This window comes from Oncorhynchus mykiss, unplaced genomic scaffold (genome assembly GCF_013265735.2).
Source record: "Oncorhynchus mykiss isolate Arlee unplaced genomic scaffold, USDA_OmykA_1.1 un_scaffold_568, whole genome shotgun sequence".
NCBI classification, from domain to species: domain Eukaryota; kingdom Metazoa; phylum Chordata; class Actinopteri; order Salmoniformes; family Salmonidae; genus Oncorhynchus; species Oncorhynchus mykiss.
Window position 1 is genome coordinate 118 of NW_023494015.1, and position 72,089 is coordinate 72,206.

A 72,089-nucleotide genomic window follows, 5' to 3' on the forward strand; every position below is an offset into this window, starting at 1 on the left:
GGGATGAGTACACACACACACACACACACACACACACAGTAACCTACAGAGTGCATAAGAGGTCCTATGGGCGACAGCACTGTCCACACATCTCCCTGTGGACTACAATGTCAGCCCCCAGGTCTAGACACCTCTGGATGGGCACTGCACTGTGGAGAGAGGGAAGAGGGGTACATCATGATACACAGTGGCAGAATACCTGACTGACCCTAAATTGAAGAAAGCATTGACTATGTACAGACTCAGTGAGCATAGCCTTGCTATTGAGAAAGGCCGCCGTAGGCAGACATGGCTCTCAAGAGAAGACAGGCTATGTGCTCACTGCCCACAAAATGAGGTGGAAACTGGAGCTGCACTTCCTAACCTCCTGCCAAATGTATGACCATATTAGAGACACATATTTCCCTCAGATTACACAGACCCACAAGAATTTGAAACACAATCCAATTTTGATTAACTCCCATATCTATTGGGTGAAATACCACAGTGTGCCATCACAGCAAGCAAGATGTGTGACCTGTTGCCACAAGAAAAGTGCAACTAGTTGTAAATAAAACCTATATTTAGGTTGATTTATTTTATTTTCCTTTTGTACTGTAACTATTTGCAAGGAAGGATAGAGGGAGGTGGGGGGAGGGAAGGATAGAGGGAGAGTGAGGGGAGGGATAGGAGGAGAATGGAAGAGGGAGGGATATGTGGAGAGTGTGGGGATAGAGAAAGTGTGAGGAGGGAGGGATAGACAGAGTGGGGCAGAGGAGAGGGATAGATTGAGAGTGAGGGGAGGGATAGAGGTAGAATAGGGGAGGGATAGAGGGAGAGTGGGGGAGGTAGGGATAGAAGGAGAGTGGGAGAGGGAGGTAGACAGTAGGAGAATGGAAGAGGGAGGGAGAGACCAGAGTGGGGCGGAGGGAAGGTAGGGAGAGACCTAGAGTGGGGCGGATGGAGGAGGCGAGACCGAGAGTAGGTCGGGGGGGAGGAGGGAGGAGGGAGGGAGGGACAGAGGAAGGGACAGAGGGAGGGAGAGACACGAGAGTTGGGGCAGAGGGAGGGAGAGAGTGGGGCGGAAGGAAGAGAGAGTGGGGCAGGAGGGAGAGAGAGAGTGGGGGCGGAAGGAGAGAGAGTGGGGCAGAGGGAGAGAGAGACAGAGCGACAGAGAGTGGGGCGGAGGGAGGGAGAGACCGAGAGTGGGGCAGAGGGAGGGAGAGACAGAGAGTGGGGCGGAGGGAGAGAGAGACAGAGAGTGGGGCAAGAGGGAGAGAGAGTGGGGCGGAGGGGAGGGAGAGACAGAGAGTGGGGTGGAGGGAGGGAGAGACAGAGAGTGGGGCAGAGGGAGGGAGAGACAGAGAGTGGGACGGAGGGAGGGAGAGACAGAGAGTGTGGACGGAGGGAGGGAGAGACAGAGAGTGGGGCAGGGGTAGGGAGGAGAGAGACAGAGAGTGGGGCAGAGGGAGGGAGAGACAGAGTGGGGCGGAGCGAGGGAGGAGAGAGCAGAGTGGGGCGGAGGGAGGGAGAGACAGAGTGGGGGGGAGGAGGGAGAGACAGAGTGGGGCGAGAGGGAGGGAGAGACAGAGTGGGGCGGAGGGAGGGAGAGACAGAGTGTGGGGCAGAAGGGAGTGTTTATGCTAAAAAACAATCCAACATTCTCTTGTTCTAACAGTATATAATAGTTCAGTATTGTATTGTCTAACAGTATATAATAGTTCAGTATTGTATTGTTCTAACAGTATATTACTAGTAGTTCAGTATTGTGTTTCTATTGTTCCCGACTTACCCCAGGTAGGCATTCATACTGTGGACGGTTGTAGGCAGCTTAGACCTGCTCACGCCCATCAGCCATTCTCACCTCAGACAGACTGTCTTTCTAGAGGAGAGGAGAGAGAGGATAGAAGGGAGGAGGAGAGGAAAGGAGGGGGGGAGTGGAAAGGAGGGAGGGAGGGAAGAGGAGAGGAAGGAGGGGGTGGAGCGGAAAGGAGGGAGGGAGGAGGAAAGGAGGGAGGAGAGGAGAGGAAAGGAGGGGAGGAGGAGGAAAGGAGGGGAGGAGGAGAGGAGAGAAAGGAAAGGAGGGAGAGGAGAGGAAAGGAGGGGGAAGAGAGGAAAGGAGGGAGGGGGAGGAAAGGAGGGGGAGGAGAGGAAAGGAGGGGGGGGAGGAGGAAAGGAGGGAGGAGGAGGAGGAAAGGAGGAGAGGAAAGGAGGGAGGAGGGGAGGAGAAAAGGTAGGAGAGAGAGAGTTGGCAATCTATGCTATGGGGGTCACCTTGGGGTCATGATAGGGGCTGCACAAAATGATTTATGTTTATAATAATTGATTATTCTTATGTTGTATTAATAGAAGGGGAAGGGCTATAAGACCCCTCCCCCACTACATTTATAGGGTCCTGGACCACAGATTAGCAATATATTATATGCATTAAAAGGTTTAATACTGTTCCACAGTTCTTTTCTAGTCTCTGTCTCTTATAGGAAACGGTCTGAGCAGATGTGTGAGTTATTGCGGTCAAAACAGGTTGTCTGTGAGAAGCGCCTCAAGGCTAAACGAGATACACAGACACAGACACCTGCAGGGGAATAGTATATATAAGAGACAAGTCAGACACACCACTGTAAGCCACACGTGAATGGAAAATTACTGCTGAGCCCTAACACTGGACTATCGTTTTCACCTGCAAGTTTGTCTAACTAACGTGAATGGAAAATGACTGTATATGCATGGGCATGGTCTCATGAGTAGAAGGTGTTGATGTAGCAGTTACATCACTAGGGGTCGACTGCAAGTATATTAACCGCAACTTTGACCTGTTTTATTTTGCAGAAACATTTCTGAAACGTGTTTCTATTGTCAACTTCTGTCTGCAATTAATAAAGGTTTTATTGATTTACTTAAAGAGAGATATTGTCTGGCTGCTGATTTCACCAATTAGCCAATGATTGACCAGGAACAAGGAACCTACCCCGACAATGCAAAGCAATAGAGAATTGCATTGAACGAAATTATGACAATGATGACAAAGAGCGAGATTATCGTGTACTTCAGGAAACAGCAGAGGGAGCACCCCCCCGATCCACATCGACGGGACAGTATGGAGAAGGTAGTAAGTTAAGTTCCTCGCATAAACATCACAGACAAACTGAAATGGTCCACCCCACACAGACAGCGTGTTGAAGGCGCAACAGTGCCTCTTCAACCTCAGGAGGCTGAAGAAATTGGCTTGTCACCTAAAACCCTCAACTTTTACAGATGCACAATTGAGAGCATCCTGTCCGGGCTGTATCACCGCCTGGTACGGCAACTGCAACTGCACCGCCCTCAAACCCAAGGCTCTCCAGAGGGTGGTGCGGTCTGCACAACGCATCACCCGGGCAAACTACCTGCCCTCCAGGACACCTACACCACCCGATGTCACAGGAAGGCCATAAAGACCATCAAGGACAACAACCACCCGAGCCACTGCCTGTTCACCGCCGCTATCATCCAGAAGGCGAGGTCATACAAGGTGCATCAAAGCTGAGACAGAGAAACTGAAAACAGCTTTTATCTCAAGGCCATCAGACTGTTAAACAGCACATAGAGGTTGCTGCCTACATAGAAAGTCACTAGTCGCTTTACCAATGTTTACATATCTGACATTACTCATCTCATATGTATTTACTGCATCTTATATCATCTTGCCTACGTCGCTCAGCTGTCCATATATCTATATGTACATATTCTTATTCCATCCATTTAGATTTGTGTGTATGATGTAGTTGTTGGGGAATTGTTAGATTACTTGTTAGATATTACTGCACAGTCAGGACCAAGAAGCCAAGCATTTCGCTACATCATCACATTAACATCTGCTAACCATGTGCATGTGACCAATAAATAGGATTTGATTTGAGCGTACATACCTGAGCCATGAGGTCATCGCCAGTCACCACGGCGACCTTGAGATCAAGTCCCGCCTTCTTGACTACTTCCTGTATAGGCGGCGCAAGCCAGCGGGTTCCACCCCCAGCATTACTGACCCACACCGGATACCTACACAAACACACACACATTACTGACCACCACGGATACCTACACAAACACACACACACACACACATTACTGACCACCCAGATACCTACACACCACACACACACCACACACACACATTATTGTACCACACCCGTGATACCTACACACACACACATTTACTGACCACGGACCCGGATACCTACACAAACACACACACATTACTGACCACCCGGATACACCATACCTACACCACACACACATTACTGACCACCCGGATACCTACAACACACACATTACTGACCACACGGTTACCGATACCCACACACCCACACACACACATTACTGCCACTGAGAACACCGGATACCTACACAAACACACACACATTACTGACCACCCAGACCTACCTACACAAACACACACACACATTACTGACCACCGGACCCGGATACCTACATACAACACACACACATTACTGACCACCCGGATACACTACACACACACACACATTACTGACCACCTGACCTACTACCCGGATACCTACCACACACACACACACCACACACACCTTACCTTTACTGACCACACCGGATGACCTACAACACACACACACACACACATTACTGACCACCACAACTACCACACCCGGATACCTACACAAACACACACACACACTGACCACCCGGATACCTACACACAACCACACACACATTACTGACCATACACCACAACACATACCGGATACCTACACACACACACACACACGCACCTAACAAACACACACAACTACAACACGCACGACTTGTAATGTCAACATGATAAAATATCTAGTAATATGTTGATGTGGAAGGTTAACATGAAGGTCCTACCTTTCTTATGGATGTCATGTATAAAGGGAGCTATAGCTATTTGGACAAAGTCAGGGGCATAACCCATATTCTGAAAGAAGAAGAAATGGATTGATTAGATAACTAATATTGGTTATTGATAGGTTACGGATGAATAGGTGGATTCACAGGCTTCTTGACCTGGTGATTATTGATACTAGCCGGGATTCAAAGGTAATTGACAAGAAAATGAATGATTGATAGGTAATGAGCTCACAGGCATCTTGGTCTTGGCCACGGTGAGGAGAGACATGGTGATCTCACTGAGGTAGTCAAACACCAGGTAGTCTATCTGCCCACTGTATATCAGCTGGGGGACTGAGAGAGAGAGAGAGAGAGAGAGAGAGAGAGAGAGCGAGAGAGAGAGAGCAAGAGAGAGAGAGAGAGAGAGAGCAAGAGAGAGAGAGAGAGAGAGAGCAAGAGAGAGAGAGAGAGAGAGAGAGAGAGAGAGAGAGAGGAGAGAGCAAGAGAGAGAGAGAGAGAGAGAGAGAGAGCAAGAGAGAGAGAGAGAGAGAGAGAGAGCAAGAGAGAGAGAGAGAGAGAGAGCAGAGAGAGAGAGAGAGAGAGAGAGAGAGAGAGAGAGAGAGAGAGAGCAAGAGAGAGAGAGAGAGAGAGAGAGAGAGAGAGAGAGAGAGCGAGAGAGGGAGACAGAGAGAGAGAGAGACAGAGACACAGAGAGAGAGAGACAGAGAGAGAGAGAGACAGCGAGAGAGAGACAGCGAGAGAGAGAGACAGCGAGAGACAGAGACACAGAGAGAGAGAGAGACAGTGAGAGAGAGAGAGAGAGAGAGAGAGAGAAAGAGACAGAGAGACAGAGAGAGAGAGACAGAGAGAGAGAGAAAGAGAGAGAGAGAAAGAGAGACAGAGTGACAGAGAGAGAAGAGTTCCATAAATACTTTGTCTGCTAAAAGTGAATACATTGATCCAAGCTATCCATACTCATATCCATTGATAATGTTTGTAGATAGATAGTTAATGTTGTCATAAACTGACATAACACATGAATATAAGAGCTTAATTCTATAGCACCCTACACTATAGGGTCTTGGCCAAAAGTAGTGCACTACATGCGAATAGGGTGCCACTTGTAACGCAACCCTAGCGTCTCTGAGGTCAAGGCGAATGAACTCTGTCCTAGTTGGCTAGACTAGAGAACAAGTCATGTGCCTCGACAACTACAACCATCGAGGTCTATCTTACCTGAGGCCGCCGTATCTCCCCAAAACCCGGACGCGCATCCTATCCTAACGGTGTCCTTCTTTGCTGAAGAGGTGTAATGTGTAGCGCATTCAATCCGATGCTTTGGGAAAGTTCTGCTGGACGAGTAGTTCGAGTGCAGGAATCTCGCCAAGTTGCAAGCAAAAGCGGGTGTTTTCAAGCAAAAAACATTTGTCAGCCGTCGGACCCTCAATGCGTGGACGACACGGGATAAATTGGTGATATTAGACATTGTAATTAAAATAGTTTAACCTGAATAAATCGAGAAAGTCAACTCTGGAAGTTCAAGAATACATTTAACTCGTGCTACGACCAAAATAGTCCGTGTAGGAACCCAGGTTGGGCCAATTTTCGGTCCGCTCCGGTGATTGTGTCGTTTTGGAAATGGGCGCATGATGGGGCTAGATGTACACAATGACGGAGCTATAGGTGATTGAAGTTGCAGTAGACCTCATTCATTTCTTGTTTAAAAAATGAGTGAGGATGTTGTGATTGTCACTGAGTCACTTTTACATTGAGTCAACCTAGTCTTCTATTTCAAACTGATGCGTAGGATTACTTTTTAATGTCAAACTTTCAAAGTTGGACAGGCTACAACTGTCCAGTGAAATTCTTATCTTGAGAGCTCTTTCCAAACAATGTCGAAATAATAATAACAATATAGAAAATATATATATTTTTAAATAAAGTAAGAATAAAAAACTACACAAGAACATACTGTCCCTTCCCTTGTCAATGGGGAGGGATCTGAACTCATGTCTCACACAGCAGAAACTAACCCTGACTCTTTAGCCATATAGGTAACTTCATTCCCATTTGGACTGAGGGTGACACGGATTTTTAAAGTCGCGGGGCCACCTATTGACGAGACCATGAGCCTGACTAATGTCTGCTGACCTTCAGTAGGCTTTCAGGGTCTAATGTTCGGATGTTCTCTCTAATGTAGGCGTCCAGGGTGTATTATTGACAAGTACTTCATATTCTTCAAGGACCATTTCCATTTGAATTGGTCTTGTAAACGTTTGGTGTTGACGGTAGATATAATCTCAGTATAATCTCTGACCAATTGACTTTATAATCAGACAGTTTAACAAACTCTTCAAAGCAATGATCGGTCTAGGAGATAGAACAAGACATCATCCGCAATACAATGAGGATTAACATGGTTCTCTTTTCCAATTGGAATCATTTTCATTTGGTCATGTGATCTAATCATGTGCGGCAAAGGATTCTATGACCAAAGCACAGAAAAATCCTACACTGGTCGGACAGCCTTGCCTTGTCCCTTGAGACAACAGGAAGGGGGATGAGTACTGGGATGTTGATTTTCACTTCTGCCATTGGTGAATTATAAATATTTTTTTTATCCAAATATTGGAACAAACTAAAACCGCGATAATGCAGACATTCCACTCTGTTGAATGCTTTTTCAGCATCAAGGGAGACTTCAATATTTGGGGTCGTAAGACCATTGTCATTGTGAGGCAGCTCCGGTATATGGCACTGCGTCTCTAGTGCTGGTGGCGTCACTACAGACATCCTGGTTTGGTATCCAGGTTGTATCACAACCGGCCATGATTTGGAGTCCCATAGGGCGGTGCACAATTGGTTCAGCGTCGTCCGGGTTTGGCCGGGGTAGGCCGTCATTGTAAATAAGAATTTGTCGTTCGCTGACTTGTCATGGTAAAATTAAAAAATATAAAAAAGGAATTGTGAAATTGTCTACGTAAATTACCAAAGGAGAGACAAAACCAGTTTGGCCTTTATAGATGAGATTGGGCAGCACAGATTGTAGATGCAGAGTTAATCATTTAGCAATCAATATTTAATCGTAGCCTTTCAGGGTACACTGTACTATTGACAAATTATTGAGTAAAGGGAAGCACACGAATTCGTCACTTCCGTGAATTGGACACATCAAATATTGTTCCTATTCGCTGTCCTGTGTGGGGGTGGGCACTGTACATGATGACTAAAACACACATCAGATATTGTTCCTATTTGCTGTCCTGTGTGGGGGTGGGTACTGTACATGATGACTAAAACACACATCAGATATTGTTCCTATTCGCTGTCCTGTGTGGGGGTGGGCACTGTACATGATGACTAAAACACACATCAGATATTGTTCCTATTCGCTGTCCTGTGTGGGGGTGGGTACTGTACATGATGACTAAAACACACATCAGATATTGTTCCTATTTGCTGTCCTGTGTGGGGGTGGGCACTGTACATGATGACTAAAACACACATCAGATATTGTTCCTATTCGCTGTCCTGTGTGGGGGTGGGTACTGTACATGATGACTAAAACACACATCAGATATTGTTCCTATTTGCTGTCCTGTGTGGGGGTGGGCACTGTACATGATGACTAAAACACACATCAGATATTGTTCCTGTTTGCTGTCCTGTGTGGGGGTGGGTACTGTACATGATGACTAAAACACACATCAGATATTGTTCCTGTTTGCTGTCCTGTGTGGGGGTGGGCACTGTACATGATGACTAAAACACACACAGTGCTAAAACATTATCAAGACTAGCCTGGGAGCCAGCCGGTCTGCTTGTACTGTCGTGACAATGAGCAATAGAGCTGGCAAGAGCACAAAGAGATCCGGAACCAGGCTACAGAGGGACAGTCTCTTTAAGAACTGCTGGGTCAAGTCAACTCCGTCAGAGAAGAGATGACAATCAACAACCACACAGAAACAAAAAAAAATCAACAACACTGTTCCTTAATGGCTGTGGTTTTATTCCAAAAACATACCTCCTCTGTTCTTCTCTCATTTTCTCCCCTCTACTCCTTACAGCTACCCAGTCTGTCCAGGGACAGTGTATATTAAGTGTCTATTAATCTATTATTGTATATTAAGTAGAAGTGCTGATCTAGGATCAGTTTAGCCTTTTTAATCACAATGAATATGATTACATGGACAGATCCTAGATTAGCCCTACTACTCTGGGACGCTTGATAAATATGACCCCAGACACAACCTTTCTGGAATGATCGTCTAAACCTGCCAATCAATCAGTTTGGAAACCCCAGATAGACAATCAGTGACTAACTCCTGAGGCTGTGTCCCAAAAGGCACCTATTCCCTATGTAGTGTACAACTTTTGACCAGAGCCCTATGGGTCTGCCTACGGGCCCTGGTCAGAAGGTAGTAGTGCACTCTTATAGGGATTAGGTGCTATTTGGGACTAAAAGGGTTTGTCAACAAGTAGAGTAAATAAAGTAGAGATAATAAAAAGCTTCGGAGGCTCGAGGGAACAGTATTCTAGACCAGCATAGAGAGAGAGAGGAGAGAGAGGAGAGAGAGATGAAGCTACTACATTTCTTCTGTGTCTTCCTGACTGTCCTTGCCTCCACTTGGGTACGATAACATTATTCATTATTTATCATTTTAATTGAATAGTTTTAATTACAATTTATTTTAATAATAATATTAATAATAGATTGAATTTATATACCACTTTTTCTAGATATACTGTACATGTATTTATTTCGGAGGTTTTTGTGAGGTGGCCTTTTTTGGAAATGTGTGTTTTTTAAATATACAGAGCATTCAGAATGTATTCATTCCATTGACTTATACCACATTTTGTTTGCGTTACAGACTGAACTCAAAATGGATTAAATCTATTTTTTTTCTCTCTCAACCATCTACACAAAGTGAAAACGTGTTTTTAGAAATGTTTGCACATTAATTCAAAAGGAAACACAGAAATATCTCATTTACATAAGTATTCACAGTCCTGAGTCAATACTTTGTAGAATCACCTTTGGTCAGCGATTACAGCTGTGAGTCTTTCTGGGTAAGTCTCTAAGAGCTTTCCACACCTGAATTGGGCTACATTTGCCCATTATTCTTTAGTATTAGGATGTTGCCTGTGCTTAGCTCCATTCCATTTTTTGTTTTATCCTGATAAACTCCCAAGTCCTTTAAAGATGACAAGAATACCCATAACATGAGGCAGCCACCACTATGTGTTGTATTGGATTTGCCCCCAAAACAAACCAGATGTTTTTAGAATACTTGTATTCTGTTTCCTTATTTTCTTTTCTGTCATTTAGGTTCGTATTGTGGAGAAACTACAATGTTGTTGATCCATCCTCAGTGTTCTCCTATCACAGCCATTTAAACTCGGTAAAATTTAAAACTTGTTTTAGGAAGGACGCCTGTATCGTTGTAGTGACTGGGTGTGTTGATACACCATCCAAAGTGTAATTAATAACTTCACCATGCTCAAAGGGATATTTAATGTCTGTTTTTGTTTTAATAATTATATTTTAACCGTCTACCAATAGGTGCCCTACTTTGCGAGACATTGGATAACCTCACTGCTCGACTGAGGGATCTTACAAATAATTGTATGTGCGTGATACAGAGATGAGGTAGTCATTCAAAAAGCCTCTTAAAGTTCAGACCCTTTTTATCAATTTCCGCTTAAAATGACAAACACAAATCTAACTGCCTGTTGCTCAGGACCTGAAGCAAGGATATGCATATAATCATAATATAATTAATTGAAAGGAAACACTTTGAAGTTTGTGGAAATGTGTAATTAGTGTATGAAATATAATTATATTTGTTACCAACATGTTTCAAGCAGACCACCATAGTTCATGTGCCCAAGAACACAAAGGTAACCTGCCTAAATGACTACCGACCCTTAGCACTCATGTCTGTAGCCATGAAGTGCTTTGAAAGGCTGATCATGGCTCACATCAACACCATTATCCCAGAAACCCTAGACCCACTCCAATTTGCATACCGCCCAAACAGATCCACAGATGATGCAATCTCTATTGCACTCCAATAGAGTGCACTCCAATCCCTGCCGTCTCCCACCTGGACAAAAGGAACACCTATGTGAGAATGCTGTTCATTGACTACAGCTCAGCGTTCAACACCATAGTGCCCTCAAAGCTCATCAATAAGCTAAGGATCCTAGGACTAAACACCTCCCTCTAAACTGGATCCTGGACTTCCTGACGGGCCACCCCCAGGTGGTAAGGTTAGGTAACAACACATCTGCCATGCTGATCCTCAACACGGGAGCCCCTCAGGGGTGAGTGCTCAGTCCACTCCTGTACTCCCTGTTCACTCATGACTGCATGGCCAGGCATGACTCCAACACCATCATTAAGTTTGCTGATGACACAACAGTGGTAGGCCTGATCAACGACGAGACAGCCTATAGGGAGGAGGTCAGAGACCTGCCCCACCCCCCCTCTCTACCCTATTTTACATCGCAGCTATTCTCTGTTGTTATCATCTATTCATCGTCACTTTAATAACTCTACCTACATGTACATATTACCTCAACTAACCGGTTCTCCTGCACATTGACTCTGTACAGGTACCCCTCTATTCTACTTTGACATTATGAGTTATTGTGGGTATGCCAGTAAAATCTAAATGTAAGTAATTCTATGAAATTCAGGCTGTAACACAACAAAATGTGGAAAAAGTCAAGGGTTGTGAATATTTTATGAAGGAAAATAATGTTTAAATATATACATATATAAGACATATAAGACAAAAAAATATATATATATTTTTATATAGATATATAGAGACAAAAAATATATATATATATATATATATACATATATACACATATACATATATATACTTTATAAGTTGAACTATACGGTGACAAAAATGATATCCGTATTTTTTTATCTTGAATATGTTAACATACATTTGTTTAATATTACAGACATTTTTAGTTGTCTTATTCTTATTGCTTAAATCTTTCTCTCTCCACCTCTCTCTCTCTCTCTCTCTCTCTCTCTCTCTCTCTCTCTCTCTCTCTCTCTCTCTCTCCTCTCTCTCTCTCTCTCTCTCTCTCTCTCTCTCTCTCTCTCTCTCTCTCTCTCTCTCTCTCTCTCTCTCTCTCTCTCTCTCTCTCTCTCTCTCTCGATCCACCTCTCTCTCTCTCTCTCTCCACCTCTCTCTCTCTCTACCTCTCTCTCTCTCTCTCTCTCTCTCTCTCTCTCGATCCACCTCTCTCTCTCTCTCTCTCTCACCTCTCTCTCTCTCTCTCTCTCTCTCTCTCTCTCGCTGTCTCTCTCTCTCTCTGTCTCTCTCTCCACCTCTCTCTCTCTCTGTCTCTCTCTCTCTGTCTCTCTCTCTGTCTCTCTCTCTGTCTCTCTCCACCTCTCTCTCTCTCTGTCTCTCTCTCTGTCTCTCTCTCTCTCTCTCTCTCTCGCTCTCTCTCTCTCTGTCTCTCTCCACCTATCTCTCTCTCTCTTCCTCCTCACCCCTCTTTCTCTCTTTCTCTCTCTCTCGCTCTCTTTCTCTCTCTCTGCCCCCCCTCTCTCTCTCCCTCCTCACCCCTCTTTCTCTCTCTCTCCCTCTCTCTCTCTGTCTCTCTCTCTCTCTCTCCCTCTGCTCCCCACCCCCCCCCTCTCCCCCCCCTCTCTCTCTCTCTCTGCTCCCCACCCCTTCCCCCCTCTCTTTATCTCTCTCTCTGCCCCCCTCTCTCTCTCTCTGCTCCCCACCCTTCCCCCCTCTCTCTATCTCTCTCTATCTCTCTCTCTCTCCCTCCTCACCCCTCTGTCTCTCTCCATCTCTCTCTCTCTCTCTCTCTCCCTCCTCACCCCTCTCTCTCTCAGGCTGAGGACGTAGCGACCGTATTGGGCCCTCGTGGAGCCAGGCCAGTAGAACATGGTTACAAGGCTGATAAATGTGCCACAGAGAAGAACTGGCCTTTTTGCTCAGATGATGACTGGGTAAATCACTGTATCTCTTTACCTAATGGATGACTTTTAAACAGAAATATACTTTTCGATATATACAAACCTACTGTCCTGTACTGTAACTCAGCCTCTCCTCTCTCCTCTTCTCCTCTCTTCCACCTCTTCCTCTGCCTCCTCCTCATCCTCTCTCATCTCCTCCTCTCTTCCCCCTCTCCTCCTCTCCTCTCCTCCTCCCCCTCCACCTCCTCCTCTTCCTCCACCTCCTCCCCAGGGTCCTAAGTGCCCGTCAGGTTGTCGTATCCAGGGTCTGTTAGACAAGGCAGACCATTCCCTGCTGAAGAAGATAGAGAAGATTAGGCAGCTCCTTGACCAGAACAGAGCCAAACACCGCTCTGCCGACCAGGCATCCAAACAGACCTATGACTACCTCAAGGAGAAACTCACCTCCAACGCAGGTGAGACGGGATAATATTGATTGATTGGAGGAACAGTCAGCTTTGTTTGGTTCCTTTTGATCTCTTGTTTTGGTTGGCTCTCCTTCTTTCTCTCTCTCTCATTCTCTCTCCCTCTCCCTCTCTCTCCCTCTCCCTCTCTCTCTGCTATTTATCTATCTATCTATCTAGCTCTCTCTCATCTCTTTCTATCAATTTATCTCTCTCTCTCTCTGTATAGATGCTAACCATTCCTCTCCTCTGTCCCAACAGGTGTCTGTATAGATGTTAACCATCCCTTCCTCCCTCTCCTCTTTCCCAACAGGTGTCTGTATAGATGTTAAACATTCCTCTCCTCTGTCCCAACAGGTGTCTGTATAGATGTTAACCATTCCTCTCCTCTGTCCCAACAGGTGTCTGTATAGATGTTAACCATTCCTCTCCTCTGTCCCAACAGGTGTCTGTATAGATGTTAACCATTCCTTTCCTCTGTCCCAACAGGTAATGACAACAGCTTCTATGACCTGGCTGAGCATCTCCGTCACAGGATCATCGACATCAAGATCAAGATAGAGCGCCAGCTGAGGATCCTCAACGCTCTGAAGACCAGCATCAAAGACCAGGTTATAGAGATGCAGAGACTGGAGGTGAGATTGAGATTGACAATGATAACGATGGTCAGAGACCATGTTCTAGAGATGAGATGAGGAGGTGAGGAGATGAGGAGATGAGGAGGTGAGGAGATGAGGAGATGAGGAGGTGAGGAGATGAGGAGATGAGGAGATGAGGAGGTGAGGAGATGAGGAGGTGAGGAGATGAGGAGGTGAGGAGATGAGGAGGTGAGGAGGTCAGGAGATGAGGAGGTGAGGAGATGAGGAGGTGAGGAGATGAGGAGGTGAGGAGGTGAGGAGATGAGGAGGCAGTCCCTCTCTTTCCACAGAGAGGGTTTCCACATGTGAATTCAGTATCCTTGTTATTCCTCTGGTTTTAGTTTCAGAGCGTAGACTAGATGATTATCAGAGGTTACTCAGACATATTACATGAAGACATGGTGATGTGAGGAAGAGGAAGAGTTATATGAAGACATGGTGATGTGAGGAAGAGGAAGAGTTATATGAAGACATGGTGATGTGAGGAAGAGGAAGAGTTATATGAAGACATGGTGATGTGAGGTAGAGGAAGAGTTATATGAAGACATGGTGATGTGAGGAAGAGGAAGAGTTATCTGAAGACATGGTGATGTGAGGAAGAGGAAGAGTTATATGAAGACATGGTGATGTGAGGAAGAGGAAGAGTTATATGAAGACATGGTGATGTGAGGAAGAGGAAGAGTTATATGAAGACATGGTAATGTGAGGAAGAGGAAGAGTTATATGAAGACATGGTGATGTGAGGAAGAGGAAGAGTTATATGAAGACATGGTGATGTGAGGTAGAGGAAGAGTTATATGAAGACATGGTAATGTGAGGAAGAGGAAGAGTTATATGAAGACATGGTGATGTGAGGAAGAGGAAGAGTTATATGAAGACATGGTGATGTGAGGAAGAGGAAGAGTTAAATGAAGACATGGGGATGTGAGGAAGAGGAAGAGTTATATGAAGACATGGTGATGTGAGGAAGAGTTATATGAAGACATGGTGATGTGAGGTAGAGGAAGAGTTATATGAAGACATGGTGATGTGAGGAAGAGGAAGAGTTATATGAAGACATGGTGATGTGAGGAAGAGGAAGAGTTATATGAAGACATGGTGATGTGAGGAAGAGGAAGAGTTATATGAAGACATGGTGATGTGAGGAAGAGTTATATGAAGACATGGTGATGTGAGGTAGAGGAAGAGTTATATGAAGACATGGTGATGTGAGGAAGAGGAAGAGTTATATGAAGACATGGTGATGTGAGGAAGAGTTATATGAAGACATGGTAATGTGAGGAAGAGGAAGAGTTATATGAAGACATGGTGATGTGAGGAAGAGGAAGAGTTATATGAAGACATGGTGATGTGAGGAAGAGGAAGAGTTATATGAAGACATGGTGATGTGAGGAAGAGGAAGAGTGCTGAAAAACACTTTTTTATTTACCTCCTTTCTCCCCTTTCATCTCCCCACTCCCACCTACTCATCTCCCCCTTCTCAACATCCTCCCCTTTACCCCCTCCCCACCCCACTCTTTCCCCCTCCCCCCCTCCACCCCCTCCGCCAGGTGGACATTGACATCAAGCTGCGCTCCTGTAAGGGGTCTTGTAAGGGCTACGCTGAGTTCTCCGTCGACCAAGCATCCTACGTGGCTCTGGACAAGCAGATGGACCAGCTGGAATCCCAGAGCGTTCCGTCTGTGGAGACCGTCAGCACGCTGTACGTCATGAAGAGCCGACCGCTTAAAGACGTCGTGGTCGACAGGTGAGCAGGAGGATGCTGCTGTCGTTTTCTCCTGACCCTCCTTCTCCACCCCCCCTCCCTTCTAATCTCCTCTTTTCCTCTCCTCCCCTCTCCCGTACCCTTCTCTCCCCCTCCCTCAGCAAGTACAAGTCCGGCCCGGCTGAGGAACAGAAGGAGGTTTTCTTCCCGGAGGTGAAGACCGTGAAGCTGACCTTGGAGACCCAGGGGTCCAGCTCTTCGTCTGCCGCCACTGCCAGCCAGGTCCCGGGTACGCACTTCCAGCCTTCGACTTCAGGCTCTTCATCGTCATCGGGTTTGTCAACGGGGTCTGGGACGAAGGACGGGCCGAGGAAAACGATCACGGAGCTGGGTGGTGGAGGGGGGACAAGGGGGGATGGAGTTGGGGATTTCTCTAAAGGGATGGGTGGATTCGGCGGTGGGCTGGGAAGTCTCGGACGCGGAGATTTCTCCACTACTGGTCACCTGACCACTCAGACGTCGAGCTGTACCAAGACGACGAAAAGGACGATAGTACATACGAAGGATGGGCCAGTGGAGCGTATCGAGGAAGTATCGGGCGGACTCGGCTGTGAGGCGCAGAAGCTCGGTGGTGGAGGAGGAGGAGGGATGGGCGAATTCTTCCCATCCCTCACCTCCTCCTCTTCCTCATCCTCCTCTTCCTCCTCCTCGTTCACCAAAACCACGAGCCACGGCGGCACCAAGGGAGGCAGTAGCATTCTCACCAGCACCAAGACCGGTGGCACAGGCGGCAATTTCGGAGGTGATCCATTCGGAATGGATCTCGGAGCTTTCATGCGCGGGAACGACGAAGACGACATCCCAGATTTCCACGCCCGCAGCGTGAAGATTAGCGCCCGGAGTGAGCGGCAGGCGGATTATGTGGGAAAAGGTACATCTGACCTGGAGTAACCGCCCAGCAGTTGACCTAGCTAGCCGCTGTTAGCATCTTAGCCTAGCAGCAATTAGCATGTTAGCCTAGCCTCCATTAGCACCTTAGCCTAGCACCCGTTAGCAATTAGCATGTTAGCCTAGCCTCCATTAGCACCTTAGCTAAACTGCCAATAGCAATTAGCACCTTATGATAGCAGCCGTTAGAGGTTACAGTCTTAGCCAGAAGCTTTTAGCGTATTAGCTAGCAATTTGATTTAATTTTGTCATAGCTCAAAGTCATAGCCTATATTGTAAAATTAACTTTCAGAATCTGATGAACAGTAGCCGAATTAACAAAGATGTGTAAGCTAGTTCAGCCATTGCTCATATTATGTGGTTGTAGCTAACATTTTTTTTAAACAAATTGTATAAAACTTTACAGAGATACTGTATAAGAAATGCTGTTCTGTACATATTACTGGATGTTCACGAAATGTTCAATGGATAATAAGTGTAATCATGGAGAACGAAAGGACTGCAGTAATTTCTCTTCACTGAAAAGGACAACACTAAATTCACTACTGAATCCCGGTCTCTCCATTCTTCCCGGCCACTAATCCGTAGCTTCTCCGTCTGTTTTCAGATTGTTCCGACATCCAACGGAACCATCTCACAGGGGAAAAGAGCGGCCTGTACAAAATCAACCCCTCTGCCTCCCTCTCCCCCTCCACTCCGAACGGGGTAGTGGAGGTTTACTGTGACCAGGAAGGTTTTCTAGGAGGGTGGACCCTGGTCCAACAGAGAGCTCATGGGGGGGTTAGCTTCAACCGCTCCTGGGCAGACTACCAGGAGGGGTTCGGAGGAGTGGACGGTCAGGGTAAAGGGGAGGTATGGCTAGGGTTAAAACACCTCCATCTTCTGACCCGGGAGGATAGCATGTTGAGGGTAGAGCTAGAAGACTGGGAGGGAGGGGAGGCGATAGCCGAGTACACAGTGAAAGTGGGGTCCGAGGCTGAGGGGTATCAGTTGACCGTGGCAGAGTATTCAGGCGATGCAGGGGATGCTTTAGTCAAGGGAGAGTCTAGTTTAGGGAGTCAGGGGTCGCTCGGGTTGAGGTCGTTCCTCTCCCACGAGGGGATGAAGTTTAGTACCTTCGATAAGGATAATGACCAATGGGAGGAGAGCTGTGCAGAGATGTACGGCGGTGGCTGGTGGTATAATAACTGTCAGAGGGCTAACTTAAACGGCGTCTACTACAAAGGGGGGAAGTATGATCCTGGTAGCAACGTTCCATACGAGATAGAAAACGGAGTGGTGTGGCTGACGTACAAACCAGCTGACTATAGTCTGAAGACCACCCGCATGAAGATACGACCGCTCGCTATGGCCTGAGAGAGAGAGAGGGAAGGAGAGAGAGAGAGAGAGAGAGAGAGAGAGAGAGGGAAGGAGAGAGAGAGAGATAGAGGGAAGGAGAGAGAGAGACACACACAGAGATAGATAGAAAGAGAGAGAGACACACACAGAGAGAGAGACAGAGAGAGAGAGAGAGAGAGAGAGAGAGAGAGAGGGGGAAGGAGAGAGAGAGACACACACAGAGAAAGAGAAAGAGAGAGAGAGAGAGAGAGAGAGGGAAGGAAGGAGAGAGAGAGACACACACAGAGAACGAGAGAGAGAAAGAGAGAGAGAGAGAGAGAGAGAGAAACACACAGAGAGAGAGAGAGAGAGAGAGAGGGAGAGAGAGAAAGAGAGAGAGAGAGAGAGAGAGGAAAGGAGAAGGGAAAGGGGGGTGGGGTTAGAATAGGGGTAGGGTGTGGGGGGAGAGAAAGGGGGAGGGAGAAGGGAAGAGGTTGGCATGAGGAGAGGGAGAGAGAGAGAAAAGGACAGGGAGGGAAGGAAAGAAGGAGAGGAGACAAGGTGGGAGAGAGAGAATGACGGGGAGTGAGGGACAGATGTGGAGAGAGAGAACAAGGAGGGAGGGAGAGGGACAAAGGTGGAGCGAGCTAGAGAGAGAGAGAGAGAGAGAGAAGGAGAGGGACAGATGTAGAGAGAGAGGGACAAAGGTGGAGCGAGCTAGAGAGAGAGAGAGAGAGAGAGAGAGAGAGAGACACAGAGAGAGAGAGAGAGAGAGAGAGAGAGAGATAGAGAGAAGGAGAGGGACAGATGTGGAGAGAGAGAACAAGGAGGGAGGGAGAGGGACAAAGGTGGAGCGAGCTATAGAGAGAGAGAGAGAGAGAGACAGAGAGAGACACAGAGAGAGAGAGAGAGAGAGAGAGAGAGATAGAGAGAGAGAGAGCTAGAGAGAGAGAGAGAAGGAGAGGGACAGATGTAGAGAGAGAGGGACAAAGGTGGAGCGAGCTAGAAAGAGAGAGAGAGAGGGAGGGAGAGGAAAGGAGAAGGGAAAGGGGGGTGGGGTTAGAATAGGGGTAGGGTGTGGGGGGAGAGAAAGGGGGAGGGAGAAGGGAAGAGGTTGGCATGAGGAGAGGGAGAGAGAAAAGGACAGGGAGGGAAGGAAAGAAGGAGAGGAGACAAGGTGGGAGAGAGAGAATGACGGGGAGTGAGGGACAGATGTGGAGAGAGAGGGACAAAGGTGGAGCGAGCTAGAGAGAGAGAGAGACAGAGAGAGAGAGAGGGGAGAGAGAGAGAGAGAGAGAGAGAGAGAGAGAGAGAGAGAGAGAGAGAGAGAGAGAGAGAGAGAGAGAGCTATTGCTGACTATTGATTCTGTGAGTAGATGATTAAATGTGACTTTGCTTTTCTGACCCCGTGAATGATGTCAATGTACTGAATGTTCATGTAAAAACAAACCTCTGAACCAACCAGTTACTGCTAACCCTCAAATAACTGGTCTAGGAACTGTTCAAATAACTGGTCTGAGATCAGTAACCTCTGAACCAACCAGTTACTGCTAACCCTCAAATAACTGGTCTAGGTACTGTTCAAGTAACTGGTCTGAGATCAGTAACCTCTGAACCAACCAGTTACTGCTAACCCTCAAATAACTGGTCTAGGTACTGTTCAAGTAACTGGTCTGAGATCAGTAACCTCTGAACCAACTGCTACTGTTCAAATAACTGGTCTAGGAACAGAAGGGGTTCTAAGAACTACTTTCGAACTTCTGTTAGAACGTCTGAACCAAGCTACTGTCCAAACAATAAACATCACTTCAACTTCCTGTTTTGGGTTGTACGTTTTGTCTTTTGTTATTACTTCTGTTTATCTTCAAACTACTACGGCAGAGCTGTTGAAAAGTTCGCAGGAAAAAGTGATATTTTACAGTATAAACAGAAATCAACTACAATATTAATATCACACACCCCAAATGGGAACAGACGTCAGTTCAACGTCTAGTTTTGATTTACACTGAAATCAAATTCCACCCCTGTTATTGGATTTATGTTCAAAGTTGGGTGGGGAAAAAATACGAAATTCATATGTTGATGTCTTTTAGGAAATCCCACTCAGTTTTCTGTGTTGATTCAATGTCATCACATGGGATTTATTTTGGTGGAAATGGCAGGGAAACAAATTTGAGTCAACCAGTTCTTGCCCAGTGGGATAAGAGTTAATATCATGTATTTATAGTCTTCTTTATGGTATAGGCCTATACATTAAGAATATATATATATATATGATATATATTATATACATGAAGAATATATAGACATAAGAATATAATATACATTATGAATATATAGACATTAGAATATAATATAATATTATATACATTATGAATATATAGACATTAGAATATAATATAATATTATATACATTATGAATATATAGACATTAGAATATAATATAATATTATATACATTATGAATATATAGACATTAGAATATAATATAATATTATATACATTATGAATATATAGACATTAGAATATAATATAATATTATATACATTATGAATATATAGACATTAGAATATAATATAATATTATATACATTATGAATATATAGACATTAGAATATAATATACATTATGAATATATAGACATTAGAATATAATATACATTATGAATATATAGACATTAGAATATAATATACATTATGGATATATAGACATTAGAATATAATATACATTATGAATATATAGACATTAGAATATAATATAATATTATATACATTAAGGATATATAGACATTAGAATATAATATAATATAATATACATTATGGATATATAGACATTAGAATATAATATACATTATGAATATATAGACATTAGAATATAATATACATTATGAATATATAGACATTAGAATATAATATACATTATGGATATATAGACATTAGAATATAATATAATATTATATACATTAAGGATATATAGACATTAGAATATAATATAATATTATATACATTAAGGATATATAGACATTAGAATATAATATAATATAATATACATTATGAATATATAGACATTAGAATATAATATAATATTATATACATTAAGGATATTTTGACCTTAGAAAATGATTTTATATACATTAAGAATATATAGACATTAGATATAATATTATATACATTAAGAATATATAGACATTAGAATATAATATAATATACATTATGAAAATATAGACATTAGATATAATATTATATACATTAAGAATATATAGACATTAGATATAATATTATATACATTAAGAATATATAGACATTAGAATATAATATAATATTATATACATTAAGAATATATAGACATTAGAATATAATAGACATTATGAATATATAGACATTAGATATAATATAATATTATATACATTAAGAATATATAGACATTAGATATAATATTATATACATTAAGAATATATAGACATTAGAATATAATATAATATTATATACATTAAGAATATATAGACATTAGAATATAATATAATATTATATACATTAAGAATATATAGACATTAGATATAATATTATATACATTAAGAATATATAGACATTAGAATATAATATAATATAATATACATTAAGAATATATAGACATTAGATATAATATAATATTATATACATTAAGAATATATAGACATTAGATATAATATAATATTATATACATTAAGAATATATAGACATTAGATATAATATAATATTATATACATTAAGAATATATAGACATTAGAATATAATATAATATAATATACATTAAGAATATATAGACATTAGATATAATATTATATACATTATGAATATATAGACATTAGATATAATATTATATACATTAAGAATATATAGACATTAGATATAATATTATATACATTAAGAATATATAGACATTAGAATATAATATAATATTATATACATTATGAATATATAGACATTAGAATATAATATAATATAATATACATTAAGAATATATAGACATTAGAATATAATATAATATAATATACATTAAGAATATATAGACATTAGATATAATATTATATACATTATGAATATATAGACATTAGATATAATATTATAAACATTAAGAATATATAGACATTAGATATAATATTATAAACATTAAGGATATATAGACATTAGAATATAATATAATATAATATACATTATGAATATATAGACATTAGAATATAATATAATATTATATACATTAAGGATATTTTGACCTTAGAAAATGATTTTATATACATTAAGAATATATAGACATTAGATATAATATTATATACATTAAGAATATATAGACATTAGAATATAATATAATATAATATACATTAAGAATATATAGACATTAGATATAATATTATAAACATTATGAATATATAGACATTAGATATAATATAATATTATATACATTAAGAATATATAGACATTAGATATAATATTATAAACATTAAGAATATATAGACATTAGATATAATATTATATACATTATGAATATATAGACATTAGATATAATATAATATTATATACAGTAAGAATATATAGACATTAGAATATAATATAATATTATATACATTAAGAATATATAGACATTAGAATATAATATAATATAATATACATTAAGAATATATAGACATTAGATATAATATTATATACAGTAAGAATATATAGACATTAGAATATAATATAATATTATATACATTAAGAATATATAGACATTATAATATAATATAATATTATATACATTAAGAATATATAGACATTAGATATAATATTATAAACATTAAGAATATATAGACATTAGATATAATATTATATACATTATGAATATATAGACATTAGATATAATATAATATTATATACATTAAGAATATATAGACATTAGAATATAATATAATATTATATACATTAAGAATATATAGACATTAGAATATAATATAATATAATATACATTAAGAATATATAGACATTAGATATAATATTATATACATTAAGAATATATAGACATTAGATATAATATAATATTATATACATTAAGAATATATAGACATTAGATATAATATAATATTATATACATTAAGAATATATAGACATTAGGATATAATATAATATTATAAACATTATGAATATATAGACATTAGATATAATATTATAAACATTAAGAATATATAGACATTAGATATAATATTATATACATTAAGAATATATAGACATTAGATATAATATTATAAACATTAAGAATATATAGACATTAGATATAATATTATAAACATTAAGAATATATAGACATTAGATATAATATTATAAACATTAAGAATATATAGACATTAGATATAATATTATAAACATTAAGAATATATAGACATTAGATATAATATTATATACATTAAGAATATATAGACATTAGATATAATATTATATACATTAAGAATATATAGACATTAGATATAATATTATATACATTAAGAATATATAGACATTAGAATATAATATAATATTATATACATTAAGAATATATAGACATTAGATATAATATTATATTTTATTGACATTAGAATATTATATTATAAACATTAAATCCTCTTCCTAAATATTTGGTCAAATGATGAATTTTGTGTATGATTCTTGGAAACGTGGGTGGCTAAACTGACCTCTTTGGCTCAACTTACCCCGCTTTTCCCCTTGATCTAGTCAGTTTGGTGTCCGTATGGATAGTTGACTGAACTTTGAACTCTGTCAACATTTTGACATACACCCGACCTGATGTTAGCACATAGCTAATATTGACCGGATCAATAATTAGCGAAATGCTATCATAGGAATACATTATATGAATCTGCAACGTTTCAACGCACCCTGGTCCTCTTTAGGCTGGGTTATAGCCTAGAAATGTGTGTGTGTGTGTGTGTGTGTGTGTGTGTGTGTGTGTGTGAGAGAGAGTGTGTGTGAGAGAGAGTGTGTGTGCGTGTGTGTGTATCTCTGTGTATCTCTGTGTGTGTGTGTGTGTGTGTGTGTGTGTGTGTGTGCGTATGTGTGTGTGTGTAACTCTGTGTGTTGTTGTATGTTGCAGTGTGTAGTCTATGGATACAGCAAGGGAATGGGGTCTCCCAGTCAGTTCGACAGAGAGACAGAGGCAGGAGGGGACGGTGTCCTGACAGACCAGAGCACCCACTCTGCTCTGACCACCAGTGGGTAGGTCTCACACACACACACACACACACACACACACACACACACACACACACACACACACACACACACAGTGCATTCAGACCCCTTGACATTTTGTTACATTACAGCCTTATTCTAAAATGGATTTACCATCATCAATCTACACACAATCCCCCATCACAACAAAACTGTTTTTTTAGAATTTATAGAAAATGTATTAACAATTAAAAGGTGAAACATCACATTTTCATAAGTATTCAGACCCTTTACTCAGTACTTTGTTGAAGCACCTTTGGCAGTGATTACAGCCTCGAGTCTTCTTGGGTATGATGCTACAAGCTTGGCACACCTGTATTTGGGGAGTTTCTCCCATTCTTCTCTGCAGATCCTCTCAAGCTCTGTCAGGTTGGATGGGGAGCGTCACTGCACAGCTATTTTCAGGTCTGTCCAGAGATGTTCGATCGGGTTCAAGTCTAGGCTCTGGCTGGGCCAGTCAAGGACATTCAGAGACTTGTCCCAAAGCCACTCCTGCATTGTGTTGGCTGTGTGCTTAGGGTCGTTGTCCTGTTTGAAGGTGAACCTTCTCCCCAGTCTGAGGTCCTGAGGGCTCTGGAGCAGGTTTTCATCAAGGATCTCTCTGTACTTTGCCCCTCAATCCTGACTAGTCTCTCAGTCCCTGCCACTGAAAAACATCCCCACAGCATGATGCTGCCACCACCATGCTTCACCATAGGGGTGGTGCCAGGTTTCCTCCAGACGTGACGCTTGGCATTCAGGCTAAAGAGTTCAATCTTGGTTTCATCAGACCAGAGAATTTTGTTTCTTATGGTTTCAGTCTTTAGGTGCCTTTTGGCAAACTCCAAGCGGGCTGTCATGTGCCTTTTACTGAGGAGTGGCTTCCGTCTGCCCACTCTACCATAAAGGCCTGATTGGTGGAGTGCTGCAGAGATGGTTGTTCTTCTGGAAGGTTCTCCCATCTCCACAGAGGAACTCTGGAGCTCTGTCAGAGTGACCATCGGGTTCTTGGTCACCTCCCTGACCAAGGCCCTTCCTTCCCGATTGCTCAGTTTGGCCGGGCGGCCAGCTCTACGAAGAATCTTGATGGTTCCAGACTTCTTCCATTTAAGAATGATGGAGGCCACTGTGCTCTGAACCTTCAATGCTGCAGAATGTGTTGGTACCCTTCCCCAGTTCTGTACCTCGACACAATCCTGTCTCGGAGCTCTACGGACAATTCCTTCCACCTCATGTCTTGGTTTTTGCTCTGACATGCACTGTCAACTGTGGGACGTTATATATACAGGGGTGTGCCTTTCCAAATCATGTCCAATCAACTGAATTTACCACAGGTGGACTCCAATCAAGTTGTAGAAACATCTCAAGGATGATCAATGGAAACAGGATGCTCCTGAGGTCAATTTCAAGTCTCATTGCAAATACTGAACACTTATGTAAATAAGGTATTTCTGTTTAGATTTTTAATAGATTTGCAAATAACTATAAAAAACAGTTTTCACTTTGTCATTATGGGGTATTGTGTGTAGATTGAGGATTTATTTTTTAACATTTAATCCATGATTAAAAAAAAAAAGTTACACTTTTATTTAACTAGGCAAGTCAATTAAGAACAAATTCTTATTTTCAATGACGACCTAGGAACAGTGGGTTAACTGGTCTAGGAACAGTGGATTAACTGGTCTAGGAACAGTGGGTTAACTGGTCTAGGAACAGTGGGTTAACTGGTCTAGGAACAGTGGGTTAACTGGTCTAGGAACAGTGGGTTAACTGGTCTAGGAACAGCGGGTTAACTGGTCTAGGAACAATGGGTTAACTGGTCTAGGAACAATGGGTTAACTGGTCTAGGAACAGTGGGTTAACTGGTCTAGGAACAGTGGGTTAACTGGTCTAGGAACAGTGGGTTAACTGGTCTAGGAACAGTGGGTTAACTGGTCTAGGAACAGTGGGTTAACTGGTCTAGGAACAGTGGGTTAACTGGCCTTGGAACAGTGGCTTAACTGGTCTAGGAACAGTGGGTTAACTGGTCTAGGAACAGTGGGTTAACTGGTCTAGGAACAGTGGGTTAACTGGTCTAGGAACAGTGGGTTAACTGGCCTTGGAACAGTGGCTTAACTGGTCTAGGAACAGTGGGTTAACTGGTCTAGGAACAGTGGGTTAACTGGTCTAGGAACAGTGGGTTAACTGGTCTAGGAACAGTGGGTTAACTGGCCTAGGAACAGTGGGTTAACTGGTCTAGGAACAGTGGGTTAACTGGCCTAGGAACAGTGGGTTAACTGGCCTAGGAACAGTGGGTTAACTGGCCTAGGAACAGTGGGTTAACTGGCCTAGGAACAGTGGGTTAACTGGCCTAGGAACAGTTGGTTAACTGGTCTAGGAACAGTGGGTTAACTGGTCTAGGAACAGTAGGTTAACTGGTCTAGGAACAGTGGGTTAACTGGTCTAGGAACAGTGGGTTAACTGGTCTAGGAACAGTGGGTTAACTGGTCTAGGAACAGTAGGTTAACTGGTCTAGGAACAGTGGGTTAACTGGCCTAGGAACAGTGGGTTAACTGGTCTAGGAACAGTGGGTTAACTGGTCTAGGAACAGTGGGTTAACTGGTCTAGGAACAGTGGGTTAACTGGCCTAGGAACAGTGGGTTAACTGCCTTTTTCAGGGGCAGAACAACAGATTTTTTTTTTCACCTTGTCAGCTCAGGGATTTGATCTTACATCCTTTTGGTTACTAGTCCAAAACCCTAACCACTAGGCTACCTGCCGAACAACGATGTAACTTAACAAAATGTGGAAAAAGTCAAGGGGTCTGAATACTTTCTGAATGCACTGTACACATCCTACACAAACACAAACAACACAAACACACCACACCCTACACAAACACAGCACACACAAACACACCCTACACAAACACACCCTACACAAACACAAACAACACAAACACACCAAACCCTACACAAACACACCCTACACAAACACACCATACACAAACACACCACACACAAACACACCCTACACAAACACACCCTACACAAACACACCACACCCTACACAAACACACCACACCCTACACAAACACACCACACCCTACACAAACACACCACACCCTACACAAACAGACCATACACAAACACACCCTACACAAACACACCACACCCTACACAAACACACCACACCACACCCTACACAAACACACCACACCCTACACAAACAGACCATACACAAACACACCCTACACAAACACACCCTACACAAACACACCACACCCTACACAAACACACCCTACACAAACACACCACACACAAACACACCCTACACAAACACAAACACAAACAACACAAACACACCCTACACAAACACACCCTACACAAACACACCATACACAAACACACCACACACAAACACACCCTACACAAACACACCCTACACAAACACACCACACCCTACACAAACACACCACACCCTACACAAACACACCACACCCTACACAAACACACCACACCCTACACAAACAGACCATACACAAACACACCCTACACAAACACACCACACCCTACACAAACACACCACACCCTACACAAACACACCACACCCTACACAAACAGACCATACACAAACACACCCTACACAAACACACCCTACACAAACACACCACACCCTACACAAACACACCCTACACAAACACACCACACACAAACACACCCTACACAAACACACCCTACACAAACACACCCTAGAAAAAAACACACCACACCATACACAAACATACCCTACACAAACACACCCTACACAAACACACCATACACAAACACACCCTACACAAACACACCCTACACAAACACACCATACACAAACACACCCTACACAAACACACCCTACACAAACACACCACACCCTACACAAACACACCACACCCTACACAAACACAACACACCACACAGAAACACACCACACCATACACAAACACACCACACCCTCTACTTAGACCGAAGTCAGTGAGAAACATCCCATCTAACCCGAACCACTCACGATGAAATTAATAAAAAACAATCCAATCCTGGACTTATTGATAACTTACTGATAATGTTAATAGAGACTAACACACTCACGATATAGCTAAGGCCACCACAACCAAACTCACCCCCAAATGTATACATGATTGATAATACATACACTGAAATATTTATGTACATCCTAACAATATATACTGTATGTGTCTGTAGGAGTCCATGTGTCGGTCTGACTGCAAGCTACAAGGCCAGACGAAGGAGACAGAGAGATAGACAATTGATCAATATAACCGTATCGAATCAATCAATAGCCATGATCAATAAATAACTTATTGATAACGTCCACAGGAGTCCCGGTGTCCGTCGGGCTGCAGACTACAGGGTCTGATGGAGCAGACAGAGAGACAGACGAGGGGCAGACTGAGGGACATCTGTGAGAGGAGACAGAGGTATACTGATTGATTGGATTTGTAAGTGTTAAAATCTCAGTGTTAAGGTAAAGAATACGTGTCAATGTAAAAAAAATATAGATATTGAAACAAACCTGCAATAGAGCATCCTGGGAAATATGCTAATAATGGTCGTGGTTTTGGTTCAACTCTTGTTATTAACACCAATACTGGGGGTTCTTTTTTTACACCACTGAATATTAATTGCTGATTTTTAGAATAGTTAGTTTTTAATAACTATGTTTCTGCATGCACATTAATTGATTAATTGATCGTATACTACACAAAGATAAATAAAAAATAAGTAAAAAATCTAAACTAATCCCATCAGTAAAGGGTTGGATTTCGTTGCACCCGTTACTGAGATGGCTGTTCCAGTTGAGATGGATTAGGTCGTCTTGTAAGTGAAGTCCTGAACCCCTTACTGAGATTGCTGTTCCAGTTGAGATGGATTAGGTCGTCTTGTATCTGAAGTCTTGCACCGTTGCAGTCATTCTGAAAGCAGGTTGTGTTCAACAAAGAACTCTAGTTGTTGGCTGTTCTCCCTAGCTGGATTCTGATTAGAAGTACAAATCACTACACACATCATTCTAGCGTCACTGGCAGGGATGGTGTGGCCGAAGAGTTCCAGACCACAACATTTTTTTTATTTTTATTTTTTTATTTTACCTTTATTTAACCAGGCAAGTCAGTTAAGAACAAATTCTTATTTTCAATGACGGCCTGGGAACAGTGGGTTAACTGCCTGTTCAGGGGCAGAACGACAGATTTGTACCTTGTCAGCTCGGGGGTTTGAACTCACAACCTTCCGGTTACTAGTTCAACGCTCTAACCACTAGGCTACCCTGCCGCCCCGGGGGATAACAAGGCCCCAACTACAGGCATTACGATATAGATCAAACATGGTAAACTTGTAATTCATACACAGTTGATTTAATTTAATGAACGATAGAATGTAAAAACATTATCTCTGTCACTAACAAACACAGTCATGGGTAGGTACGTCTCACATTCACCTGAAAGGCATGCTGGGAAATATGCTAATAATAAATACCCCCCAGTTAACACTGAGACCGCCTAGCTAAGAGAGATTTTGCTTCGAAGCTATAACAGCTAACCATGTAACGTTCTAAAGCATTATTAGGCCTTGGTAAACGTCTCGTGGACAGATCTACGTTAACTGGTACCATAGAATCTGTTGGGAAGGAATTGGATGCATCGGATAACGAGTTGCACAACCAAATTTCGATATTGCACCTGGTGTATTCTTACTCTCAATAGTAAGTTGAGATCCCGACTGAGTTGCTTATATATATATATATATTTAGTAACTTATATATTTTCTATATTGTTAATAATATATTATTGTTTAATTGTTTTGGTCATGCAGCCAGGGACCTTCAGCGACCGCTTATATCACTTATAGCTGGAACCGCCCTAAAACCGGCCTAAAACCGCCCTAGAACCTCCCTAGAACTGCCCCAAAACCGCCCTAGAACCTCCCTAGAACCGCCCTAAAACCGGCCTAAAACCGCCCTAGAACCGCCCTAAAACCGGCCTAGAACCGCCCTAGAACCGGCCTAAAACCGGCCTAGAACCGCCCTAGAACCGGCCTAGAACCGCCCTAGAACCGGCCTAGAACCGGCCTAGAACCGGCCTTGACGAGCAGCAGTAGTTCCGGTGTTGTTTGTTACTGGTTATTAGGACGAATCCCGATTTTGCAGATGTTAGTATCTTTCGGGAATTTCAGAAAGGGAGGGGACATTTGGCCCTTACTCCTCATTCCGGTTCCGCTCCTCATTCTAGAATCTCCTCATTCTAGGATCTCCTCATTCCGGTTCCTCTCCTCATTCTAGGATCTCCTCATTCCGGTTCCGCTCCTCATTCTAGAATCTCCTCATTCTAGGATCTCCTCATTCCGGTTTCGCTCCTCATTCTAGAATCTCCTCATTCTAGGATCTCCTCATTCTAGGATCTCCTCATTCCGGTTCCGCTCCTCATTCTAGAATCTCCTCATTCTAGGATCTCCTCATTCCGGTTCCGCTCCTCATTCTAGAATCTCCTCATTCTAGGATCTCCTCATTCCGGTTTCGCTCCTCATTCTAGAATCTCCTCATTCTAGGATCTCTTTCGTTCTAGGATCTCCTCGTTCTAGGATCTCCTCATCTTCACATCTCTTCTCTCAACATGTATGGACCCAGAAGTTCATTGAGCAGCTGACCAATTACGTGAGACTTTAGGTCTGGGTTAGCTGAGATTAAACCTAGTTAAACATATTACATATTGTGAAAGTTAAAGCCAAGAACCATGCTTACAGGTACGAGGACGCGGCTACAGTATCCATGGTGACCACCAAACACATCTACTATATCAACCGCAAGGCCATCGTCAAGACACACAGTAGGTGACAACACCTCCAATCCATCTATCTATCAATCAATTAAACATATCTATCAATCAATGTCTGTCTGTCTGTCTGTCTGTCTGTCTGTCTGTCTGTCTGTCTGTCTGTCTGTCTGTCTGTCTGTCTGTCTGTCTGTCTGCCTGCCTGTCTGTCTGTCTGTCTGTCTGTCTGTCTGTCTGTCTGTCTGCCTGCCTGCCTGCCTGCCTGTCTGTCTGCCTGCCTGCCTGCCTGCCTGCCTGCCTGCCTGCCTGCCTGCCTGCCAGTCTGTCTGTCTGCCTGCCTGCCAGTCTGTCTGCCTGTCTGGCTAACTGTCTGTCTGTCTGTCTGTCTGTCTGTCTGTCTGTCTGTCTGTCTGTCTGTCTGTCTGTCTGTCTGTCTGTCTGTCTGTCTGCCTGCCTGCCTGCCTGTCTGCCTGTCTGGCTAACTGTCTGTCTGTCTGTCTGTCTGTCTGTCTGTCTGTCTGTCTGTCTCTCTGTCTGGCTAACTGTCTGCCTGCCTGCCTGCCTGCCTATATGTAAATTAGTTTTAATGACTCCAACCTAAGTGTATGTAAACTAGTTTTAATGACTCCAACCTAAGTGTATGTAAACTAGTCTTAATGACTCCAACCTAAGTGTATGTAAACTAGTCTTAATGACTCCAACCTAAGTGTATGTAAACTAGTTTTAATGACTCCAACCTGAGTGTATGTAAACTAGTTTTAATGACTCCAACCTAAGTGTATGTAAACTAGTCTTAATGACTCCAACCTAAGTGTATGTAAACTAGTTTTAATGACTCCAACCTGAGTGTATGTAAATTAGTTTTAATGACTCCAACCTAAGTGTATGTAAACTAGTTTTAATGACTCCAACCTAAGTGTATGTAAATTAGTTTTAATGACTCCAACCTAAGTGTATGTAAACTAGTCTTAATGACTCCAACCTAAGTGTATGTAAACTAGTTTTAATGACTCCAACATAAGTGTATGTAAACTAGTCTTAATGACTCCAACCTAAGTGTATGTAAACTAGTCTTAATGACTCCAACCTAAGTGTATGTAAACTAGTGTTAATGACTCCAACCTAAGTGGATGTAAACTTCAGACTTCAACTGTATGAATCACTGTCTGTTTGTCTGTTTGTCTGTTCATCTGTCCGTCTACCAACCAAGCCATCGATCTTTATAAAATATCTATCAACCAATTGCCTTCCATCTGTTTTAGTTTCTGCTTCCCCCAGTTGTCCTACTTCCCCTTTCTCTCTCCTTCAGTCTTCCCTCCATCTTCTGTTTTGATTGATTGATTGATTGATTGATTGTGACTACAGTGTCTGAGCTGAGGTACGTGGAGTTTGCTGAGGGCTTGGCCATGAACCTGACATCGCTAAGGAAACGGTCGGCTGCGTTGCTACGGAAACTGAAGGAGCAGCGAAGCCACGTCCAGAAACAGCTAGAGGACATGTACCGGCAAGAGGTAAGAGTCAGACTTAGAGAGTTAAGAGTCAGACTTAGAAAGGTAAGAGTCAGACTTAGAAAGTCAGACTTAGAGAGTTAAGAGTCACTTAGAAAGTCAGACTTAGAGAGTTAAGAGTCAGTCTTAAAGAGTTAAAAGTCAGACTTAGAGAGTTAAGAGTCAGACTTAGAGAGTTAAGAGTCAGACTTAAAGAGTTATAAGTCAGACTTAGAGAGTTAAGAGTCAGACTTAGAGAGTTAAGAGTCAGACTTAGAGAGTTAAGAGTCAGTCTTAGAGAGTTAAGAGTCAGTCTTAGAGAGTTAAGAGTTAGACTTAAAGAGTTATAAGTCAGACTTAGAGAGTTAAGAGTCAGACTTAAAGAGTTAAGAGTCAGACTTAGAGAGTTAAGAGTCAGACTTAGAGAGTTAAGAGTCAGACTTAGAGAGTTAAGAGTCAGACTTAAAGAGTTAAGAGTCAGACTTAGAGGGTCAAAAGTCAGACTTAGAGAGTTAAGAGTCAGACTTAGAGAGTTAAGAGTCAGACTTAGAGAGTTAAGAGTCAGACTTAGAGAGTTAAGAGTCAGACTTAAAGAGTTAAGAGTCAGACTTAGAGGGTCAAAAGTCAGACTTAGAGAGTTAAGAGTCAGACTTAGAGAGTTAAGAGTCAGACTTAGAAAGTGAAAGGGAAACTTCACAATTTTTCAACTTCATTGGAAACACTTATCTTTCTCTATATTTTTTACTACAAAACATAGAAACACGCCATTTTCACATATGTTGATGTTGTCGTGGTGCTGGAGATGATGTGAAGATTAAAAATGCACCTAGAGGCCCAGTTTGTTGTTTGTTTGAGATTAAGCCTAGTCTAGTACTAGTAGAGTGAATAGAACCCATGTGCAGTGACTGTGTGAAGAGAGAAGTCTTGAATCATCTGAATATCTGCGGTGGCGCTCGTGTCATTTTCCTGAGTCTACCTTTAATGTGTCCAGGAAAGTTCTGGGTAAATTCAAGGCACGCAGAAAGTATTCAGACCCCTTGACTTTTTCCACATTTTGTTACATCACAGCCTTATTCTGAAATTGATTAAATCGTCAATCTACACACAATACCCCATAACGATTAAGCAAAAATAGGTTTTTAGACATTTTTGCAAACTTATGTAAATGTTATGTTAAAGTTTTTTTTGACATTTTATACATTTGCAAAAAAAAATGTAAAAACGTTTTTTGTTTTGTCATTGTGGGGTATTTGTGTGTAGATTGATGAGGGGGAAAAACATTCCAATACATTTTATTACAAGGCTGTGATGTAACAAGGCTGTGATGTAACGAGGCTGTGATGTAACGAGGCTGTGATGTAACAAGGCTGTGATGTAACAAGGCTGTGATGTAACGAGGCTGTGATGTAACGAGGCTGTGATGCAACGAGGCTGTGATGTAACAAAGCTGTGATGTAACGAGGCTGTGATGTAACGAGGCTGTGATGTAACGAGGCTGTGATGTAACGAGGCTGTGATGTAACGAGGCTGTGATGTAACGAGGCTGTGATGTAACGAGGCTGTGATGTAACGAGGCTGTGATGTAACAAGGCTGTGATGTAACGAGGCTGTGATGTAACGAGGCTGTGATGTAACGAGGCTGTGATGTAACGAGGCTGTGATGTAACGAGGCTGTGATGTAACGAAGTGGAAAAGGGGGAGGGGTCTGAATACTTTCAGAATGCACTGTAGATTTTCATCATCTCACATTCTCCCATAAACTCCATTCAGTGCTCACGACGGAGAGGAGGTGAGGAACGGAGGTGAGGAAAGGAGATGAGGATAGGAGATGAGGAGATTAGGAAATTATATGATAGGAGATAAGGATAGGAGATGAGGAGATTAGAAAATTATATGAGGATAGGAGATGAGGATAGGAGATGAGGAGATTAGGAAATTAGATGAGGATAGGAGATGAGGATAGGAGATGAGGACAGGAGATGAGGATATGAGATGAGGAAAGGAGACGAGGAAAGGAGATGAGGAATGGAGATGAGGAATGGAGATGAGCAAAGGAGATGAGGATGGTTGAATATCAATGCCTTATGACACACAACTGTTGCGTTAGTGACTATTGATCTCCCTGATTTTGAGAACATGCGGGGGGGGGGGGGCAAAACTCTGCCACAGCTAACTTTGACTCATATGACAAACATGGGCCCTGTCCCAAATGGCTCCCTATGTTCTATCTAGTGCACCAGAACCTGGTCAAAAGTAGGGCGCTGGATTAGGGAGCAGGGATGCATTTGGGACACGATCCTCTCCAACCTCATCCCACCAGTCAAGGTCCTCTAGTGTTTACCGAAGAGCTTTGGTCGAATCCTAACGCTTCGCTCCTCCTCTAGCTGTGTCTCTGTGTTCCTCTGTAACCCATCAGATCCTAACGCTTCGCTCCTCTAGCTGTGTCTCTGTGTTCCTCTGTAACCCATCAGATCCTAACGCTTCGCTCCTCCTCTAGCTGTGTCTCTGTGTTCCTCTGTAACCCATCAGATCCTAACGCTTCGCTCCTCCTCTAGCTGTGTCTCTGTGTTCCTCTGTAACCCATCAGATCCTAACGCTTCGCTCCTCCTCTAGCTGTGTCTCTGTGTTCCTCTGTAACCCATCAGATCCTAACGCTTCGCTCCTCCTCTAGCTGTGTCTCTGCGTTCCTCTGTAACCCATCAGATCCTAACGCTTCGCTCCTCCTCTAGCTGTGTCTCTGTGTTCCTCTGTAACCCATCAGATCCTAACGCTTCGCTCCTCCTCTAGCTGTGTCTCTGTGTTCCTCTGTAACCCATCAGATCCTAACGCTTCGCTCCTCCTCTAGCTGTGTCTCTGTGTTCCTCTGTAACCCATCAGATCCTAACGCTTCGCTCCTCCTCTAGCTGTGTCTCTGTGTTCCTCTGTAACCCATCAGATCCTAACGCTTCGCTCCTCCTCTAGCTGTGTCTCTGTGTTCCTCTGTAACCCATCAGATCCTAACGCTTCGCTCCTCCTCTAGCTGTGTCTCTGTGTTCCTCTGTAACCCATCAGATCCTAACGCTTCGCTCCTCCTCTAGCTGTGTCTCTGTGTTCCTCTGTAACCCATCAGATCCTAACGCTTCGCTCCTCCTCTAGCTGTGTCTCTGTGTTCCTCTGTAACCCATCAGATCCTAACGCTTCGCTCCTCCTCTAGCTGTGTCTCTGCGTTCCTCTGTAACCCATCAGATCATAACGCTTCGCTCCTCCTCTAGCTGTGTGTCTGTGTTCCTCTGTAACCCATCAGATCCTAACGCTTCGCTCCTCCTCTAGCTGTGTCTCTGTGTTCCTCTGTAACCCATCAGATCCTAACGCTTCGCTCCTCCTCTAGCTGTGTCTCTGTGTTCCTCTGTAACACATCAGATCCTAACGCTTCGCTCCTCCTCTAGCTGTGTCTCTGTGTTCCTCTGTAACCCATCAGATCCTAACGCTTCGCTCCTCCTCTAGCTGTGTCTCTGTGTTCCTCTGTAACCCATCAGATCCTAACGCTTCGCTCCTCCTCTAGCTGTGTCTCTGTGTTCCTCTGTAACCCATCAGATCCTAACGCTTCGCTCCTCCTCTAGCTGTGTCTCTGTGTTCCTCTGTAACCCATCAGATCCTAACGCTTCGCTCCTCCTCTAGCTGTGTCTCTGTGTTCCTCTGTAACCCATCAGATCCTAACGCTTCGCTCCTCCTCTAGCTGTGTCTCTGTGTTCCTCTGTAACCCATCAGATCCTAACGCTTCGCTCCTCCTCTAGCTGTGTCTCTGTGTTCCTCTGTAACACATCAGATGGACATTGGCCTTTGGCTGAGTCTGAAATAACACCCTGTTGTCTACACAGTGTACTCTTGACCAGGGGCATCATGTGTCTCTGATGTAGGATCAGCCCCTTCTCTCCATTGAATCTTATTCATTATGGTTTCAAATTGCTAAACTGATCCTAAATCAGAACTCCTGCGCTTGATAAACCACCAGTCACTTATCCATATGGCCCCAGAGCATTATATAGGGAATAGGGTGCCATTTTGGACATAACCTCTGTGGGTTGCATAGGTGGGCCTTGGTCAAAATTAGTGCACTACGTAGGGAACCTCTGTTCGCACCTCTGTGTTTCTCTCTGTACCCTAGGTGGACGTTGAGATCAAACTGCGCTCCTGTCAAGGATCATGCAACAGGTCCATTGCTTTCCACATCGACCACAACAGCTACAGATCGCTAGCCAATCAGATGACCCTGTTCAGTAACACCGCCAAGCATCGGAAGAGCTCTCTTCTTAATAAGGACATCGCCAAGATCAAACTACAGCCGGTGGCTGTCGGTCCCCCGCCGTCAACCGACTATAAAACCATCCCCATGGTACAGAAGGAACTCCTGACTCAGTTTGAGGATCTAGAACAGAATCATGTGGTTCTAGAAGAGGTTCTAGAAGAAACGGAATGCCTGGGTTCTGAAAGGGAGAGAGGAAAAGGAGAAGCAGGCGTTCTAGAATGTAAATAATAAACTCAGATAGAGATGTCTGCCTCTCTGTGATATCTTGGTTCGGTTCTGATAGATATGTTATTATGAACATATTGGGGTCATATTTTTATTTACTTCTAATAAAGGACTGCTGTTTTAATTAACATAAACTATCATTATATACAGCCATGGGAAGTAGGGGTGTTGAGGATGCCTCACTGAGGTTCTACTCCTGAGTGGTGCAGGGGTCTAAGACACTGCATCTCAGTGCAAGAGGCTTCACTGCAGAAACACTTGTTCGAATCCAGGCTGCATCACGTCTGGCTGTGATTGGGTGTCCCATAGGGACAATTGGCCCAGCGTTGTCCAGGGAATGTGTTCTTAACTGACGTGCCCTGTTAAATTAAACTAATATTACTTGTCAGAGAGGATTAAAATAAGCAGCAGGTTGGGAAGAAAACATTCTGTCAGCACTCTCTTGACAAAGAGATTCTCAACCCCCTCTCCCAGGACTAACGAACAGATTCTCAACCCCCTCCTCCAGCACGAACGAAGAGATTCTCAACCCCTTCCTCCAGCACTAACGAAGAGATTCTCAACCCCTTCCTCCAGCACTAACGAAGAGATTCTCAACCCCTTCCTCCAGCACTAACGAAGAGATTCTCACCCCCACAGCACTAAACATCTTCCTGCGGCCAGGTCTATATGTATATTATGATATACTTCTGCATTGTTGAATACTCCTTTCTTATTGGCTAGAAAGGCATTCTAGAATGCACATTAAACCAGATAACGGGACAGTTGGAAAGGATATCAGGACACCTTGCGATCATGACGAAATATGCACCTGCACTTGCAGACCGTACTTGCTACACAGATACAGAAAGATAAAACCAACAACCACACAAACTGAAATTGGGAACATTGTAAACGCAAGTCCAACGAGGAACAAATGTAGCTAGCTAGTATTTTATTAATTTACTTTTTGGAGCCTCTGATGACAACGTGATGAGTGACGAACAGGAATTCCTTCGGTCCTCTCCGGCTCTATGCTGTCAAATCCTCCCTCGTGTTTCTAGTTTAGTGTCACTATGCTGTCAAATCCTCCCTCATGTTTCTAGTTTAGTGTCACTATGCTGTCAAATCCTCCCTCGTGTTTCTAGTTTAGTGTCACTATGCTGTCAAGTCCTCCCTCATGTTTCTAGTTTAGTGTCGCTATGCTGTCAAATCCTCCCTCATGTTTCTAGTTTAGTGGTGCTATGCTGTCAAAACCTCCCTCGTGTTTCTAGTTTAGTGGTGCTATGCTGTCAAAACCTCCCTCGTGTTTCTAGTTTAGTGGTGCTATGCTGTCAAATCCTCCCTCATGTTTCTAGTTTAGTGTCACTATGCTGTCAAATCCTCCCTCATGTTTCTAGTTTCAGCAACTGATTTCAGCTCCTGATATTTTTTCATTTGATTGTCGTATTAGCAGGTTTGCTAGCAACAAACTATTTAGCTAGCTTCTAGCCTAGTGTTTGATATGCAATGTGTTCTCTTCGTAATGAACAGTCAGTGTCGACAAGTGTCCTGATGAGATGGCGCTATACCAGGCAAAATCAGGCATCATCAGCTCATTGTTATGGATGTATCCAAATCTACAGGATGTCAACAGAAAACAGCTACATTGCTGTTATTCTGGCTGCAGAGACTGTGACTGTGTTAGCCATAGACTGTGTTAGCCATAGACTGTATTAGCCATAGACTGTATTAGCCATAGACTGTGTTAGCCATAGACTGTATTAGCCATAGACTGTATTAGCCATAGACTGTGTTAGCCATAGACTGTGTTAGCCATAGACTGTGTTAGCCATAGACTGTGTTAGCCATAGACTGTGTTAGCCATAGACTGTTTTAGCCATAGACTGTATTAGCCATAGACTGTGTTAGCCATACACTGTGTTAGCAATAGACTGTTTTAGCCATAGACTGTTTTAACCATAGACTGTATTAGCCATAGACTGTGTTAGCCATAGACTGTGTTAGCCATAGACTGTGTTAGCCATAGACTGTGTTAGCCATAGACTGTGTTAGCCATAGACTGTGTTAGCCATAGCTAGCTGGCTGGCTGGCTAACAAGCAAGGGGTAAGAACGTTGCCAGCAAGCATAGCAACAGAACGTAAAGAACGAACGACTGGGTCGGCGTCCGTAAATATCAAACTAATCGAACGAACGACTGGCAACCAATATATGATCAAGTATGAATTTGCTTATATTAATGAAAATCTTTTTAAAAATCCTTTATTTACAAATGAAAGGGCCCATTTATTTGGACTGTCTCTCTCTGTGTGTAAACATTGGCATAACAATATTTCAAGTAGATTCTCTCTCTATATATTCTGTATATCGTAACCTTGGTATTATTGGTTTTACATTTTAAGGGTCAGTTAATACCTTTCACATTCCAGGTAACGATCTGATGGCTGTGGGTAGATACAATGCTTTCTAAAATGCTCTCATTTTATTGAACCTTTATTTAACGAGGCAAGTCAGTTAAGAACAAATTCTTCTTTACAAATGACGGTCTAGAAAAAGGCAGAAGGCCTCCTGCAGGGGACAGGCTGGGATTAAAGATTAATACTAAATAAAATAAAAAATATGGGACAAAACACACATCACGACAAGAGAGACAACACAACACTACATAAAGAGACCTAAGACAACAATGCAGCATGGTAGCAACACAACAAGACAACAACATGGTAGCAACACAACATGACAACAGCATGGTAGTAACACAACATGACAACAGCATGGTAGCAACACAACATGACAACAACATGGCAGCAACACATGACAACACAGCATGGTAGCAACCCAACAAGACAACAACATGGTAGCAACACAACAAGACAACAACATGGTAGCAACACAACATGACAACAACATGGTAACAACACAACATAACAACAACATGGTAGCAACACAACATGACAACAACATGGTAACAACACAACATAACAACAACATGGTAGCAACACAACATGACAACACAGCATGGTAGCAACACAACAAGACAACAACATGGTAGCAACACAACAAGACAACAACATGGTAGCAACACAACATGACAACAACATGGTAACAACACAACATAACAACAACATGGTAGCAACCCAACAAGACAACAACATGGTAGCAACACAACAAGACAACAACATGGTAGCAACACAACATGACAACAACATGGTAACAACACAACATAACAACAACATGGTAGCAACCCAACAAGACAACAACATGGTAGCAACACAACAAGACAACAACATGGTAGCAACCCAACAAGACAACAACATGGTAGCAACACAACAAGACAACAACATGGTAGCAACACAACATGACAACAACATGGTAACAACACAACATAACAACAACATGGTAGCAACACAACATGACAACAACATGGTAGCAACACAACAAGACAACAACATGGTAGCAACACAACATGACAACAACATGGTAGCAACACAACAAGACAACAACATGGTAGCAACACAACAAGACAACAACATGGTAGCAACACAACATGACAACAACATGGTAACAACACAACATAACAACAACATGGTAGCAACCCAACAAGACAACAACATGGTAGCAACACAACAAGACAACAACATGGTAGCAACACAACAAGACAACAACATGGTAGCAACACAACATGACAACAACATGGTAACAACACAACATAACAACAACATGGTAGCAACACAACATGACAGCAACATGGTAGCAACACAACAAGACAACAACATGGTAGCAACACAACATGACAACAACATGGTAGCAACACTAAACATGGTACAACAGCACAAAGGGCAAGAAGGTAGAGACAACAATACATCACGAGAAACAGCCACAACTGTCAGTAAGAGTGTCCATGGTTGAGTCTTTGAATTAAGAGATTGAGATAAAACTGTCCAATTGGAGTATTTGTTGCAGCTCGTTCCAGTCGCTAACTGCAGCAAACTGAAAAGAGGAGCGACCCAGGAATGTGTGTGCTTTGGGGACCTTTAACAGAATGAGACCGGCAGAACGGGTGTTGTATGTGGAGGATGAGGGCTGCAGTAGATAGCTCAGATAGGGGGGAAGTGAGGCCTAAGAGGGTTTTATAAAGAAGCATCAACCAGTGTGTCTTGCGACGGGTATACAGAGATGACCAGTTTACAGAGGAGTATAGAGTGCAGTGATGTGTCCTATAAGGAGCATTGGTGTCCTATAAAGAACATCTAGCTTCTAGAGAGCACCCTTACCTGCCGATCTATAAATTACATCTCCCTAAGCACGGGTAGGACGGTCTGAATCATGACGATCAAACACATGACATGGGTTCCTCAATATGTTTTTATTGAGTATAGTAAGGGACAGTCCTCTGCTAATATCTAATTGTATACTTTATATACATATATATATATATATATATACTTCTACATATACTTGTCCCAAAGACAAATACACACCACACAATCACTCACAGAAGAACAACACATGTTTAGTTAGTAGGGTGCCGCCCTGTGTGCGTGTCCCTGTGTGCGTGTCCCTGTGTGTGTCTACCGCGAGGCGAAGTAGGGCCTGATCTTCATGCAGATGGCTTTGAGAGAGTACCAGGATCCCTTCCAGTTCATCCACACCATGCCGTCATCCGTCCCGTGTTTTGCCATGTACCGGGTGTAAGCCCCGCCCCAGTAGTAACGGCCATTGGGATTGGCTGAGTGACACCTGTTGTACCACCAGCCACCGCCGTCCTCACGGGAGCACTGCTTGGATGGGTCACCTGGAGTCCTGTTAGAGGGGGAGGGGGGGTTAGAGAGGGGGGAGGTGGGAGAGAGGGGAGGTGGGAGAGAGGGGGGGGGTGGGAGAGAGGGGGAGGAGAAGGGGGGGGGGGATGGGGGAGGGTGAGGGGGGGAGGGGTGAGAGAGGGGTGAGAGAGGGGAGGGGGGAGAGGGGGGGAGACAGTGGGGGAAAGAGAGGGGAGGGGGAGAGAGGGGGGGTGAGAGAGAGAGAGGGGTAGGAGAGAGAGAGGGGGGGAGAGAGAGAGAGAGAGAGAGAGAGAGGGGGGGTGAGAGAGGGGGTGAGAGTGGGGGGAGAGAGAGGGGAGGGGGGAGAGGGGGGAAGAGAGTGGGGGGAGAGAGAGGGGAGGGGGAGAGAGGGGGGTGAGAGAGAGAGAGGGGTAGGAGAGAGAGAGGGGGTGAGAGAGGGGGTGGGAGAGAGAGAGGGGGGTGAGAGAGGGGGGTGAGAGAGAGGGGGGTGAGAGAGGGGGGTGAGAGAGAGAGGGGTGAGAGAGAGCGAGGGGGGTGAGAGAGAGAAGGTTAGGTTAATCTATCTTAACCCATTAGTTGTCATTTATTGACTGATCAATCAACCAATCAACTAACCAACCAATCAACTAACCAACCTATCGTCCATTTCAATATCATCACAGAGAGAGAGACAGAGAGAGAGAGATGCAGAGAGAGAGAGAGACATGCAGAGAGAGAGAGAGATGGAGAGAGAGAGATGCAGAGAGAGAGAGAGAGAGATATGCAGAGAGAGAGTGCAGAGAGAGAGAGAAAGAGAAAGAGAAAGAGAGAGAGATGCAGAGAGAGATAGAGATGCAGAGAGATGCAGAGAGAGAGAGAAGCAGAGAGAGAGAGAGAGAGAGATGCAGAGAGAGATAGAAAGAGGAAGAGAAAGAGAGAGAGAGATGCAGAGAGAGAGAGAAAGAGAGAGAGAGAGAGAGAGAGAGAGAGAGAGAGAAAGAGAGAGAGAGAGAAAGAGAGAGAGAGAGAGAGAGAGAGAGAGAGAGAGAGAGAGAGAGAGAGAGAGAGAGAGAGAGACATCATCCCATACCAGTTATCGTTGTCTCTGTCGTAGGTGCTGAACATCATTCCGTTGTGGATGGTCATGGTCCGGTTCTCTCCAGACAGCTCCGTAGCCCCCTCCAGCATCACGTTACCGGCCGTACCAGAGTACCCGTTGATCGCCATCACATACCTGGACGCCTCGCTCTACAGAAAGGTGTTTTTTTTTTTACTATAGTCACATTTTAACAACAACATTCTCAGTGTTTTAAAGTAACCCAACCTAGACCCCAGAGATTGTGGAGATTTAGATTTCCACTATGATGCTAGTTCAGAAAGTATAGATTCTGTCTGTCTGTCTGTCTGTCTGTCTGTCTGTCCGTCCGTCCCTCCGTCCAACTGTATAGTAAAGGTACTGTTACAGCTGAAGTCGGAAGATTACATACACCTTAGCGAAATACAGTTAAACTCAGTTTTTCACAAATCATGGCATTTAATCCTAGTAAAAATTCCCTGTTTTAGGTCAGTTAGGATCACCACTTTATTTGAAGAATGTGAAATGTCAGAATAATAGTAGAGAGAATTATTTATTTCAGCTTTTATTTCTTTCATCACATTCCCAGTGGGTCAGAAGTTTACAAGCACTCAATGAGTATTTGGTAGCATTGCCTTTAAATTGTTTAACTTGGGTCAAATGTTTTGGGTAGCCTTCCACAAGCTTCCCACAATAAATTGGGTGAATTTTGGCCCATTCCTCCTGACAGAGCTGGTCTAACTGAGTCAGGTTTGTAGGCCTCCTTGCTCTCACACGCTTTTTAAGTTTTGCCCACAAATTTTCTATGGGATTGAGGTCAGGGCTTTGTGATGGCCACTCCAATCCCTTGACATTGTTGTTTTTAAGGCATTTTGCCACAACTTTGGAAGTGTGCTTGGGGTCATTGTCCATTTGGAAGACCCATTTGCGACGAAGCTTGAGATGTTGCTTCAATATATCCACGTAATTTTCCTACCTCATGATGTCATCTATTTTGTGAAGTGCACCAGTCCCTCCTACAGCAAAGCACCCCCACAACATGATGCTGCCACCCCCGTGCTTCACGGTTGGGATGGTGTTCTTCGGCTTGCAAGCCTCCCCCTTTTTCCTCTAAACATAACGATGGTCATTATGGCCAAACAGTTATATTTTTGTTTCATCAGACCAGAGAACATTTCTCCAAAAAGTACAATGTTTGTCCCCATGTGCAGTTGCAAATAGTGGTCTGGCTTTTTTATGGCGGTTTTGGAGCAGTGGCTTCTTCCTTGCTGAGGGGCCTTTCAGGTTATGTCGATATAGGACTCGTTTTACTGTGGATATAGATACTTTGTAGCTGTTTCCTCCAGCATCTTCACAAGGTCCTTTGCTGTTGTTCTGGGATTGATTTGCACTTTTCGCACCAAAGTACGTTCATCTCTAGGAGACAGAACGCGTCTCCTTCCTGAGCGGTATGACGGCTGCGTGGTCCCATTGTTTTTATACTTGAGTACTATTGTTTGTACAGATGAACATGGTACCTTCGGGCGTTTGGAAATTGCTCCTAAGGATGAACCACACTTGTGGAGACTTTTCTGAGGTCTTGGCTGATTTCTTTAGATTTTCCCATGATATCAAGCAAAGAGGCACTGAGTTTGAAGGTAGGCCTTGAAATACATCCACAGGTGCACCTCCAATTGACTGAAATTATGTCAATTAGCCTATCAGAAGCTTCTAAAGCCATGACATCATTTTCTAGAATTTTCCAAGCTGTTTAAATGCAGAGTCAACTTAGTGTATGTAAACTTCTGACCCACTGGAATTGTGATACAGTGAATTATAAGTGAAATAATCTGTCTGTAAACAATTGTTAAAAAAATGACTTGTGTCAGGTACAAAGTAGATGTCCTAACCGACTTGACAAAACTATAGTTTGTTAACAAGAAATTTGTGGAGTGGTTAAAAAACGAGTTTTAATGACTCCAACCTGAGTGTATGTAAACTAGTTTTAATGACTCGAACCTAAGTGTATGTAAACTAGTTTTAATGACTCCAACCTAAGTGTATGTAAACTAGTTTTAATGACTCCTAACCTAAGTGTATGTAAACTAGTTTTAATGACTCCTAACCTAAGTGTATGTAAACTAGTTTTAATGACTCCAACCTAAGTGTATGTAAACTAGTTTTAATGACTCCAACCTAAGTGGATGTAAACTAGTTTTAATGACTCCAACCTAAGTGTATGTAAACTAGTTTTAATGACTCCAACCTAAGTGTATGTAAACTAGTTTTAATGACTCCAACCTAAGTGTATGTAAACTAGTTTTAATGACTCCAACCTAAGTGTATGTAAACTAGTTTTAATGACTCCAACCTAAGTGTATGTAAACTAGTTTTAATGACTCCAACCTAAGTGTATGTAAACTAGTTTTAATGACTCCAACCTGAGTGTATGTAAACTAGTTTTAATGACTCCAACCTAAGTGTATGTAAACTAGTTTTAATGACTCCAACCTAAGTGTATGTAAACTAGTTTTAATGACTCCAACCTAAGTGTATGTAAACTAGTTTTAATGACTCCAACCTAAGTGTATGTAAACTAGTTTTAATGACTCCAACCTGAGTGTATGTAAACTAGTAAACTTCAGACTTCAACTGTACGTGTATATTTAACTGTTGGTACTGGGCGTGGCTGTGTTACCTGTATAGTAAACTGTTGGTACTGGGCGTGGCTGTGTTACCTGTATAGTAAACTGTTGGTGCTGGGTGTGGCTGTGTTACCTGTATAGTAAACTGTTGGTACTGGGCGTGGCTGTGTTACCTGTATAGTAAACTGTTGGTACTGGGCGTGGCTGTGTTACCTGTACAGTAAACTGTTGGTGCTGGGTGTGGCTGTGTTACCTGTACAGTAAACTGTTGGTACTGGGTGTGGCTGTGTTACCTGTACAGTAAACTGTTGGTGCTGGGTGTGGCTGTGTTACCTGTACAGTAAACTGTTGGTACTGGGCGTGGCTGTGTTACCTGTATAGTAAACTGTTGGTGCTGGGTGTGGCTGTGTTACCTGTATAGTAAACTGTTGGTACTGGGCTGTGTTACCTGTATAGTAAACTGTTGGTACTGGGTGTGGCTGTGTTACCTGTATAGTAAACTGTTGGTACTGGGCTGTGTTACCTGTATAGTAAACTGTTGGTACTGGGCGTGGCTGTGTTACCTGTATAGTAAACTGTTGGTACTGGGCTGTGTTACCTGTATAGTAAACTGTTGGTGCTGGGTGTGGCTGTGTTACCTGTATAGTAAACTGTTGGTACTGGGCTGTGTTACCTGTATAGTAAACTGTTGGTACTGGGCGTGGCTGTGTTACCTGTATAGTAAACTGTTTGTACTGGGCGAGGCTGTGTTACATGTATAGTAAACTGTTGGTACTGGGCGTGGCTGTGTTACCTGTATAGTAAACTGTTGGTACTGGGCGTGGCTGTGTTACATGTATAGTAAACTGTTGGTACTGGGCGTGGCTGTGTTACCTGTATAGTAAACTGTTGGTACTGGGCGTGGCTGTGTTACCTGTATAGTAAACTGTTGGTACTGGGCGTGGCTGTGTTACCTGTATAGTAAACTGTTGGTACTGGGCGTGGCTGTGTTACCTGTATAGTAAACTGTTGGTACTGGGCTGTGTTACCTGTATAGTAAACTGTTTGCACTGGGTGTGGCTATGTTACCTGTATAGTAAACTGTTTGTACTGGGCGTGGCTGTGTTACCTGTATAGTAAACTGTTGGTACTGGGCGTGGCTGTGTTACCTGTATAGTAAACTGTTTGTACTGGGCGTGGCTGTGTTACCTGTATAGTAAACTGTTGGTACTGGGCGTGGCTGTGTTACCTGTATAGTAAACTGTCTGTACTGGGCGTGGCTGTGTTACCTGTATAGTAAACTGTTTGTACTGGGCGTGGCTGTGTTACCTGTATAGTAAACTGTTTGTACTGGGCGTGGCTGTGTTACCTGTATAGTAAACTGTTGGTACTGGGCGTGGCTGTGTTACCTGTATAGTAAACTGTCTGTACTGGGCGTGGCTGTGTTACCTGTATAGTAAACTGTTGGTACTGGGCGTGGCTGTGTTACCTGTATAGTAAACTGTTGGTACTGGGCGTGGCTGTGTTACCTGTATAGTAAACTGTCTGTACTGGGTGTGGCTGTGTTACCTGTATAGTAAACTGTTGGTACTGGGCTGTGTTACCTGTATAGTAAACTGTTTGTACTGGGCTGTGTTACCTGTATAGTAAACTGTTGGTACTGGGCTGTGTTACCTGTATAGTAAACTGTTGGTACTGGGCGTGGCTGTGTTACCTGTATAGTAAACTGTTGGTACTGGGCGTGGCTGTGTTACCTGTATAGTAAACTGTTGGTACTGGGCGTGGCTGTGTTACCTGTATAGTAAACTGTTGGTACTGGGCGTGGCTGTGTTACCTGTATAGTAAACTGTTGGTACTGGGCGTGGCTGTGTTACCTGTATAGTAAACTGTTTGTACTGGGCGTGGCTGTGTTACATGTATAGTAAACTGTTGGTACTGGGCGTGGCTGTGTTACCTGTATAGTAAACTGTTGGTACTGGGCGTGGCTGTGTTACCTGTATAGTAAACTGTTGGTACTGGGCGTGGCTGTGTTACCTGTATAGTAAACTGTTGGTACTGGGTGTGGCTGTGTTACCTGTATAGTCAACTGTTGGTACTGGGCGTGGCTGTGTTACCTGTATAGTAAACTGTTGGTACTGGGCGTGGCTGTGTTACCTGTATAGTAAACTGTTGGTACTGGTGTGGCTGTGTTACCTGTACAGTAAACTGTTGGTACTGGGCGTGGCTGTGTTACCTGTATAGTAAACTGTTTGTACTGGGTGTGGCTGTGTTACCTGTATAGTAAACTGTTTGTACTGGGCTGTGTTACCTGTATAGTAAACTGTTTGTACTGGGCGTGGCTGTGTTACCTGTATAGTAAACTGTTTGTACTGGGTGTGGCTGTGTTACCTGTATAGTAAACTGTTGGCACTGGGCTGTGTTACCTGTATAGTAAACTGTTTGTACTGGGCGTGGCTGTGTTACATGTATAGTAAACTGTTGGTACTGGGCGTGGCTGTGTTACCTGTATAGTAAACTGTTTGTACTGGGTGTGGCTGTGTTACCTGTATAGTAAACTGTTGGTACTGGGCGTGGCTGTGTTACCTGTATAGTAAACTGTCGGTACTGGGCGTGGATGTGTTACCTGTATAGTAAACTGTTGGTACTGGGCGTGGCTGTGTTACCTGTATAGTAAACTGTTGGTACTGGGTGTGGCTGTGTTACCTGTATAGTAAACTGTTGGTACTGGGCGTGGCTGTGTTACCTGTATAGTAAACTGTTGGTACTGGGCGTGGCTGTGTTACCTGTATAGTAAACTGTTGGTACTGGGCGTGGCTGTGTTAGCTGTATAGTAAACTGTTGGTACTGGGCGTGGCTGTGTTACCTGTATAGTAAACTGTTGGTACTGGGCGTGGCTGTGTTACCTGTATAGTAAACTGTTGGTACTGGGCGTGGCTGTGTTACCTGTATAGTAAACTGTTGGTACTGGTGTGGCTGTGTTACCTGTACAGTAAACTGTTGGTACTGGGCGTGGCTGTGTTACCTGTATAGTAAACTGTTGGTACTGGGCTGTGTTACCTGTATAGTAAACTGTTGGTACTGGGTGTGGCTGTGTTACCTGTACAGTAAACTGTTGGTACTGGGCGTGGCTGTGTTACCTGTATAGTAAACTGTTGGTACTGGGCGTGGCTGTGTTACCTGTATAGTAAACTGTTGGTACTGGTGTGGCTGTGTTACCTGTACAGTAAACTGTTGGTACTGGGCGTGGCTGTGTTACCTGTATAGTAAACTGTTGGCACTGGGCTGTGTTACCTGTATAGTAAACTGTTTGTACTGGGCGTGGCTGTGTTACATGTATAGTAAACTGTTGGTACTGGGCGTGGCTATGTTACCTGTATAGTAAACTGTTGGCACTGGGCTGTGTTACCTGTATAGTAAACTGTTTGTACTGGGTGTGGCTATGTTACCTGTATAGTAAACTGTTGGTACTGGGCGTGGCTGTGTTACCTGTATAGTAAACTGTTGGTACTGGGCATGGCTGTGTTACCTGTATAGTAAACTGTTGGTACTGGGTGTGGCTGTGTTACCTGTATAGTAAACTGTTGGCACTGGGCTGTGTTACCTGTATAGTAAACTGTTTGTACTGGGTGTGGCTGTGTTACCTGTATAGTAAACTGTTGGTACTGGGCGTGGCTGTGTTACCTGTATAGTAAACTGTTGGTACTGGGCGTGGCTATGTTACCTGTATAGTAAACTGTTGGCACTGGGCTGTGTTACCTGTATAGTAAACTGTTTGTACTGGGCGTGGCTGTGTTACATGTATAGTAAACTGTTGGTACTGGGCGTGGCTGTGTTACATGTATAGTAAACTGTTGGTACTGGGCGTGGCTGTGTTACCTGTATAGTAAACTGTTGGTACTGGGTGTGGCTATGTTACCTGTATAGTAAACTGTTGGTACTGGGTGTGGCTGTGTTACCTGTATAGTAAACTGTTGGTACTGGGTGTGGCTGTGTTACCTGTATAGTAAACTGTTTGTACTGGGCGTGACTGTGTTACCTGTATAGTAAACTGTTTGTACTGGGTGTGGCTGTGTTACCTGTATAGTAAACTGTTGGTACTGGGCGTGGCTGTGTTACCTGTATAGTAAACTGTTGGTACTGGGCTGTGTTACCTGTATAGTAAACTGTTGGTACTGGGCGTGGCTGTGTTACCTGTATAGTAAACTGTTGGTACTGGGCGTGGCTGTGTTACCTGTATGGTAAACTGTTTGTACTGGGCGTGGACCTTGTTGCCAGACCAGTCCTCCATCTCCATGAGGACCTCAGTGGGACCCTGCTTGGTTAGCTGACTGATGCGTTCGTTACCCAGCCAGTACTCCCCTGTCACATGACACAGGACAAACACAGGGTCAGTGATATCATTTAACAATAGATGAATGGCAGTGGACAGCAGTATCCAGTATCCAATGTTACCTGAACCTGAATTGAGTGATTCTAAATGCCATTGACCCCGGTAACTATTGACAGTTGTTTTACCATTTGTTTGTTCTCACCTGGAGTGCTGCAGTGTCCCTTCCCGACGTCGAAGGCGATATTCCCGAAACCGCTGCGGTAGTTGTCCCAACGCCGGCCGAAATCTACAGAACCATCCATCCTGTTCTGAATAGTGGTCCAGCCTGGAAGGGGACATAGAGAAGAAGAAAGAGGACAAGACATTCAGAGACACTTACAGGAGAAATTAGGGTTAAGTGGCTTGCTCAAGGGCACAACGACAGATTTTCACCTAGCCAATTCAGGGATTCTTACCAGCGACCTCTTGGTTACTAGCCCAACGCTCTTAACCACTAAGGTGAATGGAGAACTGTCTATCGAGGGAATGTGACAGAGGATGTGAGGTTGAGGAGGGAGGGTGGGAGGGACAGGCTGGTAGAAGAATAGAGAGAAAGGGGGTGGTAGAGAGAGAAAGAGAGGGGTGGTGGAGAGAGAGAGAGGGAGAGATGGGGAGAGAGAGAGAGAGACAGAGAGAGAGAGAAGGTAGAGAGAGAGAGAGAGAGAGAGAGAGACGGAGAGAGACAGAGAGAGAGATGGGGGTGGAGAAAGAGAGAGAGGGGAGAGAGAGGGGGTGGAGAGAGAGAGAGAGGGAGAGAGGCGAGAGAGAGAGAGAGAGAGAGAGAGAGAGAGAGAGAGAGAGAGAGAGAGAAGAGACAGAGAGAGAGAGAGAGAGAGAGAGAGAGAGAGAAACAGAGAGAAACAGAGAGAAACAGAGACAGAGGGGGAGAGGGAGAGAGAATGACAACCACCCACCTCCATTCTGAGTGGTCTGGTCACAGTAGACTTTGTAGGGCTGGTAGAAGGAGTCAGGCTGGACCAGATACATCCCAGAATCCCTTCCTCCTTTCCTGTAGATGTCCTCACACTCCTTACCTGGAGGTCAGGAAGGAGAGACACATTTAGTCCACAGGATCCAGCCTGGGAAACCATCGTAACTTTAGGCCAAGATAACCACCCCTCCCCACCCACAAAACCACCCTCCCCACCCACAAAACCACCCCTCCCCACCAACAGAACCACCCCTCCCCACCCACAGAACCACCCCTCCCCACCCACAGAACCACCCCTCCCCACCCACAGAACCACCCCCCCACCCTCAGAACCACCCCTCCCCACCCACAGAACCACCCCTCCCCACCCACAGAACCACCCCTCCCCACCCACAGAACCACCCCTCGCCACCCACAGAACCACTTCTCCCCACCAACAGAACCACCAACCCCCCATCCAGAGAACCGCCCCTCCCCACCCACAGAACCTCACCAGAGACAACAGGTATGGGGCAGGAGACGGTGCACTGCTCCCTGCATTCGTCTCTCTGGGCCAGGATGGCCTTCTCCACTCTCTGGATCTTCATGCGGATCTTCTCCAGGACTCCCTGCAGGATCCTGTGGGTTTAGACGAATAAGGAGAACAAGCAGAAGAAGACAAAATACGTTATTAATTAATATCCCCTCCAACACACACACACACACACACACACACACACACACACACACACACACACACACACACACACACACACACACACACACACACACACACACACACACACACACACCTGATGTTAGATGGGAACACGGTGTCTATAGCCTCCTTTGCATAAACATGCTGGGTCTCCAAGTCATCTGTGTACTGACTCACCAGGTCACCATTCTCTGTAGAGGAGAGAGGGAGGGGTGAGAGAGGGGGAGGGAGGGAGGGAGGGAGGGAGGGAGGGAGGGGGAGGGAGGGAGGGGTGAGAGAGGGGGAGGGAGGGGCGAAAGAGGGGCGAGAGAGAGGGAGGGAGGGGCGTGAGGGGCGAGATAGACGGCGAGAGAGGGGATCGAAGGGGTGAGAGAGGGGGAGGGAGGGGCGAAAGAGGGGCGAGAGAGAGGGAGGGAGGGGCGAGAGGGGCGAGAGAGAGAGGGAGGGAGGGGCGAGAGACAAGGAGGGGCGAGAGAGGGGCAAGAGAGAGGGAAGGGCGAGAGAGGGGCGAGAGAGAGGGAGGGAGGAGGGGCGAAAGAGGGGGAGGGGGAGGGAGGAGGAGGGTGAGGGCTAAGGCATTGTTTCCTAACCTCGTTTTAACCAGTAACATCTCACAGATGAGCGGTATCACTGTGTGTTTGTCACCTCCGTCTTACCGTTGCTAACCAGCTGTCTCTCTCTCAGCGCTGAGGACATTCCGTCTACGTAGTTATAGATGGTGTTAGAGGATCTCGACAAGTCGTCAACATCCTTCTGCATCCTCCTGACTTCCTCTTTTACGCTCCTCTCTTGTTTCAGTATGGCCGTCTTCAGCTCACAGCCTGTAGGACACAGCACCCCCTGTAGGGCCGGAGGAGGACGGAAACACTGGGTAATGTAGATGCTAAGGAAGTGTTTCCGCTGTGACCGTAAGATCTCTATGGTAGAGATGATAGTTGCTAATGCTAAGGAAGTGTTTCCGCTGTGACCATAACATCTCTATGGTAGAGATGATAGTTGCTAATGCTAAGGAAGTGTTTCCGCTGTGACCATAGGATCTCTATGGTAGAGATGGTAGTTGCTAATGCTAAGGAAGTGTTGTCTCCATAGCCCGTAAGACACAAGGGACTGCGTGATTAACTAGACTTGATCAATCAATGTAGAGAGGCTGGATTAATGTAATTGTTGTGATCAGTGGAGAGGGTATGGATTAATGTAATTTATGGCATCAATATCAATGATTAGGTATTGATGAATGATGGTTGATCATAGTCAAGTGTAGTCAAAAGCACACAACACCGCACCGTCTGTTCAGAATATACAACCTAACACCTCACCGTCTGTTCAGAATATACAACCTAACACCTCACCATCTGTTCAGAGGCATGTGTACATCCCCCAGCCTCCGGTTGCTCTTCTTTCTCCTGCTCTGTGCCTCTGGCGGGAGCCTCCGTGGGTCGCCCCCGGTAATGGCTACCACCACTGATGGGAGCGGGGTTGTTGCGGGCGGGGGAGTAGGTCTCACGCCCCTTGGACAAGGGTCGGTGGCCGCGAGGGTCCACCACTGTTTTGGGCTGCGGGGGGAAGGAAGGAAGAGAGAGAGAGAAAGCGAGAGAGAGAGAGAGAGAGACAGAGAGACAGAGAGAGAGAGAGACAGACAGACAGACAGACAGACAGACAGACAGACAGACAGACAGACAGACAGACAGACAGACAGACAGACAGACAGACAGACAGACAGACAGACAGACAGACAGACAGACAGACAGACAGAGAGAGAGAGAGAGAGAGAGTTTGGGATTACATTTTGTAGAGGAATTCGGTGTGAAGGAACAGTGTGAAGGTCTCTAGTTGAAACACGAATTAAAGAGATTCACTTACATCAGTCTTATCACCCTGTGAAAGATAAACAACATACAAACATTAGCGTTAAAAACAGGACAAATTTAATTAAAAAATTAAAAAATGAAACATAAAAATGTGCCATTAAAAGTTATTATAAACTACATTTATTATATATGAGAATATCATTATTGCAACAAATTACAATGTTAATGCTATTTCAGAGGGTTCAGAGAGTGGAAGACAGTAGTCAGTTAATTAGTTAATAGACCAATAAGAAAGAGAGTTCCAAGCCTCTCTGCCAATAACAGCTGGTTTTCAGTTTTCCCCTCCCCACTCAGACCACTCCCAGAGAGTCCTAACTAAATTCTTGCTTGTGAAATTGATCTTTGCTAAGAAGCTATTCTTGTTTCTTTTTGACCATTTTAACTGAAAACAATCGCAGTAAGGTACTTCATTGTTACCAGAAATGATTTGATATTAAGATTAAAACAGCTGCATTTGACCGTTACGGTAGTAATAATAATTTTAAAAAATATTGTAAATATATTTTTTTATATATATATATATATATACACACTACTGTTCAAAAGTTTGGGGTCACTTAGAAATGTCCTTGTTTTTGAAAGAAAAGCACATTTTATGTCCATTAAAATAACATCAAATTGATCAGAAATGCAGTTAATGTTGTAAATGACTATTGTAGCTGGAAACGGCAGATTTCTAATGGAATATCTACAGAGGCGAACAGAGGCCCATTATCAGCAACAACCACTCCTGTGTTCCAATGGCACGTTGTGTTAGCCAATCCAAGTTTATCATTTTAAAAGGCTAATTGATCATTAGAAAACCCTTTTATAATTATATAAGCACAGCTGAAAAGTGTTGTGCTGTTGTGCTTTAATAAGCAATAAAACTGACCTTCTGTAGACTAGTTGAGTATCTGGAGCATCAGCATTTGTGGGTTCAATTACAGGCTCAAAATGGCCAGAAATAAAGACCTTTCTTCTGAAACTCATCAGTCTATTCTTGTTCTGAGAAATGAAGGCTATTCCATGCGAGAAATTGCCAAGAAACTGAAGATCTGGTACAACGCTGTGTACTACTCCCTTCACAGAACAGAGCAAACTGGCCCTAACCAGAATAGAAAGAGGGGTAGGAGGCCCCGGTGCACAACTGAGCAAGAGGACAAGTACATTATAGTGTCTAGTTTGAGAAACAGACGCCTCACAAGTCCTCAACTGGCAGCTTCATTAAATAGTACCAACAAAACACCAGTCTCAACGTCAACAGTGAAGAGGCGAGTCTGGGATGCTGGCCTTCTAGGCAGAGTTGCAAAGAAAAAGCCATATCTCAGACTGGCCAATAAAAATAAAAGATTAAGATGGGCAAAAGAACACAGACAGGAATAGCATCCCGGAATAGTCATTTACAACATTAACAATGTCTACACTGTATTTCTGATCAATTTTATGCTATTTTAATGGACAAAATTAATATTTTTCTTTAAAAAAAAAGGACATTTCTAAGTGACCCCAAATTTTTTGAACGGTACACACATATAGAGAGAGATGTAGAGAGAAACAGAGAATCAGAGAGAGAGAGAGAGAGAGAGAGAGAGAGAGAGAGAGAGAGAGAGAGAGAGAGAAACAGAGAAACAGAGAGAGAGAGAGAGAGAGAGAGAGAGAGAGAGAGAGAGAGAGAGAGAGAGAGAGAGAGAGAGAAACAGAGAATCAGAGAGAGAGAGAGAGAGAGAGAGAGAGAGAGAGAGAGAGAGAGAGAGAGAAACAGAGAAACAGAGAGAGAGAGAGAGAGAGAGAGAGAGAGAGAGAGAGAGAGATGTAGAGAGAAACAGAGAGAGAGAGAGATTCAAGCAATAAGAATAAGACACAAAATGTCAGTAATATTCCATTCAAGATTTAAAAAAAATACTGAACTCATAATAGTGTTACTGTATAGTTCAACTTGTGCTTAAAGCCTCCTTGTCCATCTATATACATTACCATGTCATATTCGTCGTAGTCGTCTTGACAACGGACAGCATAGACACACAGGCAGAGTAGCAGTAACCACTTCATGTTCGCGTTAGATGGTGTCTCAATAAAGTTTCTGCCTTTGAAAATCAACAGATTTCAGTGGAGGACACAAACGTATTTAAACCTGTCCCACGTTTAAAGCACCTCCCTCTCTCTCTCTCTCTCTCTCTCTCTCTCTCTCTCTCTCTCTCTCTCACACACACCCTCTCGATCAAGTTCCCTCTAACCACTGGTTTAGGAGTGTACCCTCCCTCAATTCTAAACTTAACCACTATGGACATTGAATGTAAACCTGACCTTAAACCTATGAATGTGGTCCGAATGTCATGTCAACCTATGGGCTCTAATCTGGAGCAGAACTTTGTTATATCACCTCCATGGGCTCTAATCTGGAGCAGAACTTTAGAATGTCCCCCTATGGGCTCTAATCTGGAGCAGAACTTTATTATGTCCCCCTATGGGCTCTAATCTGGAGCAGAACTTTATTATGTCACCCTATGGGCTCTAATCTGGAGCAGAACTTTAGAATGTCACCCTATGGGCTCTAATCTGGAGCAGAACTTTATTATGTCCCCCTATGGGCTCTAATCTGGAGCAGAACTTTAGAATGTCACCCTATGGGCTCTAATCTGGAGCATAACTTTATTATGTCACCCTATGGGCTCTAATCTGGAGCAGAACTTTATTATGTCCCCCTATGGGCTCTAATCTGGAGCAGAACTTTATTATGTCCCCCTATGGGCTCTAATCTGGAGCAGAACTTTATTATGTCACCCTATGGGCTCTAATCTGGAGCAGAACTTTATTATGTCCCCCTATGGGCTCTAATCTGGAGCAGAACTTTATTATGTCCCCCTATGGGCTCTAATCTGGAGCATAACTTTATTATGTCACCCTATGGGCTCTAATCTGGAGCAGAACTTTAGAATGTCCCCCTATGGGCTCTAATCTGGAGCAGAACTTTATTATGTCCCCCTATGGGCTCTAATCTGGAGCAGAACTTTATTATGTCCCCCTATGGGCTCTAATCTGGAGCAGAACTTTATTATGTCCCCCTATGGGCTCTAATCTGGAACATAACTTTATTATGTCACCCTATGGGCTCTAATCTGGAGCAGAACTTTATTATGTCCCCCTATGGGCTCTAATCTGGAGCAGAACTTTATTATGTCCCCCTATGGGCTCTAATCTGGAACATAACTTTATTATGTCACCCTATGGGCTCTAATCTGGAGCAGAACTTTATTATGTCCCCCTATGGGCTCTAATCTGGAGCAGAACTTTATTATGTCCCCCTATGGGCTCTAATCTGGAACATAACTTTATTATGTCACCCTATGGGCTCTAATCTGGAGCAGAACTTTATTATGTCACCCTATGGGCTCTAATCTGGAGCAGAACTTTATTATGTCACCCTATGGGCTCTAATCTGGAGCAGAACTTTATTATGTCACCCTATGGGCTCTAATCTGGAGCAGAACTTTATTATGTCCCCCTATGGGCTCTAATCTGGAGCAGAACTTTATTATGTCACCCTATGGGCTCTAATCTGGAGCAGAACTTTATTATGTCCCCCTATGGGCTCTAATCTGGAGCAGAACTTTATTATGTCACCCTATGGGCTCTAATCTGGAGCAGAACTTTATTATGTCCCCCTATGGGCTCTAATCTGGAGCAGAACTTTATTATGTCACCCTATGGGCCCTAATCTGGAGCAGAACTTTATTATGTCACCCTATGGGCCCTAATCTGGAGCAGAACTTTATTATGTCACCCTATGGGCCCTAATCTGGAGCAGAACTTTATTATGTCACCCTTTGGGCTCTAATCTGGAGCAGAACTTTAGAATGTCACCCTATGGGTTCTAATCTGGAGCAGAACTTTATTATGTCCCCCTATGGGCTCTAATCTGGAGCATAACTTTATTATGTCACCCTATGGGCTCTAATCTGGAGCAGAACTTTATTATGTCACCCTATGGGCTCTAATCTGAGCAGAACTTTATTATGTCACCCTATGGGCTCTAATCTGGAGCAGAACTTTATTATGTCACCCTATGGGCTCTAATCTGGAGCAGAACTTTATTATGTCACCCTATGGGCTCTAATCTGGAGCAGAACTTTATTATGTCACCCTATGGGCTCTAATCTGGAGCAGAACTTTATTATGTCCCCCTATGGGCTCTAATCTGGAGCAGAACTTTATTATGTCACCCTATGGGCTCTAATCTGGAGCAGAACTTGATTATGTCACCCTATGGGCTCTAATCTGGAGCAGAACTTTAGAATGTCACCCTATGGGCTCTAATCTGGAGCAGAACTTTATTATGTCACCCTATGGGCTCTAATCTGGAGCAGAACTTTAGAATGTCACCCTATGGGCTCTAATCTGGAGCAGAACTTGATCATGTCACCCTATGGGCTCTAATCTGGAGCAGAACTTTATTATGTCACCCTATGGGCTCTAATCTGGAGCAGAACTTTAGAATGTCACCCTATGGGCTCTAATCTGGAGCAGAACTTTGTTATGTCACCCTATGGGCTCTAATCTGGAGCAGAACTTTAGAATGTCACCCTATGGGCTCTAATCTGGAGCAGAACTTGATTATGTCACCCTATGGGCTCTAATCTGGAGCAGAACTTTATTATGTCACCCTATGGGCTCTAATCTGGAGCAGAACTTTATTATGTCACCCTATGGGCTCTAATCTGGAGCAGAACTTTATTATGTCCCCCTATGGGCTCTAATCTGGAGCAGAACTTTATTATGTCACCCTATGGGCTCTAATCTGGAGCAGAACTTTATTATGTCACCCTATGGGCTCTAATCTGGAGCAGAACTTTATTATGTCACCCTATGGGCTCTAATCTGGAGCAGAACTTTATTATGTCACCCTATGGGCTCTAATCTGGAGCATAACTTTATTATGTCACCCTATGGGCTCTAATCTGGAGCAGAACTTTATTATGTCACCCAATGGGCTCTAATCTGGAGCAGAACTTTATTATGTCCCCATATGGGCTCTAATCTGGAGCAGAACTTTAGAATGTCACCCTATGGGCTCTAATCTGGAGCATAACTTTATTATGTCACCCTATGGGCTCTAATCTGGAGCAGAACTTTATTATGTCCCCCTATGGGCTCTAATCTGGAGCATAACTTTATTATGTCACCCTATGGGCTCTAATCTGGAGCAGAACTTTATTATGTCACCCTATGGGCTCTAATCTGGAGCAGAACTTTATTATGTCACCCTATGGGCTCTAATCTGGAGCAGAACTTTATTATGTCACCCTATGGGCTCTAATCTGGAGCAGAACTTTATTATGTCACCCTATGGGCTCTAATCTGGAGCAGAACTTTATTATGTCACCCTATGGGCTCTAATCTGGAGCATAACTTTATTATGTCACCCTATGGGCTCTAATCTGGAGCAGAACTTTATTATGTCACCCTATGGGCTCTAATCTGGAGCAGAACTTTATTATGTCACCCTATGGGCTCTAATCTGAGCAGAACTTTCTGTTAATTGAAGTGCATTCCTGGGGCAGCAGGGTAGCCTAGTGGTTCGAGTGTTGGACTAGTATCCGAAAGGTTGCAAATTCAAAACCCTGAGCTGGCAAGGTACAAATCTGATGTTCTGCCCCTGAACAAGGCAGTTAACCCACTGTTCCTAGGCTGTCATTGAAAATAAGAATTTGTTCTTAACCGAGGTTAAAAAATAAATAAAAAATCTAGATGTCTACCTCATGAAGCTGGTTGAGAGAGTGCCACGTGTGCAAAACTGTCATCAAGGCGAAGGGTGACTACTTTGAAGAATCTAAATTTAAAAAACATATCTTGAATTGTTTAACACTTTTTTGGTTCCTACATGATTCCATATGTGTTATTTCATAGTATTGATGTCGTAGGCTGCTAGATCAAATCACCGAGCTGACAAGGTAAAAAATCTGGCATTCTGCCCCTGAACAAGGCAGTTAACCCACTGTTAATGGCTGTCATTGTAAATAAGAATTTGTTCTTAACTGGCTTGCCTAGTTAAATAAAAAATTCATAGTTTTGATATCTTCACTATTCTACAATGTAGAAAATAGTAAAAATAAAGAAAAACCCTGGAATGAGTAGGTGTGTCCAAACTTTTGACATGTGCTGTACGTGCATTTCTCTACCCTTCCAATTGATTTAAGGCAATCGTCGTTATTTCCCGATAGCTGAGTAGTCACCCAGTTGACAGAACAGGTTTGTTTGATCACGGTGTTTACCTGGATGGGGCCATCATACCTCCACCCACTAAATGTCCACGCTGGAGATCGAAAACCAAACACACACTTTGGACTGCGTGATCGACGCAGGACATTCAGCCTGAGCCTGTTGTGTATTCACTAGGAACCAAACAGAAGTAAACCGGACCAAACTGGACCAAACGGGACCAAACTGGACCAAACGGGACCAAACGGGACCAACCGGCAGTGGTTTTTAGTACTTACGTAATATACTTTTTAAGTACTACTTTAGTGGTGTTTTTGGGGTATCTGTACTTTACTTGTTAACATTTTTGACAACTTTTACTTTTAAATCCACTACATTCGTAAACAAAACAATGTACTTTTTATTCCACACATTTTCCCTGACACCTAAAAGTGTCATTTTACATTTAGAACACTCAGGGAGGACAGAGTTACGGCACCTGTCAGTATAACACTTGGTCGTCCCTACTGCCTCCGATCTGGCGGACTCACGACACACAACTACTGTGTTCGTAAATGATGTCTGAGTGTTGGAGTGTGGCCCCTGTCAGTCCGTCTGGTTTGCTTCATATCAGGAATTTGATGAATAGCTTTTACTTTGTACTTTTACTCAAGTATGACGATTGATTACTTTTTCTACCACTTTACCACTGTAGAATTAAAGCCAAGTAGTATTTTACTGGTTGACTTTTACTTGAGTCGTCTTCTATTAAGGTGTCTTTACTTTTACTCAAGTATGACAATTGAGTACTTTTTCCACCACTGCCAAACGGGACCAAACAGGACCAAACAGGACCAAGTGGGACCTAACGGGACCAAACGGGGCCAAACGGGACCAAGTGGGACCAAACGGGGCCAAGTGGGACCAAACGGGGCCAAGTGGGACCAAACGGGGCCAAACGGGGCCAAACGGGACCAAGTGGGACAAAAAGGGGCCAAGTGGGACCAAACGGGGCCAAGTGGGACCAAACGGGGCCAAGTGGGACCAAACGGGGCCAAACGGGACCAAGTGGGACCAAACGGGGCCAAACGGGACCAAGTGGGACAAAACAGGGCCAAGTGGGACCAAACTGGGCCAAGTGGGACCAAACGGGGCCAAGTGGGACCAAACGGGACCAAGTGGGACCAAACGGGGCCAAGTGGGACCAAACGGGACCAAGTGGGACCAAACGGGGCCAAGTGGGACCAAACGGGGACAAACGGGGCCAAGTGGGACCAAACGGGGACAAACAGGACCAAACGGGGTCAAGTGGGACCAAACGGGGCCAAACGGGACCAAACAGGGCCAAACGGGGCCAAACAAGGAGAGACCTACATGACCTACATTTGTCTAATAAGAAACTCTTGTTTTTGTTGCAAAATGTTTTCAGTTGGGAATTGTTTTGTTATGATTTTATACAGTGTGCACTAATGAATACACTCCAGGACTGCCCAGGTAGAATTGGTTCATACTCTTTCTGTTTAAAAGGAGGAAACGTTGTTTTTGGACTTGTGTTGAAAGACTGCAGTTGGATTTGGTCATAGTTATCATTCTGCCAGTAAAATGGCATCAAAGAAATGATTGAGTAAGCAGGTATTACCTCCGCAACTTGATCAATCATTCACAAAACACTGTTCTGTTGTCCATTATCCAAGAGTTCCAACTAACATATTGGTCTTCAGGTAAATCACCTGTCTGTCTGTCTGTCTGTCTGTCTGTCTGTCTGTCTGTCTGTCTGTCTGTCTGTCTGTCTGTCTGTCTGTCTGTCTGTCTGTCTTTCTGTCTGTCTGTCTGTCCGTCTGTCTGTCTGTCTGTCTGTCCATCCATCTGTCTGTCCATCCCTCCGTCCATCCATCTGTCTCTGTCTGTCTGTCTCTCTGTCCATCCGTCTGTCTGTCTGTCTGTCCGTCCGACTGTCTGTCTGTCTGTCCATCTGCCTGTCCGTCCGTCTGACTGTCTGTCTGTCTGTCCATTCATCTGTCTGTCCATCCATCCCTCCGTCCGTCTGTCCATCTGTATGTCCGTCCATCCATCTGTCTGTCTGTCTGTCCGTCTGTCTGTCTGTCTGTCCGTATGTCTGTCTGTCCGTCCGTCCGTCCGTCTGTCCGTCCGTCCGTCCGTCTGTCCGTCCGACTGTCTGTCTGTCTGTCTGTCCGTCCGTCCGTCTGTCTGTCTGTCTGTCTGTCTGTCTGTCCATCCATCTGTCTGTCCATCCATCCTGTCACGACTTCCTCCGAAGTCGGCCCTTCTCCTTGTTCGGAGGCAACACTGTTCACTTCTAATATGCGATTCAACAGTATTTCAATTCAAGGGGCTTCTTTGCCATGGGAAACCTATGTTTACATTGCCAAAGCAAGGGAAATAGATACTAAACATTGATATCTTTGTCTTGTCTTTTACTCATGTTGTACATTTATTGCCATAATAAAACAACGTGTCCTATTTTCACACTATTGATTGACTGATAACAGAAATATCCATGCTTATCAGACTTGATATCGATTGACTCCGTTTGTAAATATTGACCATTTCACCCCACAAAATAAGACTGAACTTCTTGATGCATAACATCCTTAACGTTACTATGGTGGAGGGTATAATTATAGTATCATATTATAACGTCATGCACTACAAATAACACAACTGAAAAGACAAATAAATTGTATTTATTGACATAAATATTTGTGGCTGCTTCACATCATGTAGTGTTGTCTCTACCTTCTTGAACCTTGTGCTGTTGTCTGTGCACAATAATGTTTGTACCATGTTGATGTCATGTGTTGCTGTCATGCTGTTGTCATGTGTTGCTGCCATGCTGTGTTGTTGTCTTAGGTCTCTCTTTATGTAGTGTCTCTCTTGTCGTGAAGTGTGTTTTGTCCTATATATAATAAAACATATCCCAGCCCCCTGTCCCCGCAGGATACTTTTTGGTATGATGTCATTGTACATAAGAATTTGTTCTTAACTGACTTGTCTAGTTTAAATAAAGGTTCAATAAAATGAAAATAAATCGATCAAGCACCTTTTTTACGCTTTTTCTATGAGGCTGTCTTACGTAAACTACGTAATGTAAGTGGAATTCTTACGTTGGCAGCGCAGCTGTCAGTTTCTAAGTCGAGTTGTGTGTTTAGCGAGCCGGCTAGCTAGTTAGCTACAATAACAACAGGAGATATGGCTGGACTTCAACCCCAGGTAACGCTTATATGGTTAGCTTCTGCTTACAACGGCCTGTGTTATTAGCTAGTTAGCTAAACAATTAACGTTAGCTACTGTTTACAACCAGGTGAATTGACAGCATGCATAACGTGGTCGTAAGCTAAATGCTAGGTAGCTAGCGGTTCCCAATGTGTCGTTGTGTCTAACCTGAAAATATCTAGATAGATTATTCTACTACGACAGGGTGTGTGGCAACATAAAAAATGCGTCTTGGATTCAGTCCTTCTCCATACGTTTTGGTTGATAGCTGCATAGCTAGTAATCATATGATTTTATTTATTTTTTATTATTATTATTTTAGATCAACGCTAGTTAACCACCTATTGTTGACGTTTGTAATCAACACGTCATCTAGGTTAACGTTGGCTAACGTAAAGTGAGCTAGATCTCGTAAATATCACACATCTGCTTGTTTACAAGTCTAGAGTAACGTGTAACGTTACTATAAATGACTCCCTTCGCTAAGAAATGGGCTAGATCTGGGGTGTATTCATTACGCCTATTCTGTAGCAAAACGGAAGCAAACAGAACGAAATGGGGCGGGACCTAGATTAATTTGTCCAATAGACACTCACGTTTTGCTCTGTTTGCTTCCGTTCGGTAAACGGTTTCCGCAATGAATATTCTCTCTTCTCTTGATTGTGACAACCCCCCACCCCTCTCTCTCCTCTCTTCTCTCTCTCTCTTTTCATCTCAATTCAATTTCGATTTAAAGTCTTTATTGTCATGGGAAACATATCTTTACATTGCCAAAGCAAGTGAAATAGATAATAAACAAAAGTGAAATAAACAGTAAAAAATTAATAGTAAACATTACACTCACAGAAGTATCAAAATAATAAAGACATTTCAAATGTCATATTATGTCTATATACAGTGTTGTAACGATGTGCAAATAGTTAAAGTACAAAACGGAAAATAAATAAGCATAAATATGGGTTGTATTTACAATGGTGTTTGTTCTTCACTGGTTGACCTTTTCTTGTGGCAACAGGTCACACATCTTGCTGCTGTGATGTCACACTGTGGTATTTCACCCAGTAGATATGGGAGTGTATCAAAATCGGGGTTTGTTTTTCAAATACTTTGTGGATCTGTGTAATCTGAGGGAAATATGTCTCTCTAATATGGTCATACATTTGAAGAGGGCACGGCAAAATCTTTTCCCCCTCAGGAGACTGAAAAGATTTTGCATGGCTCCTCAGATCCTCTAAAGGTTATACAGCTGCACCATCGAGAGCACTGGTTGCATCACTGCCTGGTATGGAAACTGCTCGGCCTCCGACCGCAAGGCACTACAGAGGGCAATACGTACGGGCCAGTACATCACTGGGGCTAAGCTGCCTGCCATCCAGGGCCTCTACACCAGGCGGTGTCAGAGGAAGGCCCTAAAAATTATCAAAGACTCCAGCCACCTTAGTCATAGACTGTTCTTTTTTTGTTAATTCTTTCCAATGTGTCAAGTAACTATCTTTTTGTTTTCTCATGATTTGGTTGGGTCTAATTGTGTTGCTGTCCTGTGGGGTCTGTTTGTGTTTGTGGACTGAGCCCCAGGACCAGCTTGCTTAGGGGACTCTTCTCCAGGTTCATCTCTATGTATAGTTGAAGTCGGAAGTTTACATACACTTAGGTTGGAGTCATTAAAACTCGTTTTTTAACCACTCCACAAATTTCTTGTTAACAAACTATAGTTTTGTCAAGTCGGTTAGGACATCTACTTTGTACCTGACACAAGTCATTTTTCCAACAGTTGTTTACAGACAGATTATTTCACTTAAAATTCACTGTATCACAATTCCAGTGGGTCAGAAGTTTACATACACTAAGTTGACTGTGCCTTTAAACAGCTTGGAAAATTCCAGAAAATTATGTCATGGCTTTAGAAGCTTCTGATGGGCTAATTGACATAATTTGAGTCAATTGGAGTACCTGTGGATGTATTTCAAGGCCTACCTTCAAACTCAGTGCCTATTTGCTTGACATCATGGTAAAATCAAAAGAAATCAGCCAGGTTTGTCTGTGACGACCGGTCTCTATAGCCAGACTGTCCTCTCTGGGCAGCCAGGTTGGTCTGTGACAACCGGTCTCTATAGCCAGACTGTCCTCTCTGGGCAGCCAGGTTGGTCTGTGACGACCGGTCTCTAAAGCCAGACTGTCCTCTCTGGGCAGCCAGGTTGGTCTGTGACAACCGGTCTCTATAGCCAGACTGTCCTCTCTGGGCAGCCAGGTTGGTCTGTGACGACCGGTCTCTATAGCCAGACTGTCCTCTCTGGGCAGCCAGGTTGGTCTGTGACAACCGGTCTCTATAGCCAGACTGTCCTCTCTGGGCAGCCAGGTTGGTCTGTGACGACCGGTCTCTATAGCCAGACTGTCCTCTCTGGGCAGCCAGGTTTGTCTGTGATGACCGGTCTCTATAGCCAGACTGTCCTCTCTGGGCAGCCAGGTTTGTCTGTGACGACCGGTCTCTATAGCCAGACTGTCCTCTCTGGGCAGCCAGGTTTGTCTGTGACGACCGGTCTCTATAGCCAGACTGTCCTCTCTGGGCAGCCAGGTTTGTCTGTGACGACCGGTCTCTATAGCCAGACTGTCCTCTCTGGGCAGCCAGGTTGGTCTGTGACAACCGGTCTCTATAGCCAGACTGTCCTCTCTGGGCAGCCAGGTTGGTCTGTGACGACCGGTCTCTATAGCCAGACTGTCCTCTCTGGGCAGCCAGGTTGGTCTGTGACGACCGGTCTCTATAGCCAGACTGTCCTCTCTGGGCAGCCAGGTTGGTCTGTGACGACCGGTCTCTATAGCCAGACTGTCCTCTCTGGGCAGCCAGGTTTGTCTGTGATGACCGGTCTCTATAGCCAGACTGTCCTCTCTGGGCAGCCAGGTTTGTCTGTGACGACCGGTCTCTATAGCCAGACTGTCCTCTCTGGGCAGCCAGGTTTGTCTGTGACGACCGGTCTCTATAGCCAGACTGTCCTCTCTGGGCAGCCAGGTTTGTCTGTGACGACCGGTCTCTATAGCCAGACTGTCCTCTCTGGGCAGCCAGGTTGGTCTGTGACAACCGGTCTCTATAGCCAGACTGTCCTCTCTGGGCAGCCAGGTTGGTCTGTGACGACCGGTCTCTATAGCCAGACTGTCCTCTCTGGGCAGCCAGGTTGGTCTGTGACGACCGGTCTCTATAGCCAGACTGTCCTCTCTGGGCAGCCAGGTTTGTCTGTGACGACCGGTCTCTATAGCCAGACTGTTCTCTCTGGGCAGCCAGGTTTGTCTGTGACGACCGGTCTCTATAGCGAGACTGTTCTCTCTGGACAGCCAGGTTTGTCTGTGACGACTGGTCTCTATAGCCAGACTGTTCTCTCTGGGCAGCCAGGTTTGTCTGTGATGACCGGTCTCTATAGCCAGACTGTCCTCTCTGGGCAGCCAGGTTTGTCTGTGACGACCGGTCTCTATAGCCAGACTGTCCTCTCTGGGCAGCCAGGTTTGTCTGTGACGACCGGTCTCTATAGCCAGACTGTCCTCTCTGGGCAGCCAGGTTTGTCTGTGACGACCGGTCTCTATAGCCAGACTGTCCTCTCTGGGCAGCCAGGTTGGTCTGTGACAACCGGTCTCTATAGCCAGACTGTCCTCTCTGGGCAGCCAGGTTGGTCTGTGACGACCGGTCTCTATAGCCAGACTGTCCTCTCTGGGCAGCCAGGTTGGTCTGTGACGACCGGTCTCTATAGCCAGACTGTCCTCTCTGGGCAGCCAGGTTTGTCTGTGACGACCGGTCTCTATAGCCAGACTGTTCTCTCTGGGCAGCCAGGTTTGTCTGTGACGACCGGTCTCTATAGCGAGACTGTTCTCTCTGGACAGCCAGGTTTGTCTGTGACGACTGGTCTCTATAGCCAGACTGTTCTCTCTGGGCAGCCAGGTTTGTCTGTGACGACTGGTCTCTATAGCCAGACTGTTCTCTCTGGGCAGCCAGGTTTGTCTGTGAAGACCGGTCTCTATAGCCAGACTGTCCTCTCTGGGCAGCCAGGTTTGTCTGTGACGACCGGTCTCTATAGCCAGACTGTCCTCTCTGGGCAGCCAGGTTTGTCTGTGACGACCGGTCTCTATAGCCAGACTGTCCTCTCTGGGCAGCCAGGTTGGTCTGTGACGACCGGTCTCTATAGCCAGACTGTCCTCTCTGGGCAGCCAGGTTGGTCTGTGACGACCGGTCTCTATAGCCAGACTGTCCTCTCTGGGCAGCCAGGTTGGTCTGTGACGACCGGTCTCTATAGCCAGACTGTCCTCTCTGGGCAGCCAGGTTGGTCTGTGACGACCGGTCTCTATAGCCAGACTGTCCTCTCTGGGCAGCCAGGTTGGTCTGTGACGACCGGTCTCTATAGCCAGACTGTCCTCTCTGGGCAGCCAGGTTTGTCTGTGACGACCGGTCTCTATAGCCAGACTGTCCTCTCTGAGTCTGTACCTAGTCAATGTTTTCCTCAGTTTTCTATCAGTCACAGTGGTCAGATAGTCTGCCACCATGTACTGTCTGTTTAGAGACAAATAACATTGAAGTTTACTTAGATGTGTTGTGGTGTCTTTCCAATAGGTGATTATATTTTTATTTTTGTTTTGTGATGATTTGGTTGGGTCAGATTTTCTGAGCGTTGTCCTGAGGCTCTATGGGGTTGGTTTGGGTTAGTGAACTGAGCCTCAGAACCAGCTGGCTGACTGCTGTCCTGAGGCTCTATGGGGTTGGTTTGGGTTAGTGAACTGAGCCTCAGAACCAGCTGGCTGACTGCTGTCCTGAGGCTCTATGGGGTTGGTTTGGGTTAGTGAACTGAGCCTCAGAACCAGCTGGCTGAGTGTTGTCCTGAGGCTCTATGAGGTTGGTTTGGGTTAGTGAACTGAGCCTCAGAACCAGCTGGCTGAGTGTTGTCCTGAGGCTCTATGGGGTTGGTTTGGGTTGGTGAACTGAGCCTCAGAACCAGCTGGCTGAGTGCTGTCCTGAGGCTCTATGGGGTTGGTTTGGGTTGGTGAACTGAGCCTCAGAACCAGCTGGCTGAGTGCTGTCCTGAGGCTCTATGGGGTTGGTTTGGGTTGGTGAACTGAGCCTCAGAACCAGCTGGCTGAGTGCTGTCCTGAGGCTCTATGGGATTGGTTTGGGTTGGTGAACTGAGCCTCAGAACCAGCTGGCTGAGTGTTGTCCTGAGGCTCTATGGGATTGGTTTGGGTTGGTGAACTGAGCCTCAGAACCAGCTGGCTGAGTGTTGTCCTGAGGCTCTATGGGGTTGGTTTGGGTTAGTGAACTGAGCCTCAGAACCAGCTGGCTGACTGCTGTCCTGAGGCTCTATGGGGTTGGTTTGGGTTAGTGAACTGAGCCTCAGAACCAGCTGGCTGACTGCTGTCCTGAGGCTCTATGGGGTTGGTTTGGGTTAGTGAACTGAGCCTCAGAACCAGCTGGCTGAGTGCTGTCCTGAGGCTCTATGGGGTTGGTTTGGGTTAGTGAACTGAGCCTCAGAACCAGCTGGCTGACTGCTGTCCTGAGGCTCTATGGGGTTGGTTTGGGTTAGTGAACTGAGCCTCAGAACCAGCTGGCTGACTGCTGTCCTGAGGCTCTATGGGGTTGGTTTGGGTTAGTGAACTGAGCCTCAGAACCAGCTGGCTGAGTGTTGTCCTGAGGCTCTATGAGGTTGGTTTGGGTTAGTGAACTGAGCCTCAGAACCAGCTGGCTGAGTGTTGTCCTGAGGCTCTATGGGGTTGGTTTGGGTTGGTGAACTGAGCCTCAGAACCAGCTGGCTGAGTGCTGTCCTGAGGCTCTATGGGGTTGGTTTGGGTTGGTGAACTGAGCCTCAGAACCAGCTGGCTGAGTGCTGTCCTGAGGCTCTATGGGGTTGGTTTGGGTTGGTGAACTGAGCCTCAGAACCAGCTGGCTGAGTGCTGTCCTGAGGCTCTATGGGATTGGTTTGGGTTGGTGAACTGAGCCTCAGAACCAGCTGGCTGAGTGTTGTCCTGAGGCTCTATGGGATTGGTTTGGGTTGGTGAACTGAGCCTCAGAACCAGCTGGCTGAGTGTTGTCCTGAGGCTCTATGGGGTTGGTTTGGGTTAGTGAACTGAGCCTCAGAACCAGCTGGCTGACTGCTGTCCTGAGGCTCTATGGGGTTGGTTTGGGTTAGTGAACTGAGCCTCAGAACCAGCTGGCTGACTGCTGTCCTGAGGCTCTATGGGTTGGTTTGGGTTAGTGAACTGAGCCTCAGAACCAGCTGGCTGAGTGCTGTCCTGAGGCTCTATGGGGTTGGTTTGGGTTAGTGAACTGAGCCTCAGAACCAGCTGGCTGACTGCTGTCCTGAGGCTCTATGGGGTTGGTTTGGGTTAGTGAACTGAGCCTCAGAACCAGCTGGCTGACTGCTGTCCTGAGGCTCTATGGGGTTGGTTTGGGTTAGTGAACTGAGCCTCAGAACCAGCTGGCTGAGTGCTGTCCTGAGGCTCTATGGGGTTGGTTTGGGTTAGTGAACTGAGCCTCAGAACCAGCTGGCTGAGTGCTGTCCTGAGGCTCTATGGGGTTGGTTTGGGTTAGTGAACTGAGCCTCAGAACCAGCTGGCTGAGTGTTGTCCTGAGGCTCTATGAGGTTGGTTTGGGTTAGTGAACTGAGCCTCAGAACCAGCTGGCTGAGTGTTGTCCTGAGGCTCTATGGGGTTGGTTTGGGTTGGTGAACTGAGCCTCAGAACCAGCTGGCTGAGTGCTGTCCTGAGGCTCTATGGGGTTGGTTTGGGTTGGTGAACTGAGCCTCAGAACCAGCTGGCTGAGTGCTGTCCTGAGGCTCTATGGGGTTGGTTTGGGTTGGTGAACTGAGCCTCAGAACCAGCTGGCTGAGTGCTGTCCTGAGGCTCTATGGGATGGTTTGGGTTGGTGAACTGAGCCTCAGAACCAGCTGGCTGAGTGTTGTCCTGAGGCTCTATGGGATTGGTTTGGGTTGGTGAACTGAGCCTCAGAACCAGCTGGCTGAGTGCTGTCCTGAGGCTCTATGAGGTTGGTTTGGGTTGGTGAACTGAGCCTCAGAACCAGCTGGCTGACTGCTGTCCTGAGGCTATATGAGGTTGGTTTGGGTTAGTGAACTGAGCCTCAGAACCAGCTGGCTGAGTGCTGTCCTGAGGCTCTATGAGGTTGGTTTGGGTTGGTGAACTGAGCCTCAGAACCAGCTGGCTGACTGCTGTCCTGAGGCTATATGAGGTTGGTTTGGGTTAGTGAACTGAGCCTCAGAACCAGCTGGCTGAGTGCTGTCCTGAGGCTCTATGGGGTTGGTTTGGGTTGGTGAACTGAGCCTCAGAACCAGCTGGCTGAGTCCTGTCCTGAGGCTCTATGGGGTTGGTTTGGGTTGGTGAACTGAGCCTCAGAACCAGCTGGCTGAGTGCTGTCCTGAGGCTCTATGGGGTTGGTTTGGGTTGGTGAACTGAGCCTCAGAACCAGCTGGCTGAGTCCTGTCCTGAGGCTATATGAGGTTGGTTTGGGTTGGTGAACTGAGCCTCAGAACCAGCTGGCTGAGTCCTGTCCTGAGGCTCTATGGGGTTGGTTTGGGTTGGTGAACTGAGCCTCAGAACCAGCTGGCTGAGTCCTGTCCTGAGGCTATATGAGGTTGGTTTGGGTTGGTGAACTGAGCCTCAGAACCAGCTGGCTGAGTGCTGTCCTGAGGCTCTATGGGGTGGTTTGGGTTGGTGAACTGAGCCTCAGAACCAGCTGGCTGAGTGCTGTCCTGAGGCTCTATGGGGTTGGTTTGGGTTGGTGAACTGAGCCTCAGAACCAGCTGGCTGAGTGTTGTCCTGAGGCTCTATGGGGTTGGTTTGGGTTGTGAACTGAGCCTCAGAACCAGCTGGCTGAGTGCTGTCCTGAGGCTCTATGGGGTTGGTTTGGGTTGGTGAACTGAGCCTCAGAACCAGCTGGCTAGTGTTGTCCTGAGGCTCTATGGGGTTGGTTTGGGTTAGTGAACTGAGCCTCAGAACCAGCTGGCTGAGTGCTGTCCTGAGGCTCTATGGGGTTGGTTTGGGTTGGTGAACTGAGCCTCAGAACCAGCTGGCTGACTGCTGTCCTGAGGCTCTATGGGGTTGGTTTGGGTTGGTGAACTGAGCCTCAGAACCAGCTGGCTGAGTGCTGTCCTGAGGCTCTATGGGGTTGGTTTGGGTTAGTGAACTGAGCCTCAGAACCAGCTGGCTGAGTGCTGTCCTGAGGCTATATGAGGTTGGTTTGGGTTGGTGAACTGAGCCTCAGAACCAGCTGGCTGAGTGTTGTCCTGAGGCTCTATGGGGTTGGTTTGGGTTAGTGAACTGAGCCTCAGAACCAGCTGGCTGAGTGCTGTCCTGAGGCTCTATGGGTTGGTTTGGGTTGGTGAACTGAGCCTCAGAACCAGCTGGCTGAGTGCTGTCCTGAGGCTCTATGGGGTTGGTTTGGGTTGGTGAACTGAGCCTCAGAACCAGCTGGCTGAGTGCTGTCCTGAGGCTCTATGGGGTTGGTTTGGGTTGGTGAACTGAGCCTCAGAACCAGCTGGCTGAGTGCTGTCCTGAGGCTCTATGGGGTTGGTTTGGGTTGGTGAACTGAGCCTCAGAACCAGCTGGCTGAGTGCTGTACTGAGGCTCTATGGGGTGGTTTGGGTTGGTGAACTGAGCCTCAGAACCAGCTGGCTGAGTGCTGTCCTGAGGCTCTATGGGTTGGTTGGGTGGTGAACTGAGCCTCAGAACCAGCTGGCTGAGTGCTGTCCTGAGGCTCTATGGGGTTGGTTTGGGTTGGTGAACTGAGCCTCAGAACCAGCTGGCTGAGTCTGTCCTGAGGCTCTATGGGGTTGGTTTGGGTTAGTGAACTGAGCCTCAGAACCAGCTGGCTGACTGCTGTCCTGAGGCTCTATGGGGTGGTTTGGGTTGGTGAACTGAGCCTCAGAACCAGCTGGCTGAGTGCTGTCCTGAGGCTATATGAGGTTGGTTTGGGTTGGGAACTGAGCCTCAGAACCAGCTGGCTGAGTGCTGTCCTGAGGCTCTATGGGGTTGGTTTGGGTTGGTGAACTGAGCCTCAGAACCAGCTGGCTGAGTGCTGTCCTGAGGCTCTATGGGGTTGGTTTGGGTTGGTGAACTGAGCTCAGAACCAGCTGGCTGAGTGAGTCCTGAGGCTCTATGGGGTTGGTTTGGGTTGGTGAACTGAGCCTCAGAACCAGCTGGCTGAGTGCTGTCCTGAGGCTATATGAGGTTGGTTTGGGTTGGTGAACTGAGCCTCAGAACCAGCTGGCTGAGTGCTGTCCTGAGGCTCTATGGGGTTGGTTTGGGTTGGTGAACTGAGCCTCAGAACCAGCTGGCTGAGTGCTGTCCTGAGGCTCTATGGGGTTGGTTTGGGTTGGTGAACTGAGCCTCAGAACCAGCTGGCTGAGTCCTGTCCTGAGGCTATATGAGGTTGGTTTGGGTTGGTGAACTGAGCCTCAGAACCAGCCCAGCTGCTGAGGTTTTGGGGTTGTCCTGAGGCTCTGATGGGGTGGGTTTTTTGGGTTGGTGAACTGAGCCTCAGAACC

At 44.6% G+C, this 72,089-nt stretch overlaps 2 protein-coding genes across 3 annotated transcripts; one reads left to right on the forward strand and one right to left on the reverse strand.

Annotated features, from left to right (window-relative positions):
* The first annotated feature begins 9,334 nt into the window (after positions 1-9,334).
* LOC110536442 (fibrinogen alpha chain-like) lies at positions 9,335-36,907 on the forward strand. 2 transcript variants are annotated; one of them, XM_036974453.1, is made up of 11 exons: positions 9,336-9,476; positions 12,728-12,844; positions 13,083-13,266; positions 13,744-13,889; positions 15,443-15,639; positions 15,759-15,886; positions 23,957-24,078; positions 28,428-28,528; positions 30,846-30,928; positions 32,240-32,385; positions 36,506-36,907. In XM_036974453.1, the coding sequence occupies exons 1-11, from the start codon at positions 9,423-9,425 to the stop codon at positions 36,872-36,874; spliced, it is 1,647 nt and encodes a 548-aa protein (XP_036830348.1). In that variant the 5' UTR covers positions 9,336-9,422; the 3' UTR covers positions 36,875-36,907. The 2 variants fall into 2 exon arrangements, with proteins under 2 accessions (XP_036830346.1, XP_036830348.1); XM_036974451.1 differs by lacking the exons at positions 23,957-24,078; positions 28,428-28,528; positions 30,846-30,928; positions 32,240-32,385; positions 36,506-36,907 and adding an exon at positions 17,153-17,977 and having other exon boundaries at positions 9,335-9,476; positions 15,759-16,528.
* Positions 36,908-41,200: 4,293 nt separating this feature from the next.
* LOC118959894 (fibrinogen beta chain-like) lies at positions 41,201-55,266 on the reverse strand. The gene is made up of 11 exons (XM_036974454.1): positions 55,111-55,266; positions 53,147-53,161; positions 52,636-52,839; positions 51,943-52,126; positions 51,381-51,477; positions 51,083-51,207; positions 50,573-50,692; positions 49,822-49,944; positions 49,521-49,648; positions 42,702-42,859; positions 41,201-41,654 (listed from the first exon to the last, which is right to left on the reverse strand). The coding sequence occupies exons 1-11, from the start codon at positions 55,183-55,185 to the stop codon at positions 41,423-41,425; spliced, it is 1,461 nt and encodes a 486-aa protein (XP_036830349.1). The 5' UTR covers positions 55,186-55,266; the 3' UTR covers positions 41,201-41,422.
* Between the last annotated feature and the right edge of the window lie 16,823 nt (positions 55,267-72,089).

Coding starts and splice junctions, on each gene's coding strand:
- LOC110536442 (XM_036974451.1), top strand. CDS start 9,423: ATGAAGCTACTACATTTCTTCTGTGTCTTCCTGACTGTCCTTGCCTCC. Junction 9,477..12,727: donor CTGTCCTTGCCTCCACTTGG/GTACGATAACAT, acceptor TCTCTCTCTCAG/GCTGAGGACGTAGCGACCGT. Junction 16,529..17,152: donor GGCGGATTATGTGGGAAAAG/GTACATCTGACC, acceptor GTCTGTTTTCAG/ATTGTTCCGACATCCAACGG.
- LOC118959894 (XM_036974454.1), bottom strand. CDS start 55,185: ATGAAGTGGTTACTGCTACTCTGCCTGTGTGTCTATGCTGTCCGTTGT. Junction 50,693..51,082: donor CCCCATACCTGTTGTCTCTG/GTGAGGTTCTGT, acceptor CCTGACCTCCAG/GTAAGGAGTGTGAGGACATC. Junction 49,649..49,821: donor GGGACACTGCAGCACTCCAG/GTGAGAACAAAC, acceptor GTCATGTGACAG/GGGAGTACTGGCTGGGTAAC.